Raw genomic sequence first — 72,089 nt, 5'->3', positions numbered from 1 at the left:
CTGAAAAACACACTTGATTGACACCGGATTTGCTCTGATACCAATTGTAAGGTCCTTGATGGAAGGATCTTTACCAATGATCAATCAAGCATAAGAAAACAAAGAAGAAATGGAGTAGAAGATGAATGAAACTGAGCTTGCATACGATTAAACACTTGAAACCGTCTGATACAACTCAGGGACCGAAAACTAGCACTGAACAACTGTGGATCAACAACTGACAACCTGACAACCTGACCACCTATATATACCAATGTGGACCGAAAACAGGTTTCGGTCAGCCTGACCGAAAGCCTGTTTTCGGTCACTTACAACCGAACACAAGGCTTGGACCGAAAACGACAAACATGCACAAAAGACTCCAAAATACATTGACAAATGCCCTAACTCATCTATACATTTGATGCCTAGCTCAAACCATATAATTAGACCTTTCAGTACCTGATGGATGAACTTTAGCAGCTATGGAATTAGTGCTTTAAGCACAAGCATTGGCAGCTATGGACTTAGTGTCTATTATACAAACCTTGGAAGTAATGGACTTCGAAATGAACAGATGCAAGATAGATGATTCTTAGGGTAGATCCTTAAGAGTAAAGAAGATAATGGGGATAGGTAATTGGGTTGATTGTTTGATGTTTAAGCATAATACTTATATTATTGTGGGTTGAAAACCCTATGTACTCACCAGGTTTCCCAACCTGACCCACTCAACCTTATTTGTATCACCGGTGTCGATACGAAGCTACTTTACACTGAGAGATTTAAAAGAGATGTAGATCACTAGTGTAAATGAATGTAAGTTCTGTTTATGCTTATGTTTCTTTATTTACGATGAAATCCCAAGGTTTTAAAAGGAATAAAAATACATTTCCTCGGAAATGCTTTGATAACACATTTACCATGTTTTACTAGGAACAAATTCCGCAACATTTTTATCAAAAGAAGTACTCTGATTTTTATAAAGCATAAACAAAATCGGTCTTTTCTAGCCGTGAAAAATGGGGATGTCACACAATCAGCCGAACTCAAGTAAGTTTTCCCCAAGATACCCACACATGTTATGCTATGAGATGATATGATTATGAGAACTACATGCTAGATTAGGGCTAAGGATCTAGGGAGGATGCCTTATATGCCTATTGTATGTGCTTGTAGACTTGCATGCTAGTACTGATCAGTCAGTGATAGGATAACCTGTTTAGGTTATGCCTGATTCTATGAGTCTTTGAATTGAATGTACAGATTCCTGATTAGATGATAGAATGGTTTGATTGGAATATGATGGTTAAAATTTCCATTGTCTGAATGCTGCTTGCTTTGTGCTTTGTGGGACTTCTAGTAATGTGAGCTAACTGTTAAGTGAATATGCTAAGTCACATGTGGCACAGGCTGGATAATCTCAGACAGATAGATTTGACCCTATTGTGCAGCTCTTGTTTGAGTTCAACCGTTCTAGGGATGTGTCTTTTACTCGAAGGATTATCTGATCTCTGTTGCATGTGGCTATATTCATGGGGTAGCTAGTTGACAATAATGGGAATCTTTCACCAGCTGAGCACTGGGTGAGTTCGGGAACCTAGGAAAGCCTACGATATGTTTCAGTGGGTTAGTAGTGAGGTTTAGTGAGACTTGGGTGCATCAGTTTGAGGAATTGACTTGGAGGATTCGGGAGAATTGCTAAGGAAAAGTATGGATAGGTATGGAAGGTAGTATTGGGCCCGTACTACTGAAAACACAGGATCCATACTCGAATTGGTGATAGTCGTGGAGAATCTGAGAAGCTTCGGGGAGGATTTTGTGTCACACCCCAAAACCAGAACGGCGGAAACGTTCTGGGGCGGAGGACGTCATGTACAGTATCACAACACAGAAATATAGTAAACAAGCAACCACATCCATTGGATTCATAATGTATTTAAATACAAGCGTGTTCTGTATAGTTTACAAGACACCAACAATATGAATCAAAATAAGATGGGTCTTGAAAAGTGCTCCATCTTCTCAAAAGTTGGTCGCTGTACCTGTCTACTGATGACCTGAGAATACAAGTTATTTTGAAAGAGTTTATCAGCATTAAAGCTGGTGAGTTCATAAGTATTTTAGTGTCATTACTTGCATGAAAAGTTTGTAAGTGGTTGAGTGTGTAAGTTTGTGAAAATGTTTGTAGCGACTGTTTGTAACTCTTAGAAAATCCTATATTTTCTATTTAAAAGTAGTCTTCTACCAAGACATCAAATACTGCATGCTTGTTCATTTTAAAAGTGAGTATTTCTCGCAAATGTGACTATCATTTGATAAAATATAGTTCTTGTATTACTATTTATGTGAGAAGATCACAAAGTAGATGTAATGGGAAAATAACGAAGTACTGTAGTATTATACTATAATGACTACTATTGTACTAGCTATCTTAAATCAATTATTAATTAAGGTATAATGTGATATAATCGTAACCATACTTGATCGACCTTAGTAAAACACGACGCTTGAAGACGTCGAGATGGTATGACATTCATCATCCGAAGACCTGCAGGTCCCACTTTAGCTAGCAGCAAGGTGTAGGACGGTCAGTCCAGTATAGATCTATACACAAATTCACGCTCTTCCTTCAGAAGACTCTGGTTACAAGTCGAGCCATGACAGAGTTGTCATGCCCCGAAGTAGTGCCTCACATTTTACTTATAGTGTGTATGTATTCCTTGTATTAGTGTAGTGTATGTTCTATCCTGATCCTCATCACAGTGTGTTCTTCAGTATAGAGTTTAGTGTGTAAGAATAGTATGTATTAGTGTATGTTCTCTCTTCTAGTGTGTAGTATGTTCAGTTATATAGTGTAATGTATGTATTGTTACAGTATGTATTGACTCATGTATGAACCGACTCCTTGTATATTTCATAGTATTAGAGATAGTGAGTAGTACACTCCTAAACTATACCTATTATAGTTTACTAGTAACGTTATGTAAGTAACTTAGCATATACACCTTTGTAACCCAAAGGGTTGAAACTGAGGTAAAAGCTTTATATCTACACATATATACATGATATATCACTAAGGATTAAACGACAGTCGGACAAATAACAGGGTACTCTAAGTCCACAACCAAACAAGGAACAGGAAATAAAGTGAGTTATCAGTCCTAAGTCCTTCAAACCTTACTTATATAACTATATATGCATTAGACATGGTTTGGCAACATATAAGTTTAAAGAGTTGAAAGTAAAGATTTGATAATAAAGAATAGGTTTTATAAACAGTTTAACATGTAAAAGAGTTAGATAACCATCTGAAGTAGTTTTGTTGATAAAGCAGTTAAAAGTATAGAAAATCCATTTGTTTGCAAGTTTATAAATCACATGTGATTGATATAATAACTAGTTTGATTCAACTTGTATTCCCCCCATAAAAGCATTTAAAAACATTTAAAAGGTTGATTAAGGGGTATGAACTCACCTGCAGTGATTAACTCGAATGAAAGGTCGATATAGGATCGCCGGGTGTCAATTGAAGTCTTGGGTACAAACGAATCCTATTTTCATGTAATAGCACATATATGAATACACTTAGGGTGTATAACCACTAATAGACACTTGGACATGCTTTAGGGACATGAAAACACCTAGAATTAAGTGTTACAAACACCCATTGAAGTCCCTAAATGAGTGTAGGGCCTTAGATTTGAGGGTAAAGCCACCAAACTCAACTTTTGTGAGTGTGCGGCCAAGTGTGCGGCCAGAGTGTGCGGCCAGACCTGTGTGCGGCCAGGCCTGTGTGCGGCCGTACACTCCCACCTAAAGATGTCCAAATCGATTTTCCAAGGCTAGGGGATGATCCTAAGAAGGTGTTTTGGCCGATGCTATGCTTGAAGGAGTGTTTAAGTCCATTTTAGGACCAAACGATGTGTGCGCGGTCACACATGATGTGTGTGCGGCCGTACACACATGAAGATCATCTAGAACGATGATTTCATGGATCAAACTCGAGGAAAAGGCTTTCTAATGTGTTGTAGTGATGATCTAAGGATGTTTACTTACTTGTATTGCCGATTGGAGAAGAAAACTTGAAGAACTCTAGAGAGAAAATGTTCCAGCTTTGAAGGAGTGGGAAAAGGGTGTAAGGTTGACTTAGGGGCCTTTATATAGGCTGGAGTGTGAGGCTAAGGGGTGTGTGGTCGGCTGTGTGCGGCTGGCTGGCCGCACACTCGGGTGTGCGGCCGCACACACCTTGTTTGGTGTGTTTGGCCCGATTTTGTGATGTTACACACATTCTATCCCTTCCTAAGACTCATATCTTGATTATACTAAGCCTAATGCACTTATATAGACCCCAAAACTTCATTACAAAATAGCAAAAACGAGGCTAACTTTGATAAAAATGAAGAAAGTATAAGTTAGAAATTTCGGGTTGTCACATTATCCCCCCGTTAGAGGGAATTTCGTCCCGAAATTAGAGCTCAAGCAGCTAATTTATTACAAGTAACTAAGTAAATAGATGAGGATATTTAAGTTTCATTTGATCCTCGCGCTCCCAAGTGAACTTGGGTCCTCGTTTGGCATTCCAACGAACCTTCACTATCGGGATGCGGTTTTGCTTCATTCGCTTGACCTCGCGGTCCATGATCTCTACAGGTTCTTCCACGAAGTTGAGGCTCTCGTTGATCTCGATCTCGTCGAGTGGAATTACAAGAGTCTCGTCGGACAGACACTTTTTCTAGTTCGAGACATGGAATGTAGAATGTATGTTACTGAGTTCGCGCGGTACATTGAGTTTGTAAGCTACATGGCCGATTCGGGCAAGCCCTATGTATCTTGGATTTAGCTTTCGACACTTTCCGTAGCGTATCAAGCCCTTCCAGGGTGAGACTTTCAAAAGGACTCGGTCTCCCACCTGAAATTCCAAGGGTTTCCTTCGTTTGTCTGCGTAGCTTTTCTATCGGTCTCTGGAGGCCTTCAGTCGTTCCCGAATCTGAACGATCTTTTCTGTCGTTTCTCGAATGATATCCGGACCCGTGAGAGTTCTGTCAGGAACTCGTCCTTTAGCTAACTGGGTATCACCCACCTCAGCCCAGCACAGAGGGGATCTGCACCTCCGGCCGTAGAGGGCCTCGAATGGAGCAGCCTTTATGCTTGTGTGATAACTGTTGTTGTAGGAAAATTCGACAAGGGGTAAATGAGTATCCCATGCTTTCCCAAAGTCGATCACACAGGCTCGCAACATATCTTCCAAGGTTTGGATAGTCCTCTCACTTTGTCCGTCGGTCTGTGGATGGTAGGCTGTACTCATGTTCAGCCTAGTTCCTAGGGAACTTTGTAAGGACTGCCAGAATCTCGAAGTGAATCTGATATCCCTATCAGAGATAATAGATATAGGGACACCATGTAGTCGTCCGATCTCCCTAATGTATGTTCTTGTGAGCTTCTCCATCTTGTCGGTCTCCTTGATGGGTAGGAAGTGCGCGGACTTGGTCAATCTGTCGACGATGACCCAAATGGTATCAAGTCCACCCATTGTCTTGGGCAACTTGGTTATGAAGTCCATAGTGATCTGCTCCCACTTCCACTCAGGTATCTACGGTTGCTGAAGTAGACCTGACGGTTTCTGGTATTCGACCTTAACCTTTGCGCAAGTAAGGCATTTACTCACGAAGGTAGCAATCTCTGCTTTCATGTTAGGCCACCAGTATAGCTTTTTAAGATCCAGATACATCTTATCTGAACCCGGGTGGACAGAATATCTAGTGTTGTGCGCCTCAGTCATGACCAAGTCTCTGAACCCACCGTGTTTCGGTGTCCAGATTCGGTCCATGAGGAATAAGGCTCCGCCACCCTTGACTTCCAGATTCTTCTCCATCCCTCTCAAGGATTCACCCGCCACATTTTCAGGTTTCAAAGCTTCGAGCTGAGCCTCCTTAATTTGTGTGGACAGATGTGAATGGATAGTCATAGTCAGTGATTTGACTCTTCGACCAGAATATTCTTTCCGACTTAGGGCGTCTGCTACTACATTGGCTTTACCCGGATGATAACGAATTTCGCATTCGTAGTCATTGAGTAGCTCGACCCACCGTCGTTGCCTCATATTGAGTTCCTTCTGATTGAAGATGTGTTGTAGGCTTTTGTGGTCTGTTAAGATCGTGCTTTTTGTACCATACAGGTAGTGTCTCCAGATCTTCAGAGCAAACACAACTGCTCCTAGCTCAAGATCGTGTGTGGTGTAGTTTACTTCATGTGTCTTTAGCTGCCTTGAGGCATAGGCGATGACCTTACCTCGTTGCATCAGAACACACCCGAGCCCTTGATTTGACGCAACGCAGTAGACTACAAAGTCTTCTATTCCTTCGGGGAGGGATAATATCGGTGCGGTGCACAAGGCTCGTTTTAGCGTTTGGAATGCCTTCTCTTGTTTCTCTTCCCAGTCGAAGGCCACGCCTTTCTAGGTCAATGCCGTAAGGGGCTTCGCAATTCGAGAGAAGTTCTGTATAAATCTGCGGTAGTAGCCAGCGAGGCCTAGAAATTGACGAATTTCTGTAGGCGTCCGCGGTGCTGACCAGTTCTCAATAGCTTTAATTTGGATGGATCCACGTGGATTCCTTCTTCGCTAACCACGTGTCCTAAGAATTCGACTCTTCGGATCCAAAATTCACATTTAGAGAACTTCGCATAGAGCTTCTCTGAGCGTAAGGTTCCTAGGACTTGTCGTAAATGATCGCTATGTTCCTCCTTACTCCGAGAGTAGATAAGTATGTCATCGATGAAGACGATGACGAACTGATCCAAGTAAGGACGGCATACCCTATTCATTAAGTCCATGAACACTGCGGGCGCATTGGTCAATCCAAATGGCATCACCACGAACTCGTAGTGTCCGTAACGAGTTCGGAAGGTTGTGTTCAGAACATCCTCCTCTAACACTCACAACTGGTGATACCCGGACCTCAGATCAATCTTTGAAAAGTACGACGCCCCTTGCAGTTGGTCAAACAAATCGTCTATGCGAGGCAGAGGGTAACGATTATTAACCGTTAGTTTGTTGAGCTCCCTGTAGTCAATGCACATATGAAACGATCCGTCTTTCTTTTTGACGAACAAGACCGGAGCTCCCCAGGGTGAGAAGCTTGGTCTTATAAAGCCTTTGCTGAGCAGTTCGTTAAGTTGATCGGATAGTTCCTGCATCTCAGCCGGTGCTAGTCGATAGGGCGATTTGGCTACTGGGTTAGCTCCTGGAACTAATTCGATTCAGAACTCGACTTGTCGCTGCGGGGGTAACCCAGGTAGTTCTTCTGGAAAGATGTCGGGAAGTCGCATACTACGGGGATGTTTTTCAGGTCTTTGGTTTCTTTGCTCGTATCAACAACGTGCGCAAGGAATGCACGATATTCCTTACGTAGGTACTTCTGAGCTTGAATACTTGAGATGATGCTAAGGCTAGCGCTGGGTTTGTCGCCGTAGATTATAAGAGTTTCGTTAGATGGAAGATTAAGGCGAACAGCCTTTTCGTAACACATGATGTCGGCACGATGAAGACTCAACCAATCCATGCCGATAATGACGTCAAAAGTTTTAATTGAGACTGGCATGAGGTTGATCGAAAATGAATGGCTATCTAGAGTTAGAGTACATCCTATGTATATACTACTAGTTCTCTCAGTCTTTCCATTAGCCATTTCTACAGTGAATGGTTCTTTAAGTGTGCGGGGTTGTTGTTTAAGTACGCATGCAAATTTCTGGTTCACGAAACTTCTCTCCGCTCCACTATCAAATAGTATGCATGCATAAGTGTTTTCAAGGAGAAACGTACCAGTCACCACCGTAGGGTCAGCAACTGCTTCCTTGTGGCCTATAGCCAAAACTCTTCCTGCTCCACCAGCATTTCCTGCCTTGGGGCAGTCCCTTTTGTGGTGGCCCACTTTGCCACATCCATAACAAGACTGGGTCACACCAGACCCTGGAACCTGGTTGATTGGCCTTGCCGGGGCTCTGCAGAAGCGGACAGTGTGTCCCTTTTTGTTGCAGTTGCAACACTGCAACTCCTGGCAGGGCCCATTATGGTGGAAGCTGCATTTGTTGCACTTCGGCAAGTTCCCAACGTACTGCTTTATCGGAGCAGCAGCGACCGATGCTATCGCGGCATGAACCGCCACAACCTGCTGCTTTTTGGCAGCTTTTTGCTTCTTCCTGTCATCCCAGAACTTCCGTTTGTTGTCAGCGGGTTTGGAAGGTTCGGAGATGGCTTGGGTTGTTGTTGATGACGGGGTACGGACCCCATGGTCTATGAGACGTTGTGCCAATCGCTTGGCACTATCGAAGGTAGTGGGGTTGTAGGCTAACACATTCCCCTGAACCGGAGGCAACAGCCCCTAGATATACCTCTCTATCTTCTTTCCCTCTGTGGGAACCATGTTGGGACAGAGGGCCACCAGCTCACTGAATCTGGCAGTATAAGAAACTATGTCGGTGCCCTTCATGGTTAGGCTCCACAGCTCCTGTTCCAACTTCTGGATTTCGCCCTGCGGGCAGTATTCCTCGATCATGAGGTCTTTCAAAGTTTCCCAGCCCATGTCGTTAGCCACTACAAGAGTTAGTGACTTGACATGGCTATTCCACCATGTCAGGGCTTTTTCTTCGAAGGTACAAGCAGCAAACTTGACTTTGCTCGCTGCAGGGCAGGATCAAATCTCGAAGATCGACTCCGTCTTTTCGAACCATTGCGAGAGAGCAATGACTCCGCCAGTCCCCTTGAAGGGCTTTGGCTTGCAGTTAGTGAAGTCCTTGTAGGAGCACTCTCCCGAGCATACAAGGAGTTCACCTTGAGTAGAATTAACAGGGGTTCCACCTCCGCTGGCACCAGTGGAGTGATATTGAGCCATGACCGTTGCTACAGCCGCAGCTACATCAGCATTCAGAGTCGCCGTATCGATTACTAGAGGAGGTGGTGGTACTGGACTTTGGGTTGCAGGTCTACCCCTGGTTGGACGCGGACGAGACGGCATCTTTTACTGAAAGTTGATAGGAATGATGATAATAGTGAGAATCAATTGTAAGCATAGTGAGAGTGATCCATGGGTTCAATCGCCATAGTCCCACAGTTGAATGAGTGTATGTTTTGAAATAGAAGTACAGCAGAAGAGTAGAGAAACACAAGAGTATGGATTTTCCAAACAGATTAGATAACTGCCAATATTACTAGTATTATCGATGTAATAAGTTCAGGGAAAACGACCTAACAGTAGGTCTTACATCAAACCATAGGGAAAAATTTGACAGTTTAGAAGTTTAGTTAGAGTACTTTTAAAAGCTAGGAATATTTACAGACAAGTGCTCCATAGAGCACGGAAAAGAAAGACAGTTCCTTAACCAAAAGAGAAAGGTGAGTCGACATCTTCTACCGGCGACGGTTATCCCTCGGGCGGACCCTCAGGTCTGCCAGTTGGCGTTCCATGTCAAGTAGGTGCCGCTCGTACACTCGCTGGCGTACACGATGTTCTATGACTTCCGCCCTAGTCTCAGCTAGTGCTTGAAGTAGAGACTCGCGGTCACTTCGAGTTCTCTCGTTAGCATCTCCCAGACGGTGGATGTTGATGTTACTCATCCTTGAGTTGGTGACTAGCTCTGCAATTCGGTTGAGGTTGGTCCTCCCCTGAATCTCGTTTCGAGCAACCCTACGGACTATAATAGGCAGGACTCTGTCCGCAGTGCTTCCTTCGCTCACGTCGTAGAAACCTTGGTCTCCATTGTAGGGGATGGGTTGGTCTAGCTCCTAACTCCACGCCTCCAAACTCTCCATCCACAGAGGTGTCGGGCCTTGAAAAACTGGGCGTTGGTTAGGGTTTGGAGCTACTGGGGGTAGGTTGTTGACCTCTGGGTTGGAGTCAGAGCTATCCGAAAAGCCTTCTGCACGGTGATCATCCAAAGGGATTGGGTGATCGTCTTCGGGCTCATTGCCGAGCCACCCACCATTTCCTTGGTTGGGATAGTACAGATCGCCGGGGAGATGGAAGCCAGCCATGTTATCTATGCGAGAATGGGGAAAAGAATAGTTAATAGACGTACTAATGATGATATTTATAAGATGATCTTTATCTGTTACTTCAATACTTGTTAAGTGCATACCAGTTATATGTACTCAAAACAGGATAGGCCTTCGAATAAGTGACCCTAACTCTAAGCCCACAACCAAACAAGGAACATGAAGTAAAGCAAAGGTCACAGATTCTAAGCCTATGACATCCTAGATACATATAACCTTAGCGTATCCACTTAGCAACTATTAATCTATCGATAAAGACCCTTTTTAGTTTGCACATAAGTAAATTATAGTAACACAAAATACTCCTATAGTATTTTAAGTTTATGTTCTGTTCTAGTGTGTTCATTGTAGTATTACTGGTAAGTTTTTAGACTTGTTGCAACCTCACAACCACTCTTAGGCACATGCTAGTCACTCCTCGGATAATATAGTTGATCAGGCTATATCTTCCCAGGGTTGACCATATATCTCTAAGTCTAATTGTGATGCCCAACAATCGTAATACTTATGTTCTGTCCTCGTGACACTGATTTTAGTATGAATACAGGTATGTATACTTGGTTAAATATTTTATTATTTAAAAGTATAAACTCTTTATCAGAGTATTTTTAAATCCCGCTGTGCTTATAGTTCGTATATCTTTTATGGGTTGATACTCGATTCACTATAAACAATGCTCTGATACCAATCTGTCACACCCCAAAACCAGAACGGCGGAAACGTTCTGGGGCGGAGGACGTCATGTACAGTATCACAACACAGAAATATAGTAAACAAGCAACCACATCCATTGGATTCATAATGTATTTAAATACAAGCGTGTTCTGTATAGTTTACAAGACACCAACAATATGAATCAAAATAAGATGGGTCTTGAAAAGTGCTCCATCTTCTCAAAAGTTGGTCGCTGTACCTGTCTACTGATGACCTGAGAATACAAGTTATTTTGAAAGAGTTTATCAGCATTAAAGCTGGTGAGTTCATAAGTATTTTAGTGTCATTACTTGCATGAAAAGTTTGTAAGTGGTTGAGTGTGTAAGTTTGTGAAAATGTTTGTAGCAACTGTTTGTAACTCTTAGAAAATCCTATATTTTCTATTTAAAAGTAATCTTCAACCAAGACATCAAATACTACATGTTTGTTCATTTTAAAAGTGAGTATTTCTCCCAAATGTGACTATCATTTGATAAAATATAGTTCTTGTATTACTATTTATGTGAGAAGATCACAAAGTAGATGTAATGGGAAAATAACGAAGTACTGTAGTATTATACTATAATGACTACTATTGTACTAGCTACCTTAAATCAATTATTAATTAATGTATAATGTGATATAATCGTAACCATACTTGATCGACCTTAGTAAAACGCGACGTTTGAAGACGTCAAGATGGTATGACATTCATCACCCGAAGACCTGCAGGTCCCACTGTAGCTAACAGCAAGGTGTAGGACGGTCAGGCCAGTATAGATCTATACACGAATTCACGCTCTTCCTTCAAAATACTCTGGTTACAAGTCGAGCCATGACAGAGTTGTCATGCCCCGAAGTAGTGCCTCACATTTTAGTTATAGTGTGTATGTATTCCTTGTATTAGTGTAGTGTATGTTCTCTCCTGATCCTCATCATAGTGTGTTCTTTAGTATAGAGTTTAGTGTGTAAGAATAGTATGTATTAGTGTATGTTCTCTCTTCTAGTGTGTAGTATGTTCAGTTATATAGTGTAATGTATGTATTGTTTATAGTATGTATTGACTCATGTATGAACTAACTCCTTGTATGTTTCATAGTATTAGAGATAGTGAGTAGTACACTCCTAAACTATACCTATTATAGTTTACTAGTAACGTTATGTAAGTAACTTAGCATATACACCTTTGTTACCCAAAGGGTTGAAACTGAGGTAAAAGCTTGATATCTACACATATATACATGATATATAACTAAGAATTAAACGACTGTCGAACAAACAACAGGGTACTCTAAGTCCACAGCCAAACAAGGAACAGGAAATAAAGTGAGTTATCAGTCCTAAGTCCTTCAAACCTTACTTATATAACTATATATGCATTAGACATGGTTTGGCAACATATAAGTTTAAAGAGTTGAAAGTAAAGATTTGATAATCAAGAATAGGTTTTATAAACAGTTTAACATGTAAAAGAGTTAGATAACCATCTGAAATAGTTTTGTTGATAAAGCAGTTAAAAGTATAGAAAATCCATTTGTTTGCAAGTTTATAAATCACATGTGATTGATATTATAACTAGTTTGATTCAACTTGTATTCCCCCCCCCCCCATAAAAGCATTTAAAAACATTTAAAAGGTTGATTAAGGGGTATGAACTCACCTGCAGTGAGTAACTCGAATGAAAGGTCGATATAGGATCGTCGGGTGTCAATTGATGTCTTGGGCACAAACAAATCCTATTTTCATGTAATAGCACATATATGAATACACTTAGGGTGTATTACCAGTAATAGACACTTGGACACGCCTTAGGAACATGAAAACACCTAGAATTAAGTGTTACAAACACCCATTGAAGTCCCTAAATGAGTGTAGGGCCTTAGATTTGAGGGTAAAGCCATCAAACTCAACTTTTGTGAGTGTGCGGCCAGACCTGTGTGCGGCCAGGCCTGTGTGCGGCCGTACACTCCCACCTAAAGATGTCCAAATCGATTTTCCAAGGCTAGGGGATGATCCTAAGAAGGTGTTTTGGCCGATGCTATGCTTGAAGGAGTGTTTAAGTCCATTTTAGGACCAAAAGATGTGTGTGCGGTCACACATGATGTGTGTGCGGCCGTACACACATGAAGATCATCTAGAACGATGATTTCATGGATCAAACTCAAAGAAAAGGCTTTCTAATGTGTTGTAGTGATGATCTAAGGATGTTTACTTACTTGTATTGCCGATTGGAGAAGAAAACTTGAAGAACTCTAGAGAGAAAATGTTCCAGCTTTGAAGGAGTGGGAAAAGGGTGTATGGTTGACTTAGGGGCCTTTATATAGGCTGGAGTGTGAGGCTAGGGGGTGTGCGGTCGGCTGTGTGCGGCTGGCTGGCCGCACACTCGGGTGTGCAGCCGTACACACCTTGTTTGGTGTGTTTGGCCCGATTTTGTGATGTTACACACATTCTATCCCTTCCTAAGACTCATATCTTGATTATACTAAGCCTAATGCAGTTATATAGACCCCAAAACTTCATTACAAGATAGCAAAAACAAGGCTAACTTTGATAAAAATGAAGAAAGTATAAGTTAGAAATTTCGGGTTGTCACAGTTTGTGACCCAGTTTGGTGGCAGAGTATGTTCCAGCTGTTGCAGCTCAGCCATTGGCAAGCGAGCTAGTGAACGTGAGAGGGTGTCAGACCCTGAAGAATATGACTTCCAAAGTCCGAGGATGTGAGATCTATGTGGAACACTTTGAGAAGAGAGTGTCGTGCCAGGTGCGTATAGTAGAGGGCCCCGGAGAGAGACCCAAGACTTCTGATCATCGGATGAAAGGCCAGCAGGGCCGGAGTCAGTGAAGTACGCGCAGGAAAGTACACAAGGGAGTTTGATATTCCAAGGGTTTAGGCTGCTACAAGGGTAGTGGGGTTGGCCATGTCAGCAAAAGGTGAACAAGATTCCTCCAGATGTTGCAGGTATGTCATCTTCTACTACTACTAGATGGATGTTAGGAATACGTATCGCTTTGGAATTGTGAGTGAGTTTGGATAATTCAGGTCTCGGGTCGGTTTTCTGCTAGTGTTTGGGTTATCAAGGTTCATTTATGCCAACCTGCATATCGAAAAGTCCTTGATGATCCCCCAGAGGGACGCATCTTGCGGAGTGGGTTCCACGTGTACCATTATCATTTCGGATCTACGTCAGGATCTGTGCGGGGTATTATTTAGAGGATATTCGGCCATGGGTAGAGCGATAGTTCTCCGGTGAAGTCAGAATTTAGTGGTTCTACCATGGTTCAGGTATGGTCGACAATTGTCTATGGATGAACTTTGTAGATCAAGGCAATACCGTTGCTAGGGAAGGACTGGTAGCAGTTATATAGTGGAGTCAGTTGCGAGTGTTAGACTCATGGGTCTTCGGTCATTGGATGTTCAAGTTCATTGATTTCTCACATGGGTTGTGTTTGGTCAGAGTTTAGTAGTGCTGCGAGATTGGGAGTGGGAACGAGGATTCGTCAACCAGAGTGAAGATTAAGGCCTTCAGTTGACAGCATGGGATATCGATTGAGGTGTCAAACTGGACCAGATCTCAAGGGTACTCTTCAGGATTTCACAGAATGGGCGATCTTGAGGTTTGACTGGTAATTGATCGTTAGCATTGGTATGCTCAGATTGTTGACAGTGGACTATTAGAAAGTAAGAAGGATTTGGAACCCTTCAACTCTCACGTGCCGTGAACACTTAGCTGAAGCTAAGTGGGGGAGAATCGATTAGATATTCAGGAGCAGAAATAGGTGTGAAACTAGGATGAGTATCGTGTCCCCGATAAGGAGAAAGGCGGTCGAGTGGCCGTCCAGATTGAGGATTGTGAGTTGGGAGTACGGAACACGTTCCAACATTTGGCTCATGCTTTTCCTTGGCATCAGATAGAAGGTTTTGGGAACCAGGTTAGAGCTTCAGTTAGGACTCAAGTTCAGTTGAGTGTTAGGTCGAGTTTGTGTTTGACCCGGTTTGGACAAGTGTTGTAAGACTACGGGGGTAGCCGTAGCATTCACTAACAGTCAGATAGTATGGAAAGTGTTGTAAGACTACGGGGGTAGCCGTAACATTCACTAGCAGTCAGATAGTATGGAAAGTGTTGTAAGACTACGGGGGTAGCCGTAGCATTCACTAGCAATCAGATAGTATGGAAAGTGTTGTAAGACTACGGGGGTAGCCGTAGCATTCACTAGCAGTCAGTTAGCATGGAAAGTGTTGTAAGATTGCGGGGGTAGCCGTAGCATTCACTAACAGTCAGATAGTGATAGAATGTTGTAAGTCTGCAGGTGTAGCTGTACCATTCATGAGGATGGCAGATAGTGATTGAGTGTCGTGAGACTACGGGTGTAGCCGTAGCATTGACTAGGTTGGTAGATGGAATGAACGTGTTGTTAGAACGCGAAAGGAACAGTAGTACCCACCAGTTCAGGTGTAGCAGTGAGGGCGTGGCAAATCCACGGATTGGTTTATGGATTTCCTCAGAGGGATTAGATCTGGTTGAGCCAGCGATACGACCGTAGGAACGCAACTACAGTTATGGGAACAGGGAAGCAATGGACTGTATGAGGTCGTTTGTGATATAAGGATACCATTTATCTTATATTAATCACTTTTAGCCTTGGATTTGGATGATGTCAGCATCCGAGGCATGGACCCGATCGGTTGGATCAGGAGGTCGTTATAGAAATAGTGGCAAGATAACTAATGGCAGCTATTGACAGACAAGGATTTCATTCGAAAGTTGTGTAAGGAGACTATATGGGAGTCCTTTGGTACCGCAGCAGGGCCAGAACCCGGTTCTCAGGTGGCCGACAAACGAATTGAGACCAGGGAGGTCTCGTTAGATTTTGGAAAGAATCCATGTCGCAACATACTGCTTTAGGCAGTTCAGTGTTCGGGCAGTTTCAGTATTTGGGCAGTGTTAGTTTTGTGTTTTAGGTTGCAAGTACGGACGAAATAGGTGGTTGATTTAGGAAGTGAGAAGTCACTCACAATGGGATTAGCTGGGCCTTGGCCAAGTATAAGTGATCTACAGAGATAATTAGGTCTGTGATCCTGTTTTATAGTGGGAACCTCGAGTTATTAGAAGTCGAGTAGTCAGTTGAGGGATAAACAGATTGGATTCAATGATAATGATTCAGTATGAGTGGTCTGTCAGGCATTCAGACCACCTCGAGACTGCAGGTTTCGGACAGAGTAGATATGATCATGTTACGAGGAATTCGTTCATCCTTGGATTTTAGAATCCTGCAAGGAATAGTTTTGGTTTCCTTGGAAAGACTAGGATATGCTCGGGCTTGTGTCCATGATTATTCAAATCATCTGGCGTGTAAGGAATGGTAAGGAATGATTTCAAGGACGAAATCTAATGTAACTAGGGGAGAGTTGTAACACCCCGTTTCCAAGTCAAACCCTAAGAGCTGAAGATGTGTTTTAAGTATTATTTTATTCCGATATATGAATATAATTAAATAAAGAGCTTTGTGAAAAGTGTGTCATTGGCATTATAATTTTTTTAGAAGAACTAAAGAGTGCTTTCGAGGTTCGTAGTGGAAAGAATACTTGAACATATGACTAAGGATAATCAGGCGATAGATTGAGGTTTGAGGCTATTCTGGTAGAGGAGGGGCTATTTGGGTAATTTGGGATTTAATTTGAAAGGAAAAGAGAAGGAAGGGATGAATATGACGTAATTGAGGTTTTGGGGGTTAAAAAGGTAATTTCTAGATTTGTTTTGCAAAAGATTCTTAAAGTGGGAGGGGGGTGTTTGGTAAAAGATTGGGCCTGAATTGAAGACGATTTTAATGTTGGGGGTTAAATGGGAAAATTTCGGACCTACTTTGAAAGAAAAAGGGAAGGGAGGGGCCAAAGGTGGCATTATGGGATAAATTGTATGGGGCTCGGGGTATAAAACCCTTCACTCGGTAAACCCTAACCCTAATAAAGCAATCTACAACCGTCACCGCCACCCTTATGACTCCCTCGTCGGCCGCCACCCTCCTTTCGTCTCCGACGAGCTTACCGTTCCAGCCGACTGCCGCCACTACTTCACCATTCCAGTCTACGATGAAGTCGGGAGCCATAAATATGAGGACAACCGTTGAAGCTCCTATTGCCGGCGACAACGGACCACCGGGAAGCGAAGTTTCGTGTATTGTTGTCTCGCGTCGCCGCCGTTCCAAGTGGCAGACCATTTTATTCCGGCTAAGCGTATGCAACTGAGAATGAGTGGCTGCGTGATGTGTGCTTCATGTGTGTGTAGCGGCTACAAACTCTTTCTCTCTCTTTCTCTCTCTCTCTCTCTCTCTCTCTCTATCTATGTCTTTCTCTCTTTCTCTTCTCCATGATTTCTGGAAGTCACCGTTTCTGATCGCTACCATCTGCCGCCGTTAGCTACCACCATCTCAGGCCACTGTCGCCACCATACGCCACCAGGTGCATGGTTGGCTTCACTTTCCAAGCAAAAGACGTGTAGGTGTGCGTGTTTCAGTTTGTGGGCGTGTGTGTTTGGCTACAATTCTCAGAAAAGGCATCACCACCATTGTGAGGTAGTGGCTGCCACCATGTGCCACCGCCGGTGACCACAAGGTGGTTGTGTGTGTGTTTTTATCTTTTAGTGTATATTTATTTTTGGGATTAAATCTTTGCAAAATGTAATTAGAAAGTAGAATAATGAAAAGAAACTTAAAACCACCACCGTAGGGTGGTGGCTACCGCCTCCTGCCGCCACCGGCCGCTGTGTTGGGTGGCGGTGTGCTTGTTGTGTTTTGATTCGTTGGAATGCTTGGACAAATGGACTAAAACCCTAATGGGCCCAATAAAACCCTAATGGGCCTAATAAACCCTAATTAATCTAAGGACTTGGTTTTGGGCCTCTTGGGCTATGAATGGGTTGGAAACCCTAATTTGGGTTTAGAAAACCCTAATTTTGGATATATGGGCCTTGGACTTATCAGGACTCACATTTGGGTCATTGGAACGGAATTGTGAATTACACCCAATCATACCATTTGACTTATCTAGTAGAGTGATGGACTTAATGGATTAAGGCCTTAATGGGTTAAGTTAGAAACACAACCCTAATTGTCATTTTATGTGAAACCCTAATTGCACTTAGGCCTTAAGTTGGGCCTTTATATTGGGCTTTGGCGATTTGGCCAATAATGGGCCATTCAACAACAATCAATGGACTAGAATAATTGGATGGGCTTTAGGGTAAGACCCATATGAAGGTCCAAATTGGGCCATAGATGGGCCATAGTTTGGGCCTTAATGATTATATAATATTGGGCCATTAGAATGTCGAATTTTTGGACTGGACTAAATGGCTAGGCCTTATGGTAAGACCTTGTAAAGGTTTGGGCCCAATTTGGAAAATTGGGCCATATGTTGGGCTTTGATTCATAGTTTAACCTTTGGGCCTTTGGGATTGGGCCTTGAGTTGAATCAAGCTAAGATCGAGGTAAAGAAATCTTTTACCCCAAGCATGGACTTATGATTTTCGTGTTGGAACCCAATTGTTAATTGGGTGTTGTTTTCATATTGACAATTCGGGAAGCTATCATCCAGTAGCCATGGTTTTGTCTACGGGACTTCAACAGTGTGAGGTGAGTTACCTTCCAGTACAAGTGGGTCTACGGCCACAATGCCGACCCACTAGTAGGAGTTGTTTGATAGATGATTGTCTTTGTGATAATTATCTAGGTTTGCTACAACCTGATATGTTTTATGTGCTAGCATGATATGATGTTATGTGATAGTGGTAGTAGGGGAATAGTCCCCAGTTACCGGTCGATAGGGCCGAAGGGGTAGTTTAATACCCAACTATGCTAGACAGTTTATGATATATGTGATATGATATTATGTGGTAGTAGTAGGGGTGAAATAGTCCCTGGTAACCGGTCGACGTGACCGAAGGGGTAGGTTGTGCACCGAGATATGCTTGATAGGGGTAGGTTGGGCACCTTGGTATGCCTAACAGGGGTAGGTTGAGCACCCAGGTATGCTCAGCAGGGTAGGTTGGGCACCCAGATATGCCTGACATGGGGTAGGTAGGGCACCCGGTATGCCTGACAGTATGTGATTTTTATGGTATGTGGTATGATGGGGGAACTCATTAAGCTTCGTGCTTACGGTTCACAGTTTTGGTTTTAGGTACTCGTTTTCAAAGGAAAGGAGTCGGCTTGATCGCAGCGTATTACACTATGATTTCCGCACATGAGATCTTTAGGATTACACTCTGATATGGTTTTATGATAATATGTTTTGACATGAGATATTATTATGAATGCTTTTATACTGTTGGTTTTATATAATAACTTAAATAAAAATGAAATTTTTGGTCTTGAATTTTGGGATGTTACATATACCATGGCTGAAACAGAAAGAATGGGGGTGCAAATTGAAACTGATGACACTTTACCGGTTGAGATGATAAATTCTTAACCTTTTATTTATTTACTTATTTTTTTACCATTTAATATAAGTTTTTTGTTGCTTGCATTAAGATTAAAATGAGGATGAGCCTATTCTTGATGAAGATGAAGGTGACTTTCTGAATGATGTTCTAAATGATGGTGAAGGTGAATGTGCTCTAAATGAAGGTGAAGGTGAAGGTGTTTTTCTTGAAGAATGTGATGTGATGTTGTGATTGAAGGTGAAGGTGATGTTGTAAATGAAGGAGAATGTGATGTTCTAAATGATGGTATTGAGGCTGATGATGAAGGCCATCTAATAGTTCATAAGATGAGGAAAAGAAAGTCATATGAAAGAATCACTAAACTGAAGCTTAAAAGGAAGTGTTTGACAAAGATGGGGTGGTTCCACATGTTCAAATCCAATGAATTTGGAATAGGTAGGTAGGTATAGGGGGATTTAGGTGGGAATGGTATACTTGGGAATTTCTATATAGGAAGCCCTTTTTGGTACATGTTGTACATCTTACTTTATACATGAACCTACTAAGTGCACCTTTCATCCAGTTGTTCTCATGTACCTTTCGGGTTGCCTTTTTGGGATATATTTTAGGAAATTTAGTACAAATGGATGGATGGTACATGTTATTTGAACTATTGTTATTAAATCTTTTGTAACGTACCTTCAATGATGTAATGAATCCCTGCATTATGGTATGTTATCTTTACATTATGGTATGTTTGTAACACTTATATTGTGGATCATTTTCCTTTATCATTACATCATTATACTTTGCATTAGACCATTTTCATTTACATTTAACCAATTTCAGCATAGTACTTTACCATTAGAGTAATTAAATATACCATTTGTTAATACAGTTAACCAATTTTAGCTTTATACTTTACCATTTGTTAATACATTTAACCAATTTCATCATTGTACTTTAATATTAGAGTAAATAATTATATCATAAACATAATAGTTTTATAAATATTTCACAATTAACTTCAGCAAGTGATAGGTCCATACTAAAAACGATAGTTACACAGGCATAAGCACTTTTACATGGTCAATCCAAACATTCCACATTCTTAAATGTTTTACATCTTCAAAACCACTATTGTCAACAACATAAAAATAAGAACTAACAACCCTACATTTAATTCTACCAATGTCTTCATCTGTCCATGCTCTCTGTGACATGGGTCGATAATGATGTGGCCATGTTATTCACTGTACCATTTGAAATAACCATAGTCCTCTCCTTCCACCTAGAAAAAATTACAGTTAGGATAAATTACATACCTTTTATTAGGTTTTCTCAAAAAATTTAAAAAATAGGGCAAATGGTTTATCTGGTAATTAGGTGTAACACCCGCAACTTCGGGCTACACATAGTAAGTAATAATTATGAAAATTAAATCCTTGATTAGGATAATCTATAGTTGTGGGTTCTGTAGACTATATAATATAAGTTTCGTAGTAAGAAAGATAGGAAAAATCAACCGAATCGTCCGTAAATCATAAAAATAAGTGCGCCGAAACAGATATATATATATATATATATATATATATATATATATATATATATATATATATATATATATATATATATATATATAAGTATACGTCGTCCCAATCCCGAAAATATAAATTTCGTAGAAATCCAACTTCATATGAATTAAATATGATTTTTATAAAGATACAAAAAGTCAGCCGCGCATAAGGGATGTGTGACGTTAAAATGTACGAAGAGAATGGTGGACTTTTGGATAAAGTCACCAAAATGAAAGTCGTAGTACTCTTTGAGATAGGAATTTTGGTAAAAGGAACACCAAAACCGGAGTCCGTACGAGAGAGTTATGATTTTTGCAAAATCATTAAATCATATAAAAATAAGGGCTAAAAATAAAATCAGAATTAGCCGATGGACCCTAAAGGAAAGTTGTAGTACTCGTCGAGAGCTATGCGCGAAAAAATAACGTCAAAATGGAGTCCATATGAAGAAGTTATGGAATTTACAAAATCTGTTATTTGCGCCAGCAAAGTGCACGCCGGGTGTGCGACGTGTGTTTTTAGAAGGTGAAAACGTGGACCACGGAGAACCTGACATGAGGCACTAAGTGGTTGGGGAGATGTAGCCTTAAAATGTGCGATATGCACCCGTTTTGCTTGTCGTGCACCCCAAAAACGACTATAAACAGGAGGCCAAGCCTAATTCACTCCTCACACCCCTACAAGTCATTCTCTCGAGTTTTGCTTTGCCTTATCCATATTCTCCCTTAGTTTTAGTCTTCGGCGAAGCCCTGTGACCCCTGAAGTAGTGGTAGCTAGCGAGTTGAAGCTCTGCTAGTTCAATTTCCGAAGTTTTATCCAAGAAATCTCTGTACGTTAAGCTACACTCGTTCCACTTTCAGTATAACTTATATTTATAGTAATAAGTCGTTATTATAAACCTACAAATAAGATTTATCAGTAATTTCATGTCGTTATACTGAGTGATCTACTTACGGGGATGATGCCTAGGCTGGATTTAGTGAGTTGTTTAAATTGGGATTTCCAAAGAGTGTACTCTATATACTAAACAGACCCTACCTCTGATATGATCCTACCTGGTTATCCCTTATCGACTATAGATTAGTAGACTTTGGAATTAATGATGGATCTAGGCTATCTTTATTTATAAGGAATATTATCATAAGACTTATTGCTAATTGAACCTAGGTCATGTCAAAGGAAAAGCCAAGTGCTAAAGTGTAACGCCCGTGTTTCTAGGCTTGACATTAATGACGATGTAATAGTCTAGGCCAACCTTTGTAATTTGTTTTGAAGTAATAAGAATGAATTATGTGACTTTATGTGCCTTATACTTAATTATTATGATTTAATAAATTAAGGATAAAAATAAGCGTCGAAAATAAATGTTAGATAAACCCGATATTTATGAAGAAAGTTGTAGTGGTTGAAACAGGGATTCCGAAGACATAAAGAATACCAAAATCCGAGTTATAACGAAGAAGTTATGCCTGTCGAAGTTTCGCAACAGAACTGGCACGACGCTGTGTGACGTAAAAAGTGAGTTTACGATAAAGTTCTTTTAGCCTTAGTGATCTAAATGAGAGTCGTAGTATACGTTAAAACGAGAGCGTGCATTAAAAGAACATCCAAATCTGACTTCGTATGAAGAAGTTATGATTTTTCTTAGGATTCGGCATAGTAGTGTACAACCCGAAATTCAATTTATAGATTGAGCAATCTTTAGCCGACACAACCTAAACGAGAATCGAAGATCTCGTCAATAGTAGTTTAACGGTAAAAAGACAGATGAAAACGGATGCCGGATGAAGAACTTATGAATTTTAATGGGCTTTTCCTGTCTCGGCCTATTAAAAATATAACTTTAAAAATAAATTCAAAATTAGACGACGGAGTCTAAACGTAAGTTGTAGAGTATAATCTCATCTACGAATGGATATAAATAACGTCAAAAATGGAGTTCGTATGCGAAAGATATTAAGTTCTGAAGTTCGGAACACAAACTTCAAGGTCTGACCAAACTCACGACGTGAGCAGGTATGGCTCACGACGTGAAGTAGTTGATTGACACCTCTGAAACCTAGAAGACACGCGGAAAGCCTACGAACTTATCGGGATCGATCTCACGACGTGAGCTTACATGGCTCGTGACGTGAGAATCGAGTTTCCCGCCTATAAATAGAGAGCCATCCTTCTTGTTTCGGTTTACACAAAAACGCAACCTCTCTCCCGTATTGCTGAATTTGAGCTATTTTCCCGAGCCGACGATCACTAACTGCTGATAGTGTCTAGTTAGATTCTATCTAGTCACACTACTAAGGTGAGTGTATAGTCACTTTCATCTTACACATAGATATGAAGTATTTTATGTAAAATACATGCTATGTGTATATATATTGTTCGCTTATTTGAGATGGATGTTGAATGAATGTTTTATACATGTTTAGAATGATTTAAACCGTATATGTATTTTTTTATCTACAAATATGTTCGGTATAACATGGGTAGATGAAATAGTTGGTGTGTGATGTAATAAAATGATGAGAGGCCTCGATGTTGTTGTTGTTCCAGTCATCTATCGGAGTATAGATGACGACCACTGACCTTTCTAGACAGTCCAGTGGAATGCTAGCAGGCTCGCAACCTGTAGGTATTTTTGAACTACGTATTCACCAGATGTACTCCATCCCCCACATGGTTGCCTTACGGACATATATGGCTGAGGAATCCCCTTAGCAGTAAAGTCCATCCTGATGATGATCCTTAGGCTAGGTCCCTTATGATAGGTATTTAGGGACATAAAGTGCGGATAACGGGAACGGGTAATCAGGGTTATTTTTGGTTGATGAAATTAATAAGTTTATTTTTGGTTGATGAAATTAATAAATTTATTATTAGTTGTGGGTTGAAAACCCTATATGCTCACCAGGATCCCAAGCCTGACCTACTCAACTTTTTATATTACAGGTACTGGACCCAGAGCATAGTTGGATGATGACGAGTGATTTTTGGATTATAGGCCAGTAGATGTAAATAACTGTTGTAAGGCTTATAATGTACTGTTTATGCTTTTGGTTTGTATCAGAACATGACATCCTGAGGTTTTGTTATATAATGAAAATACATTTCTTTAAGAAATGCTTTGATAAATTTTATCATATTTTGTTTTGTGGACAAATTCCGCAACACCTTTTGGAAGATTACTCTAATTTTATTTTAATAGCATAAACTAAATCGGTGTTTTTTGGCCGAGAAATTTGGGGATGTCATAGTTGGTATCAGAGTATTAGTTTAAGAAAACTAGGAAATTTGTAGGATTTCTAGACTTAAACTTAGAATGCTAAGTGATGATCGTGAGATGAGTGTCTACCATATTTTAGACACGAGCACTATTATATTTTAGCAAAGATGCCTAAAATGTTTTTATGTGCTAAATGTTATATGTTTGCCATATATGATATTATTTGTACGGATCTATGGTCTGTTGCCGACCTGATCTGGAAACCTTATGTGTTTAGGATTCTAAGCGTATGACTACGATATTAGAACTAGCATGTAAACATTTTGGAGAGATAAGGATGATGTAAACGTCTATCCTAAATAAAGATCTAAATTCTCCTAATTTGGTGTATAGATCAAAATGGAAAGAACCTGAAGTGGAGCTGGAAATGCAAATAGAAATCAGCAACCTCAACCTCAAGTGATGGAACAGGTGCCTATAGCAGAAGCTGCACCAGAACCAATCACAATGACTGGAGTACAAGCCATGATTCGGGCTATGATGGTCGAACAAAGGGAAGAAATGAGACAACTATTGATATACAACAGGAATGAACCTTCAATGCCTGTTGAATAACCTGAACTGACTGACAGACAGTCAGAAGAAGGGGACGATAGTAGGACTGTCGGTCAAGAGGAACCCACAGTGGCAGAAAGAAATAACCCGGAGAGGGAAATCAACAGATATGGGCGTATGTATAAGAATTTCTTGGGCGCCAAACCGTTAGGTCTTTCTGGAAGCCCAAAACCTGTAGAGATTATGGACTGGATCTCCGAAATGGAGATGGTATTTGAAAGCTGCAATTGTAGCGACAAGCAGAAAACTTTTTTTGCGGTCAGACAATTGAAGACCAGAGTTTTAAGCTGGTGGAAGCTATTGGCAGAGACGATGCCACATGGAGAAGCCCTGAAAATGTCTTGGGAAATGTTCTTGGAGAATTTAAGGATGCAGTACTGCTCAGAGATAGATATGATAGATCTAAACAATGAATTGCAGAACTTGAAGAAAGGGAAAATGAGCATTGACGACTATGCGACTGCATTTACCGAAAATATGAAGTTATTTCCATACTTAGTGCCAACTGAACTCTCAAAAATTGAGAGGTTCGCAAACGGACTGCCGGGCGACTTTGGCCCAACAGTTAAGATGGAAGCTACTTTGAAGACAGCAGTCCGAGCAGCTAAAAATGTGGAGACCCAGTTAAAGGAAAGGGCTCAGGAGAAGGCAGAGGTTGGTGAGAAAAGAAAGTTCGATGGATCTTCGAGGTCCAACAAGAAGAGCAAGTTCTCGAAGTCTGGTTTGAGGAAATTCGGAGGAGGAGCCGAAGCTAAATGGTGTGATAAATGTAAAAACGAAACATGTTGGGAAATATGGCGAGGAAGTCACTTGTTATAAATATGGAAAGCCAGGGCACTACGCCAACGACTGCACATCCAACAAAAGGGTGTGCTATGGATGCAATGAAGAAGGGCACATTGCTAAAGATTGCCCGAAGAAGAAAGAGTCATCAAGGTCTAATCTTCCACCAAAGCCAAAAGCCAGTGCTTTCCAGATGACATTGGAAGCCGCAAAGGATGCAACAGATGTCGCTTCAGGTACCTTTTTTGTAAATGGATTTCCTGCGAATTTATTGCTTGATTCCGGAGCGAATTACTCCTTTATATCACATAAATTTGGTGAAAGACAAGCATTTCCTATAGAAAAACTTGATAATGCCCTAATTGTAGAAATTGCTAGTGGCACATTCATACCTATTAGCAATTGCATTAAGAATATCGTTATCGACTTGAACAGAAACGAATTCCTCGAGGAGCTATTACCCATTGAGTTGAATGGTTTTGACATCATACTAGGGATGGATTGGCTTAGCGCCAATGATGCCGAGATACTGTGCAAGAAAAAGATAGTGATGGTAAACCCGCCTGGAAAAGAGTCATTTATTGTGTACGGAGATAAGCGCAGAGTAAATTCTGGAATCATTTCCCTGATGAAGGCCAAAAAATGTTTATCTAAAGGATTCACATCATACTTGGCATTCGTGATCGATGCCAAGAAGGAGAATAAGGAAATACAAAGTATACCAGTGGTGTGTGACTATCCGGAAGTTTTTCACGAAAATCTTCCTGGATTGCCCCCTGATAGACAAGTGGAGTTTAGAATAGACTTGTTACCAGGAACAACACCAATAGTAAAATCACCATATCGATTAGCACCAACAGAGATGAAGTAGCTTATGACCCAACTTCAAGAGTTGTTGGACAACGGTTTCATTAGACCTACTTCATCACCCTGGGGAGCTCCGGTGTTATTCGTAAAGAAGAAAGATGGAAGCATGAGGATGTGCATAGATTACAGAGAGCTGAACAAGGCAACAATAAAGAACAAGTACCCATTGCCAAGGATTGATGACCTGTTCGATCAGCTGCAAGGTTCGAACTATTTCTCAAAGATCGATCTTAGGTTTGGATATCATCAGCTAAAGGTGAGAGAGCAGGATATTGAGAAGACTGCATTCAGAACAAGATATGGACACTATGAGTTCTTGGTTATGTTGTTTGGACAAACCAATTCTCTAGCAGCATTCATAGATTTGATGAATAGGGTTTGTAAACCATTCCTCGGTAAATCCGTGATAGAGTTCATAGATGACATTTTGATCTATTCAAAAAGCAAGCAGGAGCATGCCAAGCATCTACGAGAAGTGTTAGAAGTTCTGAAAAATGGGAAGTTGTATGCAATGTTCTCCAAATGTGATTTTTGGATTCAAGAAGCCCAATTTTTGGGTCATGTGGTTAACCAAGAAGGGATAATCATTGACGCAGCTAATATTGAAGCTATAATAAAGTGGGAACAACCAAAGAGTCCCATGGAGATCCGAAGCTTTCTAGGATTAACCGGATATTACCGAAGATTTATCCATGGCTTTTCTTCTACACCTACTCCATTGACAGCTTTGACCCACAAAGGAGCTACTTATACTTGGAGTGAGAAGCATAAGGAAGCATTTGAGAAGCTAAAGAAGAAGTTGTGTGAAGCACCGATTCTTTCTTTACCTGATGGAGTCGAAGACTTCGCAGTTTATAGTAATGCATCTGGAGTTGGGTTAAGTTGTGTTCTGACCCAAAAGGATAAGGTGATAGCATATGCATCGAGACAATTGAAAGAACATGAAAAGAACTACCCCACTCATGATTTGGAGTTGACAGCGGTAGTATTCGCCCTAAAGATATGGAGGCATTATCTTTATGGCACAAAATGCAAACTTTTCACTGATCATAAGAGTCTCCAGTATCTCTTTAATCAGAAGGAATTGAACATGAGACAACGACGCTGGCTAGAGTTGCTTAAGGATTACGACTATGAAATACTTTACCACCCTGGTAAAGCAAATGTTGTAGCTGATGCTTTAAGCAGAAACGTGAGCCTTGAAAATAAAAGGCCAAGAGCATTAAGAATCGAAGTTGTCTCAACGATTGTAGAAAGCATCAAGAAAGCTTAGAAAGAAGCTTTAGAAAAAATGACCGAAAGGAAGAACGTTTGGGCAAAACAGTAGTGTTCGATACAAACGGTCAAGGACTGAAGGTATTCCAAGATAGGATTTGGGTACCTAAGACGGAAGGAATAAGAAATCTTCTAAGGGAAGAAGCTCAAAAGACCATGTAATCGATTCATCACGGCAGCACGAAAATGTATAGGGATCTGAAACTCTACTACTAGTGGCCGACGATGAAGCTCGATGTTGCAAAGTATGTGGCTGAGTGTGTGACATGTGCGAGGGTTAAGGCACAACATCAGAAACCGTATGGGAGTTTAGAACCTTTACCTGTACCCATGGGTAAATGGGAAGACATCGCCATGGATTTTGTGACTAAACTGCCCAAAACAAAGAGTGGTCATGACATGATTTGGGTGGTCGTTGATCAGTTTACTAAAGTGCACACTTCATAGCAACCAATTAAAAATGGTCTATTGATCGGTCTATATTTATAGCACAATAAATTATACTAAATATGTTAAATTGATGTATAATTGTCCAAGAATGGCACTACTTTGATAAAATGTTAAACATTATGTGCAGGCAACTACTTAGTGCTAAAGTGGGCGGAACCCGCAAGAAAAACGAGCAAAATGAAACTAAAAAACATGGGAGACAAATTGTTAAAAGAATGAAGAAAAATGGCGCTGAGAAATTTGACCACTGTTCAATCTTTTTATCATATCTCAAGATCTAGAGCTCTGATTGACATCAATGAAGAAGTTCTTAAAACTAGAAAAAATTTCCTACAACTTTCATGCGTTGCGTTTTTACTGATTCTACCGTTTTCATCACCAAAAAGGGGCACCAAAGATGAAGGACGTCCTAGAACGCGTCTAAGACGCCCGCTAGGTTGCCTACCCGTTTTAGGCCATTTTCAAGTTTAAATCAATGACGACAAAAGACATGTAAAACGTCCCGAAGGACGCCCAGACGTCCTATATGACATCTAAGATGCCCACTATGACGCCGACGTGGAAAACAGCTCCGGAAATTAGTTTTTCGGCACATATTTAAAGGATTTAACCCTAATCGACTTTGGACTTCTCCCCTACGATTTTGCCCAGTTTTGGAGGGTTCCAAACACATTAAAACCTTCTCCAATCACATTTTTTTATCACTCCAATCCAGCTTAAAGACGAGAAATCATCAAGTTCATAATGATTCAACATTAGAAGATTGTTCAACCAAGGATGTTCATCATCACCACTACAATTTCAGAATTTCCTTACTTGTCCCTCAAGGTTTTATTATTTCAAGATTTGATAATCATTAGGTTATAATTGTTTCATGATTTCAATTTTGTTATTGGATTTTATTATGCATTTTATTTATTTCATCTAAGTTATTGTTTTTATGAATTTAATGGAAGGCTAAATCATTAGGTTACTTCCGGGGATGTTTTGGACATTTGGATGAACACACTTGATTATTACTTGGTTCTAGTTAATTTCAATTGTTCTTTTATGTTTCATATGATAATCTTTTAGTAATAATGATTGAAATTGGGTTGTATGAATTTTTTTTATTTCATAACTAAAATAGTGCATTGTCAATTCACTGATTGTTCCAAGTTCAAGTAGTTTAGGAAAAAAGACATATGGTTGAATCCACATGTGTTATTTCAACTTGTGATATTAAATCTTAATATTGTAATAGGTAGTTACAAGACACTTTATTGTCAATTCACTCATTGTTCTTAATCCAAATAGACATAGGGAGTAAGACAACTAGTTGAATGAACATATTGTGTACCCAAGATTATGTGTTGCAAGATCATAAACCCCAATTACATCTAAGTAACTGAACTAGGATTTTAGGGAAGAAAGTGTGTGGATCTGAACTGTCCATAACTGAACCGGGAGTACTCTAGTTTTCTCATTAAGATTTTCGTTTTAATTAATAAATTTGCAAGCTTTTTGTTTGATCTTTGCTTTAATCTTTTTTCGTGACAATTGCAAGTACTTTTTTTGTTAACTATTTTAACACAAAGTTTGACCACAACCTCCTCGTGGATTCGAACCTTACTTACCCTAGCTATCTAGTGTGTGTTTGTGTGTGCGTGTGAGGTTTATTTTTGACCGAGACAACGACCTCGATCATCTATGGATAAACTTGCAAATGCCTACGTGAAGGAGATAGTGAGACTTCACGATGTTCCTTTAACGATTGTATCAGATCGTGATAGTCGTTTGGAGATGTCTACAAGAGGAATTGGGTACGAAATTGTGTCTAAGTACAGCTTACCATCCGCAATCCAATGGTCAAAGCGAACGGACGATTCAAACATTGGAGGATATGCTAAGAGCATGTACCCTGGAATTCCAAGGCAACTGGGATGAACATTTACCTCTTGTAGAATTTTCCTACAATAATAGTTTCCACTCTAGCATCAAGATGACACCTTATCAAGCTTTGTATGGACAAAAGTGTCGAACGCCATCATGTTGGCTTGAAGCTGGAGAAAAGCAGTTTATCGAACCCGAGATAGTTCATCAAACTGCTGAAAAGCTAAAAGTGATTAGGAAAAGGATGTTAGCTGTAACGCCCGTAGATCCGGGCTAGTCAATTTAGAGATAATAGGGTCGAAAACGACTTTTCGACAAAAAGATTATTTAGAATAAATAATCTTAAGCAAGTTGTAGAATATTTCTCAAGGTTTCCGTACATATAAAGAACGCCGAAATCCGAGTTATAACGAAGAAGTTATGACCCGTCGAAGTTTTACGGCAAAAGTGGCACGGCACCGGGAAGTGTAAATATTGAATTTACGATAAAGAGACTTTTAGCCTTAGCGATCTAAATGAAATTCGTAGAAAACATTAAACCGAGAGCGTCCATAAAAAGAACGCCCAAATCTGACTTCGGATGAGGAAGTTATGATTTTTCGAAGTTTCGGCTTAGCAGTGTACAACCCGAAGTTCGAATATTAGATCGAGCGTTTTTTAGCCGACACAACCTAAACGAGAATCGAATATCTCGTTAATAGTAGCGTATAGATAAAAGGACAGACAAAAACAAACGTCGGATGAAGAAGTTATGAATTTTTAACGGACCAATCCTGTCCCGGCCTGTTCAAAACATAAATTTAAAATAAAGTCAAAATTAGCCGACGAAGTCTAAACGAAAATTGTAGAGTACGTTCCCGCCTACACGTGGTTCTAAAGAAAGTCGAAAACGGAGCTCGTATGCGAAAGATACGAATTTTAGAAGTTAAGGAGGCAATTTGCGAAGCTGATGCATGGATCGATGACGTGACCTGAGTCCCAGCCGTCCGATGAGCTCGCTTCGGATTGTGACACGCCACCCTCACATTACGCCCCGCGTCCGAGGTTGGGTACGCCCAGCGTACCTTCGTCTCATCCGGGTCCGATGCAAGTACGAGCCAGCTGTGCGAAGCTGGCAACCTTATCCGAGCCCTACGCCCAACGTAGCCAGGGTTACGCCCAGCGTAATCCGAGGCCTCGCATGCTATAAAAGGGGGGGCGAGAGTTCCAGATTTTTCACACCTTTCTCACTTCTCTCTCTAGATTCTTTCTCTTTCTAACCCATTCCAACTCCCCTAAACCCTAAGAAAAACCCCTAACACCCAAAGGAAGCCCCGAGGCTCCCGGAGTCCCGAGAAAAAGGGTCTTTCGGTTCGGAAATGCTGCTCCGAGCAAAGTCCGGTTTTTAAGAAAACCCGCTGTAAGTGAGCTACGCCTATGCAATTTTTAATATAGCTTTTAAATAATTATAGTAATGTTATTAGGTCCTTAAAATACTTATGTGGGCTATTATTATGAGTTATATTGAGTGTTATTTAACGCTTATATAATAGTAATAATAGCTAGACTATTAATTAGTCGCGGTTAACGTTAAAACTAAACGCTAGTGGTATTGATACTAGGTTTTGGTCAAGGAAAAATTGTTTTGAGATAACGAAGTGTTGTTCGAGTACCGAGTCACCACCTAATCAGGTGAGTGCATAGTCCCTTTCATCTTACACATAGATATGAAGTATTTTATTTAAATTTCATGCTATGTGTGCATATTGTCTAAATACTTGTTGTCTATGTTGTGTGAAAGATTTTTATACATGTTTTAAATGATTTAAACTGTATATGTATTTTATATCTACAAATATGTTGGGTATAACATGGGTAGATGAATGATGAGGGACGAAAGCAGATATATAGGAACATTGGTAGTGTGGATATAGTGCCCTATCGGTGGACATTAGCAGCAATGGACCTAGTACCCTATAGATGAGCACCGGCAGATGCGCCATAACCTGTAGATGTTTTTGGATCTACGAGGTACTGTAAACATCCTAGCAGTTGCGCTCTAAGGATAGTATCAGCAGCTGCGCCTAATAGAGGACGTTATAACCGTGACAGTAGCGCCTAAAGGACTCTACTGGCAGAAGCGCCTAATAGAGAACCTCATAAACCCGACAGATGTGCCCCATAAAGAATGTCACAATTTTGGCAGATGCGCCTAAGTGATAATATTAGCAGTTGTGCTTTACAGATGTGTCATTAGCAACGATGTTGTAGCACCTAGTTCCTGGTATGTATTTCCTTTATTTAAGAATTTTGCATTTTATCTTGGGACTCGACGAGTTGGCGGCCCAACTCGTCGAGTAGAAGAGGTTTAGACCCGGGGTTTAAGTGGTGGACTCGTCAAGTCGGCGGCCGGACTCGACGAGTAGACGCTGTCTGGACAAAAACCCTAATCTGAGGGTTTGCACACTATTTAATCATCTCATTCAGCCCCCACTCGTCCCTATTGCTCCCAGAAACCCTCCATAGTGAACCCTAATTGTGTGTGTGAAGATCTAAGGCATTTGTGGTGATTTTTGGTGGTTTTGATCACAAGGAAGAAGGAAGAACTTAGAGGGATCAAGAGAAGACCAAAGGAGTCCTTGTTGGTTCATCATTTGCAGTCTCCAGAAGGTATAAAGTCTATACCTTGCTTGATCTTTGTTAGATCCCTTTTTGGGGAGATTTAGGGCTTTTAAGCCATATTTTGTAACCAACCATGATTGCAAGCATGGTTGAGGGGTCAAGACTTTGGATCTAGGACCTTGGAGGGGTCATAAGGCCGTTAGGGGTTGCTTTTGCACCCATGGAAGGCTCCATGCATCTTAAGAGCTTCTTTTTGGGCATTTTAGGCTTAAAGTCCCATGCATGCACGTAAAGTTTGTAACTTTACGTGCTAGATCGATCTTAGGGGCATAGATCTATCATTTGGACAAGAGTTGCACTTCAGAAATCGAAGAATTAGAGCTGGACGTTATCGACTCGGCGAGTCGTTCTTGGGACTCGGTGAGTCGAAGACTTGACTCCCTTTTCCTGTTAGGGTTCGTAGGAACCCAGTTGGGTGATGTAAGAGTTTTAGAGGATCCAAAGGAGTGACCCAACGTATTGGACTTAGCCTTAGACCTGGAGTTCATGGGACTCGGCGAGTGCATGAACAGACTCGGCGAGTCCAAGGCAATCTCCCAGCATATGAAGACGAACTCGACGAGTTGTTCAAACAACTCGGCGAGTCTAGGATAGGACTTGTTCTTCAGATGAAGATGAACTCGGCGAGTTGTTCATACAACTCGGTGAGTCGGATGAAGGATCATTCGATGTTCGAATAGGAGGAGAAGTCGTCGAGTCATTGCCTAACTCAACGAGTAGGGACGAGATGAGGACAATTAGATGGATAAGGACTCGACGAGTTGGCGGCCCAACTCAGCGACTCAGGTCAGCTGGAAGTTGACTTTGGCTTGACTTTGACTAGGTCAGGGGTAAAATAGTCATTCTACCATAAGAGTAGTTATCAGACCCTGATTGAGTGTTTTGTGGGAATTATAGCCGGAGGATTTCCGGAGCAGAAGCAGCAGACAGAGAGTTCCCGCTCAGATCGGTAGCTACTACTACGAGGTGAGTTACCTTCTAGTAGGGGTGGGTCTAAGGCACCAATGCCGGCCCACCAGTGGGTAGGTATGTTTGAGATGATTGTCTTTGTGATAATTATCTTGGTATGTTAATGTGTTGTGGTCATGGGATATGCTTTTGTGATATGCTATGTGTGTAGAGGGATTAGTTGTCCCTACCCAGTTATGTCTGACTGTATGATTACCTCTCGTTACGGTATGCTAGTGCTAGGGGGTGAAATAGTCCCCAATTATCGGTTGAAAGATACCGATGGCGTGTACCGGTTGAAAGATACCGAGGATGGTTATCGGTTGAAAGATACCGATGGCAGTTACCGGTTGAAAGATACCGACGGTGTTATATGGTATGTGGTATGATGGGGGAAATCACTAAGCTTTGTGCTTACAGTTTCAGTTTTGGTTTCAGGTACCTCTTCGTCCAAGGGGAAAGAGCCGCCAGTGTAGCAGCGCATCACACACATGGTTTCCGCATCATATTTTCTGGGATTGTACTCTGATTTTCATTGTTCCTGATGATATGGTTTTCGAGACATGATTTTATGATTTTATGAATGATGAAATAGTGACAATGTTTGGTAACCTAAATGATGATTTACTTAATTTAAAACATTTTTTGTGGCCTCAAATTTTGGGATGTTACAAGTTGGTATCAGACCCTGGTTTGAGGGATTCGGACACACCCACGGGGGTGTCTGGACTCAAACCGAGGGATTAAAAGATTTTTCACAAAGAAAACAGTTTTCTAAAATCTAAGTTAACGAATTTTGTGAAAGAACAAGGTGTCTGATGCGTGTGACCGGCCGAGCTCAAGTAAGTTTTCCCCAAGATACCTATACTTGTTATGTTATGACATGTGATATATGATTCTGAGAACTGCATGCTAGACTAGGGCTAAGGATCTAGGAGGATACCTTGAATGCCTGTTGTATGAGCTCTATGCTAGGACTGTCTAGTCAACAGTAGGATAGCCTGATTAGGTTATGCTTGAAGTGGTTACTCGATGCACGAATGCTGCCTGCTTTGTGCTATAGGGGTCCTGACTAACTTTAACTAACTAGTGAGCGGATATGTAACAGTATTCGCAAGCTAGTTAGGGAATGTTGGTAGGGACTCCTAGTGCAGCTGATGGCGGAGAGTAGGTCGGAGAGTGCCCTAGGAAATCCTAGGATGAGATCAATGGAAAGGGTATCGGAAAAAGGGACTCGGTGAAGTCGAAGTAATCCTTGAGGAAAGTACGGATAGATGTGGAAGGTGGTATGGGCCCGTACTACTGGAAGCAGAGGATCCGTACTCAAGTCAAGGAGGGTTAAGATGGAACCAGGGGACTTGGAGAATGTGTGAGACCTCTCGAGAGTATGTATGATCCTGATGTTTGTATGTTTATTTTCAGTATGGAAACCACAGGACATGGAGCTGGAGGCTCGGGGTCAGAATCAGGTTCGGGCTCGGGTGAAGGATCCGAGCAGGTGGATGGTGGACTACGCGAGTTCATCGCGTCGGAGATCACGAGAGGTATCCTTGAGTCGACCCCGGTCATCTTCGGGTCGATCAAGGAAGGGATCATCGAGCTGATGGAGGATCGCCTCCGATCATTCAGGAGTGATTTGGCGTCTAGCCAGGCGGGTACCTACACACTGTCCTTTAAGGACTTCAGAGGGACTGGTGCGCCGGATTTCCATGGGGTGAAGGACCCCATTGCTGCTAGGAGATGGATCACAGACATTGAATCTGTGCAGTTGACGAGCTTCTGCCCGGAAGGGTCGAAGGTTCGTTTCGCTGCGGGATGTTTGAGGGATCGAGCCAGAGATTGGTGGGAGTTGATTGGTGATACGTTGGGAGCCCCAGCCATTGAGGCTATGACGTGGTCAGATTTTGTGACCCGATTCAGGGCCGAGTTTGCACCAGCTGTGGAGCTCTAGCAGCTGGCCAGGGAGTTCTTGGATATGCGACAGACTACGGAGACTGTGGTGGAGATCACCGCCATGTTTCGGGAGAGGGCTTTGTTGGTGCCCCAGTATGCGGGTGATGAGGACATGAGGAGGACCCGCTACCATGACATGCTACAAGCCGATATCAGGGAGCATGTCAGTTTTTCAGCCTGCCCCACCCTGGATTCCATGATTGCCAGGGCAAGGGAGAGGGAGATTGATCTGGAGCACATACGGAAGAGGAAGGTAGAGGAGGGACAGATGGCAGGGGCTTCGGGGAAGAAGCCCAAGGGATCCGATGTTAGGCCGAAAGGCCAGTCAGGGCGGGACTGCTGTGGGAAATGCGGTCGGTTACATGAGGGAGTTTGTCGTACTGGGTCGGGTTCCGGCTGTTATAAGTGTGGCAAGATTGGGCATTTTGGCAGAGAATGTACTACCCCTACTCCTGCGATTCAGACATCAGACCTGATTTACTTTCATTGCAATAAGAGGGGCCATAAAAAGGCCAATTGCCCCAGATTGACAGCAGCAGCGGCGCCGGCAGTGGCGCCAAATCCGGCGACTGCGCGGGTTACTGATGGCCGGAAGGTCAAGACAGAGGCTCCAGTGGTGCGGAGCCGAGCATTTCAGCTGACAGCCGAGGAGGCACGTGCTGCACCCAATGTGGTGCCGGGTATGATTTCTCCTCTCAGATCTTTTATGTTATGTTTTCATGATTTTTATATGTTATATGTATGCGTTCTGTTTAGGATCGTTTCATGTGAACGGTATCCCAGTTCAGGTATCGTTTGATTCGGGTGCTACCCGATCGTTTGTCTCTCTTGCGCTTAGCAAGAAGTTTCCTGACTCTTCGGGCATGTTGGATTGCCTTCTTGAGGTCGAGATCGCGGACGACCGGTCAGTGCAAGCATTAGAGGTCTACCGAGATTGTGTTTTGAGGATGTTCGAGGAGCGTTACCTGGTAGATCTGGTTTCCATACCCTTGCGGGGGAACAAAGTTATTATTAGTATGGATTGGCTAAGCCCCAATGGGGCAGTGATTGACTGCGCGCAGCAGTTAGTGCGCATCAGGACCCCAAGTGGGGGAGAGCTGGTAGTTCAGGGCGAGAGGCCACAACAAGGACCAGCTTTATGTTCGGCAGCGAGGGCTAGGCGCTACCTCCAGCTGGGTTGCGCCGGATATGTCGCCTATGTTATGGATACCCGGGAGGCGGGTAAGGTGACGGTGGGCGATGTACCCGTGGTGCAAGAGTTTGCGGATGTATTCCCCGAGGAGTTGCCTGGGATACCTCCAGAGAGGCAGGTGGAGTTCGGGATCGACCTACTCCCTGGTACGGCTCCGATAGCCAAGGCACCGTATCGATTGGCTCCTCCTGAGATGCAGGAGTTGTCTACTCAGCTGCAGGAGCTGTTAGACAAAGATTCATTAGACCAAGTAGTTGCCCATGGGGAGCCCCGATTCTGTTTGTGAAGAAGAAGGACGGGTCGCACCGGATGTGTATAGATTATCGGGATCTGAATAAGGTAACGGTAAAGAACCGTTACCCACTCCCGAGGATCGATGACCTCTTTGATCAGCTACAGGGAGCATCTTGGTTCTCCAAGATTGATTTGCGTTCGGGGTATCATCAGATGAGGGTCAGAGAAGAGGATGTGCAGAAGACTGCTTTCTGGACGCGCTATGGCCATTATGAGTTCGTGGTGATGCCCTTCGGGCTCACCAATGCTCCTGCCGTGTTCATGGATCTCATGAACCGCGTGTGCAGACCAATGTTGGATCGGTCTGTGATAGTTTTTATTGATGATATCTTGGTATATTCCAAGACGAGAGAGCAGCATAAGGAACACCTGCGAGAGGTTCTGGATACTTTTAGGAGGGAGAGCTTGTATGCCAAGTTCTCCAAGTGCAAGTTCTGGTTGCGCGAGGTGCAGTTCCTTGGGCATCTCATCAACCCGGACGGGATTTCGGTTGACCGGGCGAAGGTAGAGGCCGTGATGAGGTGGGAGGTTCCGAGGTCTCCATCCGAGATTCGGAGCTTCCTGGGATTGGCAGGCTACTATTGGAGTTTCATTCAGGACTTCTCCAAGATAGTTGTGCCCCTGACCAGGCTGACGAGGAAAACCATGGTCTTTCGTTGGGGGCCTGAGTAGCAGGCTGCATTCGAGACGTTGAGACAGAGATTGTGCGAGGCGCCAATCTTAGCCCTACCAGAGGGCATGGAGGATTTTTTGTATACTGTGATGCGTCGATCTCGGGCTTGGGCGCAGTATTGATGCAGAGAGGGCATGCTATTGCTTACGCTTCGAGGCAGCTGAAGCCTCATCAGGCGAACTACCCGGCGCATGATTTAGAGCTGGGGGCTGTTGTGTTTGCCCTCAAGATTTGGCGCCATTACCTATACGGGGTTCGTTGTACTATCTACACGGACCACAAGAGCCTGAGGTATCTCATGGACCAGCCAAACCTGAATATGAGGCAGCGTTGGTGGCTTGATGTGGTAAAGGATTATGACTGTGAGATCCTCTACCACCCGGGGAAGGCCAATGTGGTGGCCGACGCGCTTAGCTGCAAGGCAGTGCCGATCAGGCATATCTGTATGAGGATGACAGTGGTGACTCCGTTGTTGGAGCGGATTCGGGAGGCCCAACAGGAGGCCATGAAGGAGGAACATCGGAAGAGTGAGCGGATTGTGGGACAGGTTTCCTCCTTCGACTATGATAGTCGAGGATTATTGACATTACACCGTAGGGTGTGGGTACCGTACCTCGGGGGTGTGCGCCAGGTGTTGTTGGAGGAGGCGCACACATCCCGATTCTCCATTCATCCTGGGGCGACGAAGATGTATAGAGATCTTCGTCTAGACTATTGGTGGCCCTGCATGAAGCGGGATGTAGCATGGTACGTGGAGCGGTACTTGACCTGCAGGAAGGTCAAGGCCGAGCACCAGAGGCCACACGACAAGATTCAGCCGTTGGATATTCCTATGTGGAAGTGGGAAGATATTACTATGGACTTCATCACCAAACTTCCCAGGACCGCGCGGGGAGTGGATTCCATTTGGGTCATCGTGGATCGGTTGACCAAGAGTGCCCACTTTATACCGATCCAGGAGTGTATCTCGGCCGAGAAGTTGGCCGACATATACATTCGAGAGGTGGTGGCTCGGCACGGAGTGCCAGTCTCCGTGATTTCAGATAGGGATGTGCGGTTCACTTCCAGGTTTTGGAAGAAATTCCATGACGAGTTAGGTACTCGTCTGCACTTCAGCACCGCCTTTCACCCACAGACGGATGGTCAGAGCGAGCGGACCATCCAGACTCTGGAGGACATGCTGCGGGCGTGCGTGCTAGACTTCGTTGGTAGCTGGGATACTTACCTCCTATTAGCAGAGTTCTCTTACAACAATAGCTACCACGCGAGTATCGATCGTCCTCCCTTCGAGATGTTATACGGGAGGAAGTGCAGGACCTTGATATGCTGGGGTGAGGTTGGCCAAAGAGTCATGGGGAGCACCGAAGTGGTGCTCAAGACGACAGAGAGGATTCAGCAGGTTCGGAGCAGGCTTCAGACTGCGCAGAGTCAGCAGAAAAGTTATGCCGACAAGCGCCTATCAGACCTGGAGTTCCAGGTCGGGGATAGGGTTCTCTTGAAGGTGTCGCCATGGAAGGGCGTCATCCGATTCAGGAAGCGGGGCAAGTTGGGTCCCAGATATATTGGACCTTTCAAGGTTATAGCCCGGGTGGGCAAGGTGGCGTATAGGCTGGATCTACCAGCCGAACTCAGTCAGATTCATAGCACCTTTCACGTCTCACAGCTGCGGAAGTGCCTGGTGGACGACTCAGTAGTGGTGCCCCTGGAGGATATTCAGGTCGATGACAGCCTGAATTACATTGAGCGACCTGTGGCGATCCTCGACCGGAAGTCGAAGGACCTAAGGAACAAGAAGGTTGAGCTGGTGAAGGTGCAATGGCAGCACCGGAAGGGCTCGGAATGGACGTGGGAGCCGGTGGATGAGATGATGGAGCATTATCCTGAGCTTTTTCAGGAACGAGCAGCAGACTTCGAGGACGAAGTCTAAAATAAGTGGGGGAGATTTGTAGCACCTAGTTCCTGGTATGTATTTCCTTTATTTAAGAATTTTGCATTTTATCTTGGGACTCGACGAGTTGGCGGCCCAACTCGTCGAGTAAAAGCGGTTTAGACCCGGCGTTTAAGTGGTGGACTTGTCGAGTCGGCGGCCGGACTCGACGAGTAGACGCTATTGTTGGATAAGGTGTCTAAGTCCATAACTATTTCTGGTACGTACTTGACCCGACCCGGCATGGTCCATTTGGGTTGCATGGCATCATGCATTTGGATAGACTAAATGTCACACCCCAAAACCGAAACGGTGGAATCGTTCAGGGGTGGAGGACGTCATGTACAGTATCACAACAATGCAAAGTAGTAAACAAGCAACAACATCATCCATTGCATTAATAATATAATTTCATACAAGTGTGTTCTGTCAAGTTATATAGACACCAAAAATAATATACATCAAAATAAAGATGAGTCTTGAACGAGCTCCATCTTCGCAAAAACCTGGCTCCGGTACCTGTCTACTGGCGACCTGAGAATACAAGTTATTTTGAAAGCAAGTATCAGCTTTAAAGCTGGTGAGATCATAAGTATATTAGTGTCTGTAGTTGTATGAAAGTGTTTTGTAAGTTTGTAATTGTATATGTTTGTAAAATTTGTAATTGTTTGAACTCTCCTAGAAAACCCTATGTTTCCTACTAAAAGTAGCCTTCTACCAAGGCATCTAGTATCTGTGTGTGTGTCTCTTGTAAGAGTGTGTATTTTCCCAAATCCGACTATGATTAACCAAAAATATAGTTTTTACATTATTGTTTATTGTGTAAATATCACAAAGTAAATGTAATGGGAAAATGATATAGTACTGTAGTGTTGTATTAAGTAACTACTGCTGTACTAACTACTTTAAACCAATTGTTATTTAAAGTACCATGTGATCGGCCTGTATCCTGCTACCGACTCAATAGAAAAACGACGATGTAAGACGTCGTAAGAAATGACGTTTGGCACCCGTAGACTTGCAATTCCCACTGTAGCAAGCAGCAAGGTGTAGGATAGTCAATCCAGTATAGATCTATATACAAACTCATACGCTCCCCATTTAAGGAGATTCTGGATACAAAAACGGTCATGGTAGGTAGTGTCATGCCCCGTTAGGTGGCTCACATAACTGTAATAATGTATATGTAATGAATGTGCTAGCTGTATTATATGTTCTACCTCTGTCTAGCCTGTATGTTCTCTCTGTATGGTATTGTTTGTTATCTCTTTCTCTGTATGGTATTGTTTGTTATCTATTTCTCTGTATGGGATTGTTTGTTATCTACTATGTATGGTATTGTTTGTTATCTACTCTGTATGGTATTGTTTCATGTATGAACTGACTCTTTGTATGTTTCGTTGTTCTAGTAATAGTATTAGTATCTTCCTAAACTACTCCTATAGTAGCTTACTAGTAATGTATGTACATGTATGTATACCCTTGCTACCCAAAGGTATGGAGCTGAATGAAAGAAGGAACCTTTGTATCTATATACATATACATAATATATAACTAGGATTCAAACGACCTTCGGACAGATAACCCTAATACCCTAAGTCCACAACCAAACAAGGAACAGGAAGTAAGGTGAGCTATCAGTCCTAAGTCCTTTCAAACCTACTTATATAACTATATCTATATAGATACACATTTAACAGAATATAAGTTTAAAAGAGTTTAAGTAAAAGTATTTGACATGAAAAGGAGTTTGTAAAACAGTTTGAAGTAAAACAGTTTGGTAACACAGTTTGAAAAGTAAGAAATCCACTTGTTTGGTAGTTATTAATCACATGTGATTGATATAATAACTATAATAATTCAACTTGTATTCCCCCCCATAAAAGCATTTAAAAACATTTAAAAGGTTAATTAAGGGGTATGAACTCACTTGTAGTGAGTGGTTTGGATGAACTGATGATATAGGATTGCTAGGTGTCAAGTGAAGACTTGTACACACACAATGATCCTAGTTAACATATAATAACACATATATGTATCCAATTAGTCTTTAAACAACTAATTATCAAAGTTAAGACATCCCAGGGCATGAAAAACACTTTATATAAGTGTTATAAGTGCTAAGGATTGTATCTAAATGTTGTAGGACATTGCTATTGAGTTTAGGGTCCAAGGGAAACCTTTATATGAGTTTACGGTTTTGTGACCATAACTATTTGAGTTTACGGTCGTAAACCCATGAGTTTACGGCCGTAAACTCATGCTTCTTTGACCATGTGTTGTTTTGAAGCTCTACAAGTCCTTAGAAGCATTTCCACTTGAAGTATAAGCCTATGGATGTGATTAGGGCACCATTTCACTCCTAAATGGAGTTTACGGTCCCTGGACCATTTGCCTTTGGGTTTACGGCCGTAAACCCAAATGGTTTATGGTCTTATGATGTTTTCATGTACTTAAGTTATTAGGGAAGGGATCTATGCAAGTTTCCAAGGCTTAGAAGGGACTAGGGCACACTTTGGCACCCTTTTTAGGGTTTACGGTCCAAGGTGTTCTTGGACCATAAACACCTTTGATCCTTGGTTTCCTTGGTGTTTTCTTAATGTATATAAGTGTAACAAGCCTTATTATACTATAGGATAGAAGTACTTACAAGATAGAGGCTTGAAAAGGTGCTAAAAGTCCAAGAACACTAGTGTGTGTTCTTGGTGTTCTTGGTGAAACTTGAAGATCTACCCTTTTGGAATGATTTCACGGATGGAAGTGTGTTAAATCACTAGATTAAGCAATATATCAACTTAATAGGGCTAGAAACAATTACAAGTTGAAGATCTTGAAGAATTGTTGGATGATACTTGAGAGAGAATTGAGTTTGGATCTTGAATTTGTGAAAAATGGTAAATAATGACTAAGTGTCATATATATATACCCCCAATTTAGGGTTTACGGCCGTAAACACCTTTGTTTAGGCCGTAAACTCCAAACTCTTGGAGCTTTGGGACTTTATTCTTGCACAATAAACCCTAGAGCATCCTCTCTCCTGGTATCTCCTGAAGTACTAACTTAAAAAGACTCGAACTTATTCCAAAAAGCTTGAAAGTTAGCAGAAACTGTTCTGACTTCTATTGAATTGAAATGTTGTACATAATAGAAATTTCGGGTTGTCACATCATCCCCCCTTAGAAGGAATTTCGTCCCGAAATTAGAGTTTAAGCAAATAAGTAGTTACAAATAACTAAGTAAAAAGAAGAGGATATTTCAGTTTCATCTGATCCTCTCGCACCCAAGTGAATTCAGGTCCTCGCTTGGCGTTCCAGCGAACCTTCACTATCGGGATACGGCTTTGCTTCGTTTGCTTGACCTCCCGGTCTATGATCTCTACTGGTTCTTCCACGAAGTTGAGGCTCTCGTTGATCTCGATCTCGTCGATTGGGATTACAAGAGTGTCGTCGGACAGACACTTTTTCAAGTTCGAGACGTGGAAAGTAGAATGTACGTTACTGAGCTCGCGCGGTAAGTTAAGTTTGTAAGCTACAGGGCCGATTCTTGCGAGAATCTCAAAAGGCCCTATGTACCTTGGATTTAGCTTTCCACGCTTTCCGAAGCGTATCAAGCCCTTCCAGGTTGAGACCTTCAATAGAACACGGTCGCCCACCTGGAATTCTAACGGTTTCCTCCGTTTATCAGCGTAGCTTTTTTGTCGGTCTCTAGAGGCTTTCAATCGTTCACAAATTTGAACGATCTTCTCTGTCGTTTCCCGAATGATCTCCGGACCTATGAGAGTGCTTTCAGGAACTCATCCTTTAGCTAACTGGGTATCACCCACCTCAGCCAAGCATAGAGGGGATCAGCACTTGCGGCCATAGAGGGCCTCGAATGGAGCAGCCTTTATGCTTGTGTGATAACTGTTGTTGTAGGAAAATTCGACAAGGGGTAAATGAGTATCCCATGCTTTCCCAAAGTCGATCACACAGGCTCGCAGCATATCTTCCAAAGTTTGGATAGTCCTCTCACTTTGCCCGTCTGTCTGCGGATGGTAGACTGTACTCATGTCCAGCCTACTTCCTAGGGAACTTTGTAACGACTGCTAGAACCTCGAAATTAATCTACTATCTCTGTCTGAGATAATGGATATCGGAACACCATGCAGTTGTACAATCTCCCTAATGTAAGTTCTTGTAAGCTTCTCCATCTTGTCTGTTTCTTTGATAGGCAGGAAGTGTGCGGACTTGGTTAATCTGTCGACGATGACCCATATGGTATCAAGTCCACCCGTTGTCTTGGGCAACTTGGTTATGAAATCCATAGTGATCCGCTCCCACTTCCATTCTGGTATCTCTGGCTGTTGTAGTAGACCAGAGGGTTTCTGGTATTCGACCTTGACCTTGGCGCAAGTAAGTCATCTACTTACGAAGGTAGCAATCTCTGCTTTCATGTTAGGCCACCAGTATAACTTTTTAAGATCCAGATACATCTTATCTGAACCTGGGTGGACGGAATAACGAGTGTTGTGCGCCTCGTTCATGACCAAGTCTCTGAAACCACCAAGTTTCGGGGTCCAGATCCGATCCATGAGATAATAAGCTCCGCCACCCTTAATTTGTGCGGACAAGTGTGAATGGATAGTCATAGTCAATGACTTGACTCTACGACCGGAATATTCTTTCCGACTTAGGGCGTCAGCTACTACATTGGCTTTGCCTGGATGATAACGAATTTCGCATTCGTAATCACTGAGTAGCTCGACCCACCGTCGTTGTCTCATGTTGAGCTCCTTCTGGTTGAATATATGTTGTAGGCTTTTGTGATCTGTAAAGATTGTGCTTTTTGTACCATACAGGTAGTGTCTCCAGATCTTCAGAGCAAACACAACTGCTCCTAGTTCCATATCGTGGGTAGTGTAGTTGACCTCGTGTTTCTTCAGCTGTCTCGAGGCATAGGCAATGACCTTACCTCGCTGCATCAGAACACATCCGAGCCCTTGTTTTGACGCATCGCAATAGACGACGAAGTCTTCTATCCCTTCGGGGAGGGATAGTATTGGTGCGGTGCATACGGCTCGCTTGAGCGTTTGGAACGCTCTCTCTTGCTTCTCTTCCCAGTTAAAGGCCACGCCTTTCTGGGTCAGTGTTGTAAGAGGTTTCGCTATGCGAGAGAAGTTCTGAATGAACCTGCGGTAGTAGCCAGCGAGGCCTAGAAATTGACGAATTTTTGTAGGCGTCTTCGGTGCTGACCAGCTCTCAATGGCTTTAATTTTGGAAGGGTCCACGTGTATTCCCTCTTCGCTAACCATGTTCCCTAAGAATTCGACTCGTCGGATCCAAAATTCGCATTTCGAGAACTTCGCATAGAGCTTCTCCGAACGTAGTGTTTCTAAGACTTGTCGCAGACGTTGACTATGTTCCTCCTTACTACGAGAGTAGATAAGTATTTCATCGATGAAGACGATGACGAGCTGATCCAAGTAAGGACGGCACACCCTATTCATTAAATCCATGAATACTGTGGGTGTGTTTGTTAATCCGAACGGCATCACTACGAATTCGTAGTGCCTAAAACGAGTTCGGAAGGCTGTCTTCGGAACATCCTCCCCTAGCACTCGTAGTTGGTGATATCCGGATCTTAAGTCGATTTTTGAAAAGAAATTCGCCCCTTGAAGTTGGTCAAATAAATCGTCGATACGAGGCAAGGGATAACGATTTTTGACGGTCAGTTTGTTGAGCTCCCTGTAGTCGATGCACATACGAAACGATCCGTCTTTCTTCTTGACGAACAAGACTGGAGCTCCCCAAGGTGAGAAGCTTGGTCTTATAAAGCCCTTGCTGAGCAGTTCGTTAAGTTGACAGGACAGTTCTTGCATCTCTGCAGGAGCTAAACGATAGGGCGATTTGGCTACGGGGGTAGCCCCTGGAACTAAGTTGATTCTGAACTCGACTTGTCGTTGCGGAGGTAATCCTGGGAGTTCTTCTGGAAAGATGTCGGGAAAGTCGCGTACCACTGGAATGTTCTGAATGTCTTTCGTTTCTCGGCTCACATCGACCACATGAGCAAGGAATGCGCGACATTCCTTTCGCAAGAATTTATGAGCTTGAATGCTCGAGATGATATGGAGGTTCGTGCTGGGTTTTTCGCCATATACTACTAGAGTTTCGCCAGACGACAGATTAAGGCGGACAGCCTTTTCATAACATATGATGTCGACACGATGAAGACTCAACCAATCCATGCCGATGATGACGTCGAAACTTTTAATAGATACTGGCATGAGATCGATCGAAAATGAATGGCTATATAAAGTTAGGGTACTCCTTATAAATATATTGTTAGTGCTCTCTGTCTTTCCATTAGCCATTTCTATAATGAACGGTTCTTTGAGTGCTCATGATTTTTGCTTAAGTGAATGAGCAAATCTTTGGTTCACGAAGCTCCTCTCCGCTCCACTATCAAATAGTATACATGCATATGAGTTATCGAGGAGAAACGTACCAGTGACCACTGTGGGGTCGACAACCGCTTCCTCGTGGCCTATGGCCAGAACTCTTCCAACTCTACCAGAATTCCCTGCCTTTGGGCAGTCCCTATTGTAGTGTCCCACGTCGCCACAATTGTAGCAAGCCTGGCCCACACCAGCGCCGGGGACTTGGTTGAGTGGTCTCGCCGGAGTTTTACAGAAACGGGCGGTGTGCCTCTTCCTATTGTAGTTCGAGCACTGCATTTCCCGGCAGGCTCCTATGCGGTGGAAGTTGCACTTGAGCAAACTTCCGGCGTATTGCCTTACTGGAGCAGCAGCGGCAGGTGCTATTGCAGCATGTACTGCCACGATCTGTTGCTTTTTGGCATCCTTCTTCTTTTTCTTTTCATCCCAAAACTTCCGCTTGGAATCAGCGGTTCTGGCGGGTTCTGAGATGGCCAGGGTTGTTGATGCGGTCGGGGTACGAACCCCATGGTCTATGAGCCGCTGTGCCAATCGCTTGGCACTATCAAATGTAGTGGGGTGTGATGCCAAAACATTTCCCTGGTATGGTGGCATCAGCCCCCATATATGTCTCTCGATTTTCTTTCCCTCAGTATGAACAATGTTGGGACAGAGGGCCACCAGTTCACAGAACCTGGCGGTATAAGAGACTACGTCAGAGCCATTCATGGTTAGGCTCCACAGTTCCTCCTCCAGCTTTTGGATCTCGCCCCTCGGGCAGTACTCTTCAATCATTAGATCTCTCAGAGTTTCCCATCCCATAGCATTGGCCACTATTAGAGATAGTGACTTGACATGGCTATTCCAGCATGTCAGGGCTTTGTCTTCGAAGGTGCAAGCAGTGAACTTGACCTTGCTCCCTTCTGGGCAGGAGCAGATCTCGAAAACCGATTCGGTTTTCTCGAACCATTGCGAGAGGGCAATGACTCCGCCCGTCCCTCTGAAAGACTTGGGCTTGCAGTTGGTGAAGTCCTTATAGGAGCACTCTCTCAAGCGCAGCGGGAATTCACCATGAGTAGATAGGACAGGGGTTCCTCCTTCAGTGGAACCTGAGGAATGATATTGAGAAATGGCTGTAGCCACAGCCGCAGCTACAGCAACATTTAGAGCTGCTGTATCGAATTAAGGAGCAGGTGGTGTCGGTGCGGGAGGATCGCATCTTGTTGATTTACGTGGGGGCATCTTTTAACTATAAGTTTAGAACGATGAAGATATTGATAAGAATTTAATAGGAAGTAGATAAGAATGACTCACGGACTAACTCTCCATAGCCCAACAGCACAATTGAATATCACGATTGAATAGTATGATTGAATGAAGATCTAGTACTAACATATGATAGCAATTGGATATTGATTTCCATAAGATTAGATATCTGTCAATTATACTGGGATTACAGATGTAATGAGTTCGGGAAAAATGACCTAGAAGTAGGTCTTACATCAACCAAGATGGAAAATTTTGACAGACTACTACCAAATCAAGACTTAACGGGTCTAAGATTTACAAAGATAGGAAATTAGACTAGAGTTTTTACACAAACTAGGTTATATCCAAAAGAGAAGTCGATAAGACTCTATCGGCGACGAGAACTACTAGAGTGAGTTGCAACCTCACAACCACACTTAGGCACATGCTCATCACTCCTCGGATAATGTAGTTGATCAGGCTACATCTTCCCAGGGTTGACCATATGTTTCTAAGTCTACTTGTGCTGTCCAACAATCGTAATACTTTTGTTCTGTCCTAGTGACAATGATTTTAGTATGAATGCAGGTATGTATACTTGGTTAAATATTTTATTATTTAAAAGTATAAACTCTTTATCAGAGTATTTTAATCCCGCTTGTGTTTATAGTTTGTATATCTTTTATGGGTTGATACACTCGATTCACTATAAACAATGCTCTGATACCAATCTGTCACACCCCAAAACCGGAACGGCGGAATCGTTCGGGGGTGGAGGACGTCATGTACAATATCACAACAATGCAAAGTAGTAAACAAGCAACAACATCATCCATTGCATTAATAATATAATTTCATACAAGTGTGTTCTGTCAAGTTATATAGACACCAAAAATAATATACAACAAAATAAAGATGAGTCTTGAACGAGCTCCATCTTCACAAAAACCTGGCTCCGGTACCTGTCTACTGGCGACCTGAGAATACAAGTTATTTTGAAAGCGAGTATCAGCTTTAAAGCTGGTGAGATCATAAGTATATTAGTGTCTGTAGTTGTATGAAAGTGTTTTGTAAGTTTGTAATTGTATATGTTTGTAAAAGTTTGTAATTGTTTGAACTCTCCTAGAAAACCCTATGTTTCCTACTAAAAGTAGCCTTCTACCAAGGCATCTAGTATATGTGTGTGTCTCTTGTAAGAGTGTGTATTTTCCTAAATCCGACTATCATTAACCAAAAATATAGTTTTTACATTATTGTTTATTGTGTAAATATCACAAAGTAAATGTAATGGGAAAATGATATAGTACTGTAGTGTTGTATTAAGTAACTACTGTTGTACTAACTACTTTAAACTAATTGTTATTTAAAGTACCATGTGATCGGCCTGTATCCTGCTACCGACTCAATAGAAAAACGACGATGTAAGACGTCGTAAGAAATGACGTTTGGCACCCGTAGACTTGCAAGTCCCACTGTAGCGAGCAGCAAGGTGTAGGATAGTCAATCTAGTATAGATCTATACACAAACTCATACGCTCCCCATTTAAGGAGATTCTGGATACAAAAATGGTCATGGCAGGTAGTGCCATGCCCCGTTAGGTGGCTCACATAACTGTAATAATGTATATGTAATGAATGTGCTAGCTGTATTGTATGTTCTACCTCTGTCTAGCCTGTATGTTCTCTCTGTATGGTATTGTTTGTTATCTCTTTATCTGTATGGTATTGTTTGTTATCTCTTTCTCTGTATGGGATTGTTTGTTATCTACTATGTATGGTATTGTTTGTTATCTACTATGTATGGTATTGTTTCATGTATGAACTGACTCTTTGTATGTTTCATTGTTTTAGTAATAGTATTAGTATCTTCCGAAACTACTCCTATAGTAGCTTACTAGTAATGTATGTACATGTATGTATACCCTTGCTACCCAAAGGTATGGAGCTGAATGAAAGAAAGAACCTTTGTATCTATATACATATACATAATATATAACTAGGATTCAAACGAACTTCGGACAGATAACCCTAATACCCTAAGTCCACAACCAAACAAGGAACAGGAAGTCAGGTGAGCTATCAGTCCTAAGTCCTTTCAATCCTACTTATATAACTATATCTATATAGATACACATTTAACAGAATATAAGTTTAAAAGAGTTTAAGTAAAAGTATTTGACATGAAAAGGAGTTTGTAAAACAGTTTGAAGTAACACAGTTTGGTAACACAGTTTGAAAAGTAAGAAATCCACTTGTTTGGTAGTTATTAATCACATGTGATTGATATAATAACTATAATAATTCAACTTGTATTACCCCCATAAAAGCATTTAAAAACATTTAAAAGGTTAATTAAGGGGTATGAACTCACTTGTAGTGAGTGGTTTGGATGAACTGATGATATAGGATTGCTACGTGTCAAGTGAAGACTTGTACACACACAATGATCCTAGTTAACATATAATAACACATATATGTATCCAATTAGTCTTTAAACAACTAATTAACAAAGTTAAGACATCCTAGGGCATGAAAAACACCTTATATAAGTGTTATAAGTGCTAAGGATTGTATCTAAATGTTGTAGGACATTGCTATTGAGTTTAGGGTTCAAGGGAACCCTTTATATGAGTTTACGGTTTTGTGACCATAACTCTTTGAGTTTACGGTCGTAAACCCATGAGTTTACGGCCGTAAACTCATGCTTCTTTAACCATGTGTTGTTTTGAAGCTCTACAAGTCCTTAGAAGCATTTCCACTTGAAGTATAAGCCTATGGAAGTGATTAGGGCACCATTTCACTCCTAAATGGAGTTTACGGTCCCTGGACCATTTGCCTTTGGGTTTACGGCCGTAAACCCAAATGGTTTATGGTCTTATGATGTTTTCATGTACTTAAGTTATTAGGGAAGGGATCTATGCAAGTTTCCAAGGCTTAGAAGGGACTAGGGCACACTTTGGCACCCTTTTTAGGGTTTACGGTCCAAGGTGTTCTTGGACCGTAAACACCTTTGATCCTTGGTTTCCTTGGTATTTTCTTGATGTATAGAAGTGTAACAATCCTTATTATACTCTAGGATAGAAGTACTTACAAGATAGAGGCTTGAAAAGGTGTTAAAAGTCCAAGAACACTAGTGTGTGTTCTTGCTGAAACTTGAAGATCTAACCTTTTGGAATGATTTCACGGATGGAAGTGTGTTAAATCACTAGATTAAGCAATATATCAACTTAATAGGGCTAGAAACACTTACAAGTTGAAGATCTTGAAGAATTGTTGGATGATACTTGAGAGAGAATTGAGTTTGGATCTTGAATTTGTGAAAAATGGTAAATAATGACTAAGTGTCTATATATATATATATATATATATATATATATATATATATATATATATATATATATATATATATATATATATACCCCCAATTTAGGGTTTACGGCCGTAAACACCTTTGTTTAGGCCGTAAACTTCAAACTCTTGGAGCTTTGGGACTTTATTGTTGCACAATAAACCCTAGAGCATCCTCTCTCCTGGTATCTCCTGAAGTACAAACTTAAAAAGACTCGAACTTATTCCAAAAACCATGAAAGTTAGCAGAAACTGTTCTGACTTCTATTGAATTGAAATGTTGTACAGAATAGAAATTTCGGGTTGTCACACTAAATGAGAGAAATAACACTTGTGGTTTATTAATGTATTATAAGTTCTAATATATTAATAGTATTATTTAATTAGTATTGATCAAGAATTAATCTAGGATTAATTAAGTGATCAAAAGATGACTAATTATATATATGGGTTGATTATGTAAATCATCCATAACTTATATAGTGGGCTAAAAGGCTCCATGGATAATCAAGTTGGATTAAACCCATTGGATGCTCCATGGAGGCTCCATGGGAGTTACAAACCCATGGGTCATGGAAATGAAGAGTCATGTCACATTAGGGTTTACATGGTGTAACCCTAGATGTGACACACTATATAAAGAACATCATACTCACCAAAATCGGCTACACTAAGACATAAGAGGGCTTGGCCGATTTTTAGAGTGTTACACATTCTCTCAAAGTTATTCCAAAGCATTTGGTGTTGTGTGAAGCATTTGAGGCATCACACTTGGGGTGCTAGGCTCTCAAGGTTTCAAGGAATCATAACAACTACAAGGTATGTATTTCTAGCTATCTTTTATATTATAAAGTTCCTCATGTATGCTAGATAGGTTTATGAACCTTGGAAAAGTATTTTGCATGTATCTTAGACAAACATAGATCCAAGGTTTTCTAGGGTTGCATGTACACTTAGGAGTGTTAGAATTGCTCAAAACCCATCAGCTGTCTGGACAAAAACCCTAATCTGAGGGTTTGCACCCTATTTAATCATCTCATTCAGCCCCCACTCGTCCCTATTGCTCCCAGAAACCCTCCATAGTTGATGCAAAATTGTGAAAAAAAGTCGATTTTTTGATGTCTGCATGATGAACTCGCCGAGTCCATGGGGGGACTCGCCAAGTTCATGACCAAATTCATCCTACTCGTCGAGTAGGTTCGTGCACTCGACGAGTCGGAGCCTCTGAATGTAGTTTTTGGACTTTTGCTGGTGGAAATGGACTAGAAACATTACCCTAAACTGTTTTGGTGTTATTAAACTTGTTTTAGATGGTGTAATGGTTGTTCTAATCCATTTACAATGGCTAATATCAAAATTTCATGATTTCATGTGTTCTTGAAATTTTGATATTCATATTCATGTTCTTATGAGTTTAGATGATCATATGAATTATTTGTAACTTCTTGCTAGTCTTAATTCTTGATCATCATGTGTGTTAATGGAATCCATAATTTGTCCTCAAGTTATGGATTACCAAAAGTTTTATCTTTTAATGTCCATTAAAGAAACACATAGGTTACATAAAATGAAGAGTCACTCATTTTAATGAACCAATTAATCTCATAAGTTATGAATTGAAGAGTTTTGTTAAGTTACAAAACTTTCCCTCAAGTTTTGGAACATATAAAGTCACCTAATTAACTTTAGTTCCAACCCCTAGAATTTTAAATGTTAAAATTCAACCCTTATACTTTATAATATTATAAGTTTAATAATATATATATATATATATATATATATATATATATATATATATATATATATATATATATATATATATATATGTATAAGATCAAGTCGTTTTACCGTTAGTAGGCCTCATTCACGAAGCCGGTCTATAAGGGGGGTATAAGGTTGTTGCCTATAAAATGGCAGCTTAATGGGTGTCCACTCTCACCCACCGCTTCCTTGACTGGTGGAGGGTCGTGTCACACCCCGCTAAAGCGGAAACACGAGGCGTGGCAGTATAAAGGGTTTCATAGCAAAAGTTAGAAGACAACACCAACCATAGTATTAAAAATCTTTACAATTTACAATGGTTTGAACAAATTTTAAAAGAAATAACAATGTAAATTGAAATACAACACATGCGAATGCTCCTAACAATGATGTGTCCCTAAGTGCCACTTACTCGATGATTCCTGAAAAAAGCATGTAAAACGAGCGTCAACTATAAAAATAGTTGGTGAGTACTCACAAATAAACAAAATAATACTGGTTCCATGAATTGAAATCAAAGTTTTGATAAAAGTTTCCAATAATAAAAGTATATTGTTAAGATGAGTAAATAAGTTTGTAAAAACAAAGTTCTTTGTCATCATGAGAGATAAGGTATGTTGCCCAAATAAGATGCAACATTCATATTCTCATGGAAGATAAAGTTCATTACTCAAACGAGTAAACAAGTTTCATTGCTAAAATGAGCAATCAATTTCGTTGCTACAAGGAGCAAACAATTTCATTGCTAAAACATGTATATAAGTTTTCAGTAATAACAGTTCGTTGTTGTAATGAGAAACAAAGTTCATTGCTATAATTTATAAACAAGTTTATTGCTATAATAAGTAACGAGTTTGTATGTGTATGAGCAAACAATGAGTCTCAACTAAACCTATGACTGAAGCCCTATCAAGATCTATGCTTATCGTTCCATAGATGAATATGGTATCATGCACTCCAGCAATAGGGCGAGTGAGGAGTTGTCAATTCCTAATAGCGCTATCCATAATGACCATTGGCTCAAAGAGTTAATGGTTAGAGATAAGGGAAGGGCCTTAGTACGATAATTTCTCATGTTCCGTGTTGCATAGACATACATAGAGAGACATAGCAATAAAATAGCAATCATGTTTGATACAAATCAATTTAAATACAACATTCAAATAATAGTTTTTCCGGACATGCTTTTCCACCCCAAAACATAAAAACTGAAAATAGGGGAGTGCGTGAAAACTCACAATATGCATTGAGATGATGCAAATGATGCCTTGAGCTAAGTTCCACTTGTAACACTATCGATTCCTACAATAATGGTATTCGCTAGTGAGTCTCTAATCGAAATCTAACACTAGTATATTTACTACTACAATAGAATTATGCCAATATTGTGTCAAAATTTAATATTGATAAGTTACAAACATTTTTCTGTGAAAATTAAATTTCAATGAATCAATTGTTATATAACAATTTAAGTGGAAATTTCCCATTATTGAAATGCTAATATTTAACAATTTAAGAGGTGTTCCAATGATTAAATATTCAAAAACTAAATTAATTTAGTTCTAAAATTTCCCAAAGTTTGCATTTCAGTTTTAATTGAATTGAAACACCTCAAGATAAATTTTCTTGAATTTTTGATTTGTCTGACTATTTTTCACGATTTTAGTTTCTTGAATAACCATAAAATCTTGAAAAATACTAAATAGTTAATAAAAATTACTAAACTTCAGATTTTGGTTCTAAATGTACTAAAAGACTTCTAGATAAATTTTCATGGAGTATGAATATGCATAACCATTTTTCATATATTTAATTCTCTAAATAGATACAAATTCATGAAAAATAGAAATCAGTTTCCGAAATTACCCAAACTTTTTGTATTACTGTTATTAAACATTATTAAGCTGGGAAAAATATAAAAAATGATTTCTAAACTGTTTAACCCAATTTTATGATTTTTGAGCATTTATTTTAATAAAAATTGAAATAAATAGAAAATAGTTTCCAAAATTGCCCAAAATTTTTGTAACACTTTTATTATACATGTAGAAGCTGCGAAAAATATAAAATATATTTTTCAATTAGTCTTTCTATTTTTCTTTGTTTTATCCTCTTAAATAATCGTTAATTGGAGAATAATTATCAAACAGTTAAAGTAAATTACCAAAATTTTTGTACACTTCATTTACAGAGTAAATAATCTGGGAAAGATACCAAATGTGGTTTTTATATACTGAAATCCGATTTTGTGTATTTAAGTGTATTTAATCTTAGAAAATAGGAGAAAAATAGTATACAGAAGAGAAAAATCATCAAAAATTTTATTTAGCCTCCTAATGTACTAAAAAGTGTTCTGGTAAATTTTCATGAATTTTGGGTGAGCAGAACTATTTTTTCTATTTTTAGGCCATTATAAATACAAAAATCGGGGAAAAATAGGAATGCATTATGAAAAATTCTGAAATTTTTTTTCTAAGTCTTATACCTCTGGTAGAAGCTGCGAACATTGTTATACAGCCTTTTCCAATTGCCTAAAGTGGTTTTATGATTTATTGGGGCTAAACAAAAAGAAAATTCAAAACCATATTAAACAGTAACAAAAGTCACTGAAACTTCATGGGAGATGTTTATTAACTTAAAGAACCATCCAAGAATTTTTCCAGAATTTATTTACTAGTGTAAGTATTTTATATGATTTAACACTCTATTTTCTTATTATTTTCATATAAAAATAAAGAAAATATATATTGAGCTGAAAATTTCCAGAATGCATCTTCATACAATTTAACAACAACGAAAAATTGTTTTCTTATTTTTGATGTTGAAAACCATGCCTAAAGACTCAATAAAATGTATAGAGAAAACTTGGTTCTTGTGATTTATGTAAAGATTATTGATGTTACTTTGACAATTTTTGCAACATGTTACAAAGACTTTTGAATCAAGATCTTTTTGTTCCTATTAATACATGATATTAAGAGTTTAAAATAATTTTTGAATGATTTGTAGTGATGAATAAGTCCTTTGAACATGCAACACAAAACAAATGTTCATAAGGAAAGTGCTGTTTGAGCAACAGTTTTGTAAAATTGGTAAAAATCGAAATATTGGAATTTTCCAGTGAGGTCAGATGGGTTTGAAAGCTAACTCAAATTATTATATTTCAGAAAAAGAATCACGAATTTTGGCTAAGAAATGAGTGAGATATGACAGTTTAAAGTCAGGTAAAGAAATCTGGCAGATTGCATGCATGATGATTGGTTAGAAAAGTGGGTTTTCATCATTTCCTTGAGTAAATCTTTTCAAGTATTTTAAATATATCATGATAAACTCATATTTTAGTCATGTTTCCAGAGATCAAAAGATTAAAACTTATCAAAATGTATACATGCATTTATGAACAAAATTTTGTTTCTCAAAAACTCTTAACTTGAGTTTGATGTTTTACTCCTTAAAATCGATTTTTGCACTAAGATCATGAACATGCAACCTTGTTCATCATACATGCATGGTGTTAAAACACATCCATCATGTTGTAAAAACCATTTTAACAAAAAGAAAACAAGTTTGAAGAAGATGAAGAAGGAGAAAGTGTAAGAAAAAGAGCAAAACTTGAAGGAAAAGTGAAGTAGAAATCGATTTTACCTTCAAGAATACCACAAGATGATGAAGATTTCGAGTTTGAGGAGTGTTCTTGGGTTTGTTTTCTGGAAAATTTCTTGGTTCTTAGAGGGAGGAAGAGAGAATGGAGTGGTGTTTGGAGAGAAAAAGTAGAGAGAAGGTAGAGAGAGTTTTCTAGAGAGAGAAAGAAGAGAGATGTGTGTATGTTGGAGAATGAGAGTGTGAGAGAGATATGGGGAGAGAGGGATCCGATTTTAGGGGAGGAGAGGCTCTCTCTCTCTCTTGTTTCTTTTATAAAAATTCAAATCTTTTATAAAAATATCCAACTTTTTATAAAATGTGCACCTTAACCTAGTTTTTATGCATAAAACTCTTGATTTTTGACTTATAAATCAAGGGTAAATGTTAATAACTAAATCTTTATTTTTCATTGAATTTTATTTCATAATAATTATTATGATAAGATAATATTATAAGGTTCATAATTGTTTTTATAGGATTTTTAAGGTTAAAGTTTATAAATATGAGTTTTTAGGGCTTTTAGGGTTTTGGAGTTTAATAAACTTTGATTATCAAAATAAATAGAATATTTGAGACTTTAAATTATCTTATGGTATTATAACTCTTTTATAGTTATAAATAATGTTTGTAATTTATTTTTATCGGTTTATTGGCATTCTATGTAGTGATTCCGAGATTCAAGCGAAATTGAGGAATCAAGTATACTAGTCCTAGTCTTCAAATTTGACTTAAGTTTCTATGAGACTTTGAACTAACTTCTACTTCTAGGTCAAGTGCATGATGTGTGTACATGATTCATGAAATATTGTTCGAGTCAAAGAGTGATCCAAATATGGATAGTCACTACATTTAAGTAGTAGTAGAATTCACATATCAATGTGAAATCTAAGTACACTATCATTCGATCCTACTTGTTTCCAAGTTTCTAGTAGGTTATAACTTAGCTTCTAGTTACTAAGTCTATTATGTGTCGTGCCTATATGTGCAACTAAGTTTATTCAAATCTAGAACCGACTCGAATTTTTGACGGTTGTCACAGGTCGTTAGCCGAACGGGTAAGACAGTGACTTAAAATTCTCATTAAAAAGTATAATGATTATTATAAAGTAACTAAATGTTTTATAAATTCCCAATCTTAGTTACTTTAGGAAAAATGTGAATAAGTTGCTAATCCATGAAATTACACTTTGCACTTTGTTTAAGTCGTTGGTGGAGCGTGTGTGGTTTACCGGCACAATAACTTGGACTTAACAAGGTAGGCAAAAGGTGACTTAAGGTTTTTCATAGGGTCGGTGGAGCGTGTGTGGTTTACCGGCACATCAATTAAGTGAAAAAAACATTAAGGGTACCAAGTAATTTGCATGGTTACTTCACACCTTGGTTTGTGATCCTCGGTATCCCAGTCACAAAACTTGAAGGGCACACTCGAGATTGAAACATGTCATTGAAAAGTTCAATGAATCTCAAAAGAATCTAGGAATTTCTAAAAACCAAATAAAACCTAATAATTTATATTTCGTTTTCATGGTGGAAATTGGTGAATCGTCATTCACCTACCTTTCAAATATGTTATAGCTTGGATTATGGCATCCCTCTTCTAAGTTATATTATATTGTGATTGGATCCTAGCCTTAATATTACATTTGGGTGTTTTATTAAGGACTATTTCTATATCTAAACTAAACTTTTTTTCTTCTTTTCAGATGTCTTCCAACAATGCTACTCCTGGCTCGAACCCTACTGGCTCCTTCTCTCTCATGAACCTTTGTGGGAGAGTCATGTTTGATGGATCCAACTTTACTGACTGGATCAGAAACATCAGGATGGTCACTCGATACGAGAACAAGGAATATGTTCTTGACAAGGAGCTTAAGGTGCCTGAGCCAACTGCTACTCCTGAGAAGTTTGCTGAATATGAGGCACATGAAAGAGATGCTACCAAAGTGACATGCATCATGATGGCCACTATGACAGCCGAGCTCCAAAAATCCTATGAGGACTATTATCCTTTTGAGATGCACCAGGATTTGATGGACCGCTACCATCAGAGTGCTCGTCAAGAGCGATATGAAATCATCTCCTCTATGATCACAACCCGAATGAAAGATGGTGAACCCATCACAACCCACACGCAGAAAATGGAAAGGTATGTGGACCGATTGATGAAGTTGAATGTGAACTTCCCTGAGGAGTTAGCAATAGATATTATTTTGCACTCCTTACCTTCGTGTTATGATCAATTCCGCATGACATACCACATGAACAAGGAGGAAGTTACACTTAGCAAACTTCAAGGACTCCTATAGACTGCAGAATCAGGTCTTAAAGCTAAGTTGGTTGTGACCACTCCTACTACTACTCCAAACTCAGCACCTGTCCTGGCAATCGGGAAAGGTAGAGGGAAGAAGAGGAAGAACCCTTCGAAGGGTACCAAGGGAAAGACTCTTGATGGATCCTCTTCTAGCGGAACCAAGAAAGGTTTCGTTACACCTTCTTCTGATCCCAAAGAGGCTGAATGCTTCTATTGCCATGAAAAGGCCCACTGGAAGCGGAACTGCCCAAAGTACCAGCAAGATTTGAAGGATGGGAAAGTGAAACCCAACCATGCAGGTATTTACACTATCTTATCTAATAATTCACTCTATTCTAACTCTTGGGTCCTTGATACCGGTTGCGGTATTCATATTTGTTCTGATTTGCATGGACTAAGAAGAAGTGAGAATGTGGAGCATGGAAAGATAAACTTGATCATGGGAAATAGGAAAGTTTCACCTGTCACCAAGATTGGAGTTTATACTTTGTTGCTAAGTAGTGGGTTTACTTTAGATTTGAGTAAATGTTGTTATTCGCCAGAAATGGCAAGAAATGTTATTTCCTTTCATGCTTTGTACAAACAAGGTTTTACCTTTTCTTTTGATAATGAAATTGGTGGAATAAATGCTTTCTTTAATAATGTGTTGTATTTTAAAGCATTACCTTGTGATGGTGTGTATGAAGCTGTGTCTGTTGTAGATAATTTAGGAAATAATGTGTTGTGTATTGATTCTACAAATGATAATAACTTGGATAAAGCATCTTTATGGAATTGTCGTCTTGGACATGCAAGCAAGAAACGCATAGGCCAACTCCAAAAGGATGGAGTTTTGGAATCATTTGACCTAAAGTCAGATGATAGTTGTGAATCATGCTTACTTGGAAAAATGACAAAGTCACCCGTCACAGGTTCTTGTGCTAGGGGTGAAGGTTTGTTGGATCATGTACACACGGATGTGTGTGGACCCTTCAAACATGCCACAAGGGATGCTAATCGTTATTATCTGACTTTACTGATGATTACAGTAGATATGGATATGTCCACTTAATCAAGCATAAGTCAGAGACTTTTGAAAGGTTTAAAGAGTTTAAACAGGAAGTCGAGAATCAATTTGGCAGGAACATTAAGATGCTTTGATCCGATCGTGGTGGTGAGTATCTTAGTTCAGAGTTCCTCGACTATCTTAGGGAATGTGGGATTGTCTCATAATTGACACCTCCCAGGACACCGCAGTTGAATGGTGTGGCCGAGAGGCGTAATCGAACCTTGTTGGACATGGTTCATTCCATGATGAGTCGAGCTTCGCTACCAATCTCATTTTGGGGGTATGCCTTAGAGACTGCCGCCCATATCCTTAATCTGGTCCCTACAAAGAAGGTTGCCAAAACACCTCACGAGATGTGGACTGGAAAAATTCCTAGTCTAGCCCACATCAAGATTTAGGGTTGCGAGGCTTTCGTGAGACGCAAGACTCACGACAAGCTCGAACCTCGAAGTGAGAGGTGTATTTTCATCGGCTACCCACAAAAATCCTTTTGTTACCTCTTCTACAGACCTAGTGAGAATGTGGTCTTTGTAGCAAGGAGGGCTGTCTTTCGAGATAGAGAGTTCAAAGGCCAAGGAAATAGTGGGAGGCAAATTTACCTTGAAGAAATTCAAGAGTCAAGTGGTGAAGGAACCTCAAACCCTAGCAGTCAACTTGAGGAGGAGACTCTTGTTGATCCAATTATACCTCCAATTGTACCTCTGAGGCGTTCCACAAGGGTTAGGAATGTACCTGAGCATTACTATGGTTTCCATATTACTGCGGAAGGTAAGACACTTATCAGTGATGGGACATTGGTAAGTCTGGATGAACCTAACAGCTATGCGGAAGCCATGGCAGGCCCTGAGTCTGCTAAATGGAAAGAGGCAATGGACAGCGAGATACAGTCCATGTATGACAATCAGGTCTGGGACTTGGTTGACAATGTACCAGGTCGTAAGACAGTTTGGTGCAAGTGGATCTTCAAGAAGAAGACCGACATGTATGGTAATGTACACACTTATAAGGCACGACTGGTTGCAAAGGGCTTTTATCAAACTCCAGGAGTTGATTATGATGAAACCTTTTCACCAGTGGCCAAGATTAAGTCTATTAGAGTATTGTTAGCCATAGCTGCATTTCATGACTATGAAATATGGCAAATGGATGTCAAAACCGCTTTCCTCAATGGGAAATTGGCTGAGGATGTTTACATGAACCAGCCAGAGGGTTATGCTTCTGCAGTAGGCTCGATCATGTATGCTATGACCTGCACTCGTCCTGATGTAGCCATTGCTTTAATCATGGTTAGCAGGTATCAGGGGAACCCTGGTAAGGCTCACTGGACAGCGGTAAAGAATATTCTCAAGTACCTGCGGAGGACTAAGAACTGGGTCCTTACCCTTGGTGGGAGTGATGACTTGAGAATTGTAGGGTATAGTGATGCTAGCTTCCAGACTGATAGGGATAATTTCCGCTCTCAGTCGGGCTGGGTCTTTACCTTAAATGGAGGAGCAATTTCTTGGAAAAGTTCCAAGCAGGAGACAGTGGCTGATTCAACTTGTGAATCAGAGTATATAGCGGCAAACGAGGCAGCAAAGGAGGCTATATGGCTAAAGAACTTCATTGGAGACCTTTGAGTTGTACTAGCTATAACGGAGCCCATAGAGATTTTCTGTGATAGTGAAAGTGCAGTTGCCTTAGCAAAGGAACCAAGGGATCACGGGAGATCTAGACATATTGACAGAAAATACCATTTCATCAGACATCGTATAGAAGAAGGACTCCTCGTGGCAAAGAGGGTGTCATCGGATGAGAACCCGGCAGATCCCCTCACGAAGGGACTGGGTAGGGTTAAGCATCTCCAGCATGCAAGGAGCATAGGGCTGAAGGATGATATTAGTTTTAGTAGTTAGATAATTTTGAAATATGTAAAGTGTAATTGACATTTGATGATGAATAAAAGTTGTGTTTATTTATGAGTAAAGTGTTGCTATCTTTTGTCAATCGTTTACTATTATTTCTTTTGCATGTTTTGACTTCCAAAATATTTATGTTGTGTTTACATATCGTTCAAATTATCCACAGTCAGTCATATGTTGGAAGTAGATATGAAGTAAGACTATCATGGGTTGGTTGTAGAGGTCTAAGATGTTGGACATGGCCTCAACACTCATGAGTGCTCATAAGTTCTGAGTATTGGATTCATCCCACGCTCGCTGGTATCACTTCATGGAATTTATCTCGAGTGATCGCAAGACGGTAATATCATATAACTCTTCAAACCTAGAGATATGACTTGTTAACTATGAGTTAGTTATGCATTGATCGTGCGAAAACGCATTGGTAACTCGATGTTATAAAACGTGCTTTTGTGTGTGATTTAACAAGTAGTAGAACAAGCGTATGAGTCAAAGTTTATATGTTCCTTCTTGGATTAGAAGCGATATCTGGGCCCCTCGATGATTTTGTTTTGACCCATGTACCGGGCCCGGTCAGAACTAAGTTGATGTGTTCAATTAAGTTCTATGTCAAACAAATCGGAAATCGGGAAACAAACTGCTGGACAAAAGTAAGACACTGTTCCATGTATTTGTCTAGCTGATATCTAGAACAAAGGATTATATGATCACTTATCTGAAATGGCGTATCATCATCTTCTCAGTTCCGAGAAACCTTGAAAAGAGCTACGATTGCTGATCGGTTCCTGAAGTCATACTTGCAGTTATAGTTATTAGACTTATCCAAGTGGGAGACTGTTGGATAAGGTGTCTAAGTCCATAACTATTTCTGGTATGTACTTGACCCGACCCGGCATGGTCCATTTGGGTTGCATGGCATCATGCATTTGGATAGACTAAATGGGAGAAATAACACTTGTGGTTTATTTATATATTATAAGTTCTAATATATTAATAGTATTATTTAATTAGTATTGATCAAGAATTAATCTAGGATTAATTAAGTGATCAAAAGATGACTAATTAAATATATGGGTTGATTATGTAAATCATCCATAACTTATATAGTGGGCTAAAAGGCTCCATGGATAATCAAGTTGGATTAAACTCATTGGATGCTCCATGGAGGCTCCATAGGAGTTACAAACCCATGGGTCATGGAAATGAAGAGTCATGTCACATTAGGGTTTACATGGTGTAACCCTAGATGTGACACACTATATAAAGAACATCATACTCACCAAAATCGGCTACACTAAGACATAAGAGGGCTTGGCCGATTTTTAGAGTGTTACACATTCTCTCAAAGTTATTCCAAAGCATTTGGTGTTGTGTGAAGCATTTGAGGCATCACACTTGGGGTGCTAGGCTCTCAAGGTTTCAAGGAATCATAACAACTACAAGGTATGTATTTCTAGCTATCTTTTATATTATAAAGTTCCCCATGTATGCTAGATAGGTTTATGAACCTTGGAAAAGTATTTTGCATGTATCTTAGACAAACATAGATCCAAGGTTTTCTAGGGTTGCATGTATACTTAGGAGTGTTAGAATTGCTCAAAACCCATCAGCTGTCTGGACAAAAACCCTAATCTGAGGGTTTGCACCCTATTTAATCATCTCATTCAGCCCCCACTCGTCCCTATTGCTCCCAGAAACCCTCCATTGTGAACCCTAATTGTGTGTGTGAAGATCTAAGGCATTTGTGGTGATTTTTGGTGGTTTTGATCACAAGGAAGAAGGAAGAACTTAGAGGGATCAAGAGAAGACCAAAGGAGTCCTTGTTGGTTCATCATTTGCAGTCTCCAGAAGGTATAAAGTCTATACCTTGCTAGTTCTGTGTTAGATCCCTTTTTGGGGAGATTTAGGGCTTTTAAGCCATATTTTTTAACCAACCATGATTGCAAGCATGGTTGGGGGGTCAAGACTTCGGATCTAGGACCTTGGAGGGGTCACAAGGCAGTTAGGGGTTGCTTTTGCACCCATGGAAGGCTCCATGCATCTTAAGAGCTTCTTTTTGGGCATTTTAGGATCAAATTCCCTTGCATGCACGTAAAGTTTGTAACTTTACGTGCTAGATCGATCTTAGGGGCATAGATCTATCATTTAGACAAGAGTTGCACTTCAGAAATCGAAGAATTAGAGCTGGACGTTATCGACTCGGCGAGTCGTTCTTGGGACTCGGCGAGTCGGAGACTTGACTCCCTTTTTCTGTTAGGGTTTGAAGGAACCCAGTTGGGTGATGTAAGAGTTTTAGAGGATCCAAAGGAGTGACCCAACGTATTGGACTTAGCCTTAGACCTGGAGTTCATGGGACTCGGCGAGTGCATGAACAGACTCGGCGAGTCCAAGGCAATCTCCCAGCATATGAAGACGAACTCGACGAGTTGTTCAAACAACTCGGCGAGTCTAGGATAGGACTTGTTCTTCAGATGAAGATGAACTCGACGAGTTGTTCATACAACTCGGTGAGTCGGATGAAGGATCATTCAATGTTTGAATAGGAGGAGAACTCGTCGAGTCATTGCCTAACTCGACGAGTAGGGACGGGATGAGGACAATTAGATGGATAAGGACTCGACGAGTTGGCGGCCCAACTCGGCGAGTCAGGTCAGCTGGAAGTTGACTTTGGCTTGACTTTGACTAGGTCAGGGGTAAAATAGTCATTCTACCATAAGAGTAGTTATCAGACCCTGATTGAGTGTTTTGTGGGAATTATAGCTGGAGGATTTCCGGAGCAGCTGCAGCAGACAGAGAGTTCCCGTTCAGATCCGCAGCTACTACTACGAGGTGAGTTACCTTCCAGTAGGGGTGGGTCTAAGGCACCAATGCCGGCCCACTAGTGGGTAGTTATGTTTGAGATGATTGTCTTTGTGATAATTATCTTGGTATGTTAATGTGTTATGGTCATGGGATATGCCTGTGTGATATGCTATGTATGTAGAAGGGATTAGTTGTGCCTACCCAGTTATGTCTGACTGTATGATTACCTCTCGTTACGGTATGCTAGTGCTAAGGGATGAAATAGTCCCCAATTACCGGTTGAAAAGATACCGATGGCGTGTACCGGTTGAAAGATATCGAGGATGGTTACCAGTTGAAAGATACCGATGGCAGTTTCCGGTTGAAAGATACCGACGATGTTATGTGGTATGTGGTATGATGGGGGAAATCACTAAGCTTTGTGCTTACAATTTCCGTTTTGGTTTCAGGTACCTCTTCGTCCAAGGGGAAAGAGCCGGCGGCGTAGCAGTGTGTCACACCCCAAAACCGGAACGGCGGAATACGTTCTGGGGTGGAGGACGTCATGTACAGTATCATAACAATGCATAATAGTAAAGACAAGCAACAACATCCATTGCATTAATATGATAATTGTAATACAAGCGTGTTCTGTATAGTTTGTAAGACACCAAAAGTATAATCAAAATAAAAGATGAGTCTTGTATGTGCTCCATCTTCTCAAAAGCTTCATCTGTACCTATCTACTGATGACCTGAGAATACAAGTTATTTTGAAAGATTTTATCAGCATAAAGTTGGTGAGTTCATAAGTATTTAGTGTCATTGCTTGTATAAAAATGTTTACAACAATGTAGTATAATAGCTGATATCAATGTTTGACAATAGTATACTCCCTAGAAAATCCTATATTTTCTAGTAAAAGTAGTTTTCTACCAAGACCCGTTTGTTTGCATGTTTGATCCTTTGAAAATGTAAAAGTTTTCCCCAGTGAAACTATCAGTAAGAAAATATAGTTTTAGACTTCATTCATGTAAAGTAATTAGGAAAATAAGGTTTTACCCCAGAAGTGGCACTGCCGGCTAAATGAAATAAAATGCAGACTCCAGGTAGTATTAAATGTACAATACACCTCGGGGAGCCTGTTTGGCCTTTAATTCTTAATGTGTAATTAAAGGTTTGAATGTGAACTCGTATGTAACCATGCTGATTGACGATCGAATAACTGATGACCCTCCGAGTCATATGTAGTGATGTGACATTTTGTCACCCCTTGGCCTTTCGGCTGGGACTGTAGCTAGCAGTCAGGATGTGGGAGTGTCTGTCCCATATAGATCTATACACACAATGCCCGCTCTCCCTCCAGGAGACTCTGGTTACACGGTGATACCACTATGCGTGTCGTATCGAGAAGTAGTATGTCACATTCTAATTATAGTATATTCTCTTGTATATTGTATAATGTATTTTCTGGTATAATATATAAAGTGTTCTCTTGTATAGTATATAGTATTCTCTTTGTATAGTATTTAGCATGTATTGACTCATAACTGTACTGACTCTGGTAGGTGTCATTGTAATAGTAGTAATGAGTAGTAATCCTTAACTATACCTATTATAGTTAAATAGTAATGTTGGTTCCATGCCTTTGATACACAAAGGTACTGAACTGAAGTGAAAACTTTTATATATAACACAAATATATATGATATATAACTAAGAATTCAACGACAATCGGACAAATAACAGAATACCCTAAGTCCACAACCAAACAAGGAACAGGAAATAAGGTGAGCTATCAGTCCTAAGTCCTTCAAGTCTTACTTATATAAATATATTAGTATAGATATGGGTTTGAAAATAAAGCAAGTTTAAAAGAGTTTGAAAACAGTTTTGGAATTTAAAGAGTTTGATAAAAGGTTTGAAATACTTGAAAATCCAAAGTTTGATGGTAATTTGAAGACAGTAGCAAATCTTGTAGTCTGTTCTAGTTATTAATCACATGTGATTGATACAATAACTATAACAGTTCAACTTGTATTCCCCCCCCCCATAAAAGCATTTAAAATCATTTAAAAGGTTGATTTAGGGGTGTGAACTCACCTGCAGTGAGTGGAGTGGATGGAAGTGCCGGGTAGGATGCTAGGTGTTAAGTGAGGATTTGAACACACACACTGATCCTATGTAACATGTAGCGATACATAAATATATCTAATTAGTTATTTAATAACTAAATAATCAAGTAAAGACACTCTAATACATGGAAACACTTAGTTTCAAGTGCTAGGAGTGCTAAAGGGTTGTATCTAAGGAGAGTATGGACTCACATTGGAGTTTACTCCTCAAATGGTAACCCTATATGTGTTTACGGTTTCTGGACCATTTCCCCCATGATTTTACGGCCGTAAACTCATGGTAATGGTGCATTTGTGTGTTTTAAGGTCTTATACCTCACAAAGAAGTGTTCTTGGTTTGCATCAAAGGCTTGGGAAGTGATTAGGGCTCGAAATGGCTCACTTTTGGAGTTTACGGTCCTTGGACCACCCTTGAGAGTTTACGGTCATAAACACTTGGGTTTACGGTCGTAAACCCATGAGTTTACGGCCGTAAACTCATGCTTACTCCAACCATTTCGTGTTTTGGTGTTTCTAGTTCATTCATGCAAGGTTCTAGTCTTTTATCCAAGCCATAGAAGGTGTTAGGGGCATCTAAACACCACTTGGTGGTGTTTACGGTTCAAGGATATCCCTTGACCGTAAACACATATGATCTTGGGGATTTTGATGTTCATTCCATGGATTAGCAAGTATACTAAGCAATAACTAGTTAGGGGGAGTATACTTATATGATGCTTGTAAGAGTGTTTAGGGCCCAAGAACACTAGTGTGTGTTCTTGGTGTTTTGAAGAACACTTGAAGATCTAAGTAAAAATAAAGAATCCATGGATGAAATGATGTATAAACACTAGATTAAGTGTTGTATGAACGAATCTAGGAAGGAAACACTTACATTTTGGCGGATTTGAAGAAATGATCCTATGATAGTTGAGAGAAAAACTTGGGTGTTCTTGAGGTTGGAAGTGTAAAGTGAGGGAATAGTGGGTAAACTCATGCTATATGCATGAGTTCTTGGAAAAATGGTGTTTACGGCTCAAACTCCTCTTGTTTGGCCGTAAACACCTAGCTAAGGTGTTGTTTGTTTTGTTTGCTACACAACACTCATAACGACACTTCCTTTTATTTATTCGTTTGACGATTTTTAAAATTAAACACCCAAACGGACTTAAATCTGGCCAAAAATGTACTGAAATGTATTTGACTATTTTTTTGAAGTATTTGACTGTAGAGATTATACAAATGAAAATTTTGGGTTGTCACACAGCGCATCACACACATGGTTTCCACATCAGATTTTCTGGGATTGTACTCTGATTTTCATTGTTCATGATGATATGGTTTTCGAGACATGATTTTATGATTTTATGAATGATGAAATAGTGACAATGTTTGGTAACCTAAATGATGATTTACTTAATTTAAAACATTTTTTTTGGCCTCAAATTTTGGGATGTTACATATGTATTTCGTGCCTATTCCTTAGGATAATCCTTAGGAATGAATGAACGAGGAATAGCTGATTCTTAGAGTAGATCCTTAAGAGTAAAGAAGATAATGGGGATGGGTAATTGGGTTGATTGTTTGATGTTTAAACATAATAATTTTCTTATTGTGGGTTGAAAACCCTATGTACTAACCAGGTTTCCCAACCTGACCCACTCAAGATTATTTGTATCACAAGTGTCGATATGAAGCTACTTTACACTGAGGGATTTAAAAGAGATATAGATCACTAGTGTAAATGAATGTAAGTTCTGTTTATGCTTATGTTTCTGTATTGACTATAACATCCCAAATGTTTTGAAAATGAATAAAAATACATTTCTTCGGAAATGCTTTGATAATATATTTATCATGTTTTTCTGGGAACAAATTCCGCAACGTTTTTATTAAAAGAGGTACTCTGATTTTTATAAAGCATAAACAAAATCGGTCTTTTCTGGCCGTGAAAATGGGGATGTCACAGTTGGTATCAGAGCATTAGTTTAAGCGAACTAGGAATATGGATTTATTTCTAGACTTAAACTTAGAATGCTAAGCAATGATTGTGAGGAGTGTGTCAAATAAAATTTAGGTAATACACCTGAATAGACACAAGCACTAGCTTATTTAGGGAAAATGCCTAACATGCTTTTATGTGCTAAATGATTTATGATATGCATTACATGATCGGATCTATGGTCTGTTGCCGACCAGATCTGGAAATTTTATGTGCTCGTGTTTCTAAACGTTTAATTACGATATTTGAACTGGCATGTAACTTTTCGGAGTAATAAGGAGGATTACACGTCTAAATCTTCTCTATCCATATTCTCGTCTCGATGCAATGAATGCATGCTTCCGTGAAAATAACGTCATGGTGAAGACTCATAGAGAATTGAGTAAATAGAGGAAATGAAAAGGGTTACGATAGTGAATGATACCTATCAGAAGGTATCGGAAGAGTGATATCTTGCCTTTAGAACGTGTTTAATAAATAATACGTCAAGTACGACAGAAGTACACTTTCTATTAGCAGAAGGAAAGAACTTTTGGTATAAACCATGAAGTTACCCCATCGTCTAGCTTTTCCACCACCAACCGAGTTGAAACATAATTGATGATTGAAGATACGCATGGAAGAAGTCCTATTAGAGTCTAGGGAAATTTTTATGATTATTTGGACACACTCAATGTGTTAAATTGTTTTGTGATTTTAGGACTTGGGGACTGCGAGACAATACTTGGGACGAGTATGAGTAGATGTGAAAGGTAGTAGATGCATATACTACCGGAAGCACAGGACTCACACTTGGATCAGGGAAAGTCACAAGGTTACCAAGAAGCTAGTAACTGATTTCATTATTATTCAAGTATGTCGTTATGTGACATCCCCACTTTCACTGCCAGAAAATACCGATTTTGTTTATGCTTGTTTGAAAATCAGAGTAACATTTTTAAATAAAAGTGTTGCGGAATTTGTCCCAAAACAAAATATGATAAAGATTTATCAAAAGCATTTCCAAAGAAATGTATTTCATTAAAAGACTCGAGATCTCATGTTCGATACAAAGCAAAAGCATAAACAATACAATATAAGCCTTACTACATTATTTCATATCTATAGGCCTATATCCGTAATCCCTCAGCCAAAACATCACATCTATGCTCGAACGCCACTACCTGTAATACATGAAACTAAATGGGTCAGGCTTGGGAGCCTGGTGAGCACATAGGGTTTTCAACCAACAATAAATAAATTTATTAAATTCATCAACCAATAATAAACCGATTACCCGTTCCCGTTATTCTCACATTACGTCCCTAAACACCTATCATAAGGGACCGAGACTAAGGATCATCATCGGGATGGACACCACTGCTGAGGGGGTTCCTCAGCAATAAATGTCCTAAAGGCAACCATGAGGGGGATGGAGTACATCGGTGAACACATCGTTCACAAACACCTACAGGTTGCGAGCCTGCTAGCATTCCACTGGACTGTCTAGAAGAGTTCGTGGTCGTCATCTATACTCCGTTAGATGACTGGATCACCAACAACATCGAGGCCTCTCATCATTTTATCACACATCGTCTTATTACTTCTACCCAAGTTTTACCCCAACATTTTTGTAGATATAAAATACATATACAGTTTAAATCATGAAAAACGTGTATAAAAATCATTCATCCAACATAGAAAGCAAGTATTCAGATAATATGCACACATAGCACGTAATTTATATAAAATACTTCATATCTATGTATAAGATGAAAGTAACTATGCACTCACCTCATTAGGTGGTGACTTGGCACTTAAACAGCACTTCGTTATCTCAAAACAATTTTTCCTTGACCGAAACCTAGTATCAATACCACTAGGGTTTAGTTTTAACGTTAACCGCGACTAATTAATAGTGTAGCTATTATTATTATTATATAAGCGTTAAATAACACCCAATATAACTCATAATAATAGCCCAAATAATTATTTTAATGACCTAAGAACATTACTATAATTATTTAAAAGTTATATTAAAAATTGCGTAGGCGTAGCTCACTTACAGCGGATTTTAAAGAAAACCGGGCTTTGCTCGGAGCAGCGTTTCCGAACCGAAAGACCCTTTTTTTCTCGGGACTCTGGGAGCCTCGTGGCTTCCTTAGGGTGCTAGGGATTTTTTCCTAGGGTTTAGGGGGTTAAAATGGGTAGTGAGAGAAAGTAGAGAGAGAAAGGAATGAAGAAATGAGTGATTTCCTCGACAGCCCTCGCAGGGTATTTATAGGGGCCGAACTTCGAATCTACGCGGGGCGTTCAGCAAGTTACGCGGGGCGTAACTTCGGATAAGGGTGCCAGCTCGCACCAGCTGGCTCGCACTCGCAAGAGGATCAGGTTCGAAGGTACGCTGGGCGTACCAGCCTTGGACGCGGGGCGTAGAGCGAAGGCGAGGTGACGTGGCGTTCATCGGATGCGAGACCGTGGGGAGCAAGCAACGGCTAGGATTGAGCCACGTCATCGCTTCTTGCATCAGATTTCGCAAATTGCACTCTCGACTTTAAAAATTCGTAACTTTCACATACGAGCTCCGTTTTCGACGTTCTTTATACCCACACGTAGGCGGGAACGTACTCTACAACCTTTGTTTAGACTCTGTCGGCTAATTTTGACTTTATTTTAAAAGTTATATTTTTAACAGGCCGGGACGGGATTGGTCCGTTAAAAATTCATAACTTCTTCATCCGACGTCCGTTTTCGTCTGTCTTTTTATCGATATGCTACCATTATCGAGATCTTCGATTCTCATTTAGGGTGTGTCGGCTAAAAACCGCTCGATCTAATATTCGAACTTCGGGCTGAACACTGCTAAGTCGAAACTTCGAAAAATCATAACTTCCTCATACGAAGTCAGATTTGGGCGCTCTTTTTACAGATGCTCTCGGTTTAACGTTTTCTACGACGTTCATTTAGATCGCTAAGGCTAAAACTCGCTTTATCGTAAATTCACTATTTACGCTTCCTGGTATCGTGCCGGTTCCATTACGAAACTTCGACGGGTCATAACTTCTTCATTATAACTCGGATTTCGGCGTTCTTTATATCCGCAGAATCATTGTTTCGACTACTACAACTTTATGTAAAGATATCGGGTTTATGTCACACTTTAATTTTGACGATTATTTTTATTCTTTATTAATTATACATTTATAATTAAATAATAAGCACACAAATACACATAATTCACATAGCATTCAAATATCTCATCTTTATTACATCAAAAAGAGTTACAATAGTTGACCTAGACTATTACATCGTCTAAAAATGCTTAGCCCCGAAACCCGGGTGTTACAGTTCTCTCCCCCTTAGGATGATTCCGTCCCGGAATCATGCGTCAGCAAACAGATGCGGATAGCGACTCATCATGTCGTCCTCTATTTCCCAAGTGAGATTCGGCCCATTAGAATGTTTCCACTGGACTAGCACTAAGTCGACCATCTTGCGTCGTAACTTCTTAGTCTTACGGTCAACAATTGCCTCGGGCTCTTCAATCAGCCTCTTGTTTTCATCCATTCTTAACTCTGAGATCGGAATTATGTCGGGAACTTCTCCCGTGAATTTCCTCAGATAACACACATGGAAGGTGTTATGAATACCATCGAGTTCTTCGGGCAATTCCAGCTTGTAAGCTTGGTTCCCAATCTTCTGAAGAACTTTGAACGGTCCAATAAACCTTGGACTCAACTTTCCTCATTTTTCGAATCTTATAAGTCCCTTCCACGGTGAGACTTTAAGCAGAACCGAATCCCCAACTTCGAAGGTCATCGATCGTCTTTTCTTGTTAGCATAGCTCTTCTGACGATCCTGAGCTGCTAACATCCTCTCCCTGATTACTTTCAACTTTTTAGCAGTCTCATGGACTATCCCGCGGCCCATAAACTGCTTTTCTCCAGCCTCAAGCCAACAAGACGGCGTACGACACTTCTGTCCGTACAAGGCTTGATAGGGTGCCATCTTGATGCTCGAGTGGAAACTATTGTTGTAGGAAAATTTTACCAAAGGTAAGTGCTCATCCCAGTTACCTTGGAACTCAAGGGTA

The sequence above is a fragment of the Lactuca virosa genome, chromosome 3 (assembly GCF_052849685.1).
Source record: "Lactuca virosa cultivar CGN04683 chromosome 3, Lactuca_virosa_CGN04683_v6, whole genome shotgun sequence".
NCBI classification, from domain to species: Eukaryota; Viridiplantae; Streptophyta; class Magnoliopsida; order Asterales; family Asteraceae; genus Lactuca; species Lactuca virosa.
Note: the sequence above shows the minus strand (reverse complement) of the source record.